Source organism: Lepidochelys kempii, chromosome 9 (assembly GCF_965140265.1).
Source record: "Lepidochelys kempii isolate rLepKem1 chromosome 9, rLepKem1.hap2, whole genome shotgun sequence".
Classification (NCBI taxonomy): domain Eukaryota; kingdom Metazoa; phylum Chordata; order Testudines; family Cheloniidae; genus Lepidochelys; species Lepidochelys kempii.
This window is the reverse complement of record NC_133264.1, coordinates 100,575,334-100,636,281: the sequence shown is the minus strand read 5'-3', so window position 1 is coordinate 100,636,281 and position 60,948 is coordinate 100,575,334. Positions and strand designations below refer to the sequence as shown.

Genomic DNA, 60,948 nt, shown 5'->3' with positions numbered 1-60,948 from the left:
CGAGGAGCAGCGGCTGGCAGCGCGGCCAGGCAGGGAGGAACAGTGGCTGGCAAGATGGCCGGGTGGTGAGGAGCAGCGGCTGGCGGGGCACCCAGCCAAAACAAGCGCTCAGATGGCAAAGCAAGCAAGTGGTCTTCTTCCCCGGGTGGGAGGGGAACTCACACAGATGCGCCTCTGAACCCTGGATCCTCTCTGACCCAGGACAACCCCTGTGAGTTGGGTGTGGAGAGGGAGCAGAGGAGCACAGAAAAGGAATTTTTGGTTGTAGAACTCAAGAACAGGGGGCAGAAGGCTCTGCCCCACGCCCTGGGGGGTGGGTGTCCTGATCACAGTTCTATGATTATGAATCCCGCTTGTGGCATTTTCCCTAATTAATGTTGGGCGACTTCCCTCCTTTCATTAAAAGTTTCTGTTCTACACTCAGACTCTGCGCTTGTGAGTAGGGAAGTACTGCCTCTCAGAGGTTCCCAGGGATGGGGTGTAATTTTTCCAGGTGACTGGACGGGGGCTTGAGCCGGTTCTGTGTTGTGTTGTTGAAAAGGAACCCCTAGATATTGAACCCGCCCTGGTTGCTGCCGGCTCCACCTGGCAGAAGGGTTACATCTGCAAACAGTCTACGTTCTCAACTCACTGTAACGTTTTCACTTGAAAAGCCTATTTTTAGTGAATTGGATGTACCTTTATTTCTCCTTTTTTCGTCCTAGATGTCAAACATTTGCCTTCACTCCCCCTGGTGTTGGAATTCTACCAGGACAGAATCCTGGTCCCTGTCAAGAATGGAGCTAGGAAACAGGGTTGAACTCTGCCCAACTTTAATCATGCAAACAGAGCCCCTGATGACAACAGAACTACTCACATGAAGAAGGTGGCTTGAACTGAACTTCTTGGTTCCCAGCTCTTGTGCTTGGAAGTCAGTCTATGTCCAGGCTGTCTCCACAGTTCCAGCTGCTGAGTTCCACTCTTGCTATCCTGGAGGTTAGGATTTTTTGTCTCCCTTATATTGTCTTTATTTTCTAAATTAATTTACGAGTATAGTTTAGTAGAATAAACCATCATTTCCATCTGGGCTAAACCACCATCTGCTCATTCAGTTTCCCTTTTTTTATTCAACCAAGACCTTTCTAATGTTAAATTCCACTTTGAGAATTCAGACATTTTGGGCTCTGTTTTTCAGCCCTTCCATTGAGAACAATGGGATTTCGCCAGTGGGTCAGTGCAAAGAAGACTGCCATGCCAGAGCCGGTGTGCAAAATGCCACGGAAGCCAGTGAAACTGCCTCCATTTGCACGAGCAGAGAATTTCATGCAGACTATGCATTTGGCAGTGCTACCTCCTGCTAATGCTACTGAAACCTTTGCTGGGCTGTGGAATCCACTAAGTTTTTCCTCTACTCTATTCTTAGGACGGAAGAATCCCATGCACCGCTACAGACTAGGGACCGAATGGCTAGACAGCAGTTCTGCAGAAAAGGACCTAGGGGTTACAGTGAACGAGAAGCTGGATATGAGTCAACAGTGTGCCCTTGTTGCCAAGAAGGCTAAGAGCACTTAGGGCTGTGTAAGTCGGAGCATTGCCAGCAGATCGAGGGACGTGATCGTTCCCCTCTATTCGACATTGGTGAGGCCTCATCTGGAGTACTGTGTCCAGTTTTGGGCCCCACACTACAAGAAGGATGTGGAAAAATTGGAAAGAGTCCAGCAGAGAGCAACAAAAATGATCAGGGGGCTGGAACACATGACTTATGAGGAGAGGCTGAGGGAACTGGGATTGTTTAGTCTGCGGAAGAGAAGAATGAGGGGGGATTTGATAGCTGCTTTCAACTACCTGAAAGGGGGTTCCAAAGAGGATGGATCTAGATGGTTCTCAGTGGTAGCAGATGACAGAACGAGGAGCAATGGTCTCAAGTTGTCGAGGGAGAGGTTTAGGTTGGATATTAGGAAAAACTTTTTCACTAGGAGGGTGGTGAAACACTGGAATGCGTTACCTAGGGAGGTGGGGGAATCTCCTTCCTTAGAGGTTTTAAAGGCCTGGCTTGACAAAACCCTGGCTGGGATGATTTAGTTGGGGATTGGTCCTGCTTTGAGCAGGGGGTTGGACTAGATGACCTTCTGGGGTCCCTTCCAACCCTGACATTCTATGATTCTAGGGTTTCTCATTTCATTCTAATCCAGTGGGGAAATACGGTGTGAACTTTCTGAGGGATTCCTGGGAATCTGTCACCGGAGAATATCCTGCATGAGCAAATGCTTTGGAGAAGGAAAAAGATAAGGGTGAGTGGATCAGTAGAGTAAAGCCTTAAGCACTCTTTGTATTTTTTCAGTGCACACCAGTGCAGCTGAAAGGGGCCTGACATTCTGCAACTTCTGCAAACATTCTGGGGGCTAATTAAGTGATGTTGGGGATTGTACACTGCTGTCTTCAGTGAAAATGAGAATGGGAACAGTATAGGGGTAAGCCCTGGAGCCAGAAGCTCTAGAGGGACGGGAGCAGAGAGGTCCTGTCCATCTGTTGCTGAACAGGGGTAAGGATGGCCACAGAGCTGGTTCATCTGCATAAGCTATTTACCCAGAACTCCAGAGGAACAGAAGCTCTCGAGGGAAAGGTGTGCTCTGCCTCCATCTATTGGTGAAAAGGGAGAAGTACAGCTACAGAGAGAGCTTCATTTGCATAAGCCTCCCACCCAGAATTCCTCCATTGATGCTTTGGGAGTCACCATAACTGTGCACAAAACTCAGAATTGGTTAGAAAAAAGAGCTCCTAGCTTGTGGCAAAGATTTTGTACAAGGGTCCTATATGGTACTGGTTTCCATTTAACAAGGGCCCTGCATCACGGGGAAGACTCTTTGATGGGAGACAACACCAGAGTCCTTTCTAGCCAGCATCCAAATAAAGCTTCAACCATATAGCTGCAAAAGGTGGTGAAGCCTCAGGCCAGGACCAAGCTGCACTATCTACGAAACTGGAGATAGGCCTGCCTGAGTGATCTCAGGGCCTATGCTATCATTGACACCTAACCGTGAGTGGAGTTAAGGGGAAGGGGCTGGGAACGGGGAAGGGGAAATGACACTGTAAAGGGCATTTTGTTTCTTGGATGGTTAAACTGGTGGATGGGGAACAGAGTTAACCAATAACTGTACAAGTTACCATGGAGGAGTGATTTACTTGTCATTCTCTTGGACTGTTGCTGTGTTTTCCCAAGCTGATATTGAGTAACCATTCCTCCAGTGAAGTTAGCTGTGTTTTGTACAATGATTGAGAGTGGGGAAGTATTGTCTCTACAGGGTGCGTAGGGAAGGTATTTAGTCATCCTAGAAATGCTGAGTGGGGCTCAGGCTAGAGGTGTTTGTGGTTTGAAGAGGGTCCCCCTCAATATTTGAAACTGCTTCTTATTGCTACTGCCGACACCTGGCAGAAGGGCTATATAGAAAATATGACAGGGAGTGTATCTATTATATTTTGGATATTTATACAGATGTAATCTTACCAGATGCTCTGGACTCCCCAAAAAAGTATGAAATCATCCCCCTCCTTGTGGTTTCGTCACTACACAACTTTAAAACAGGAAGGTGAAGTGCCCTGATAGCAACTTACCCCCATGTCTACTACCTGTTGGTGAATGGGGATTCTGTAAGGGTAACTACTGTATCTGTAAGATACTTCTATAATTTCACTGTATTTCTCTAGTAACAGAAGATAATATTGGTTCGGCTTTTTTCACTGCTGTTTCACTTTGTACGGGAAGCTACACCACCCACAAAATCTGCTCCCTGCTTGGTATGCTACAGTATTGAAATAGATAGTCCCTCTTTGTTTCTTTGGGCTAAGACTCATTAGTTTGAGTTTATCAGCTCTTCCCAGAGAAATGGTGAATAATGAGCCTTGGTTCAGGTAATGAAACGATCTCCCTCTTACATCTGATTACATTGTTCTTTATTATTTTTCTCAGCTCCTAATTTAGCTTCCCTTGGAAACTTGTTTTATGAACAGTGATGACAATGCAGATGCAAAGAAAAGTTAAAGCCCTCCTCAGCAATACTTCAGGAGGCTGGCAAAGCATGGGGACTGCCCAGGGGGGTTGTAATGTGTGCTCTCTTAGCAGACATAGCTGGGGAAATCCCCTCACCTACTCCAAGGCACACTGCATTGCTTTGGGGTGGATGAACAGAGGCAGATGGGTCCGGTCCAGCAAGTTGAGTCTTTTACTTTCCGGCAGACAGGCCAAGCTTTTCCTTAGATAAACCAGCCTTTGCGGTGGCTTCATATGTGTGTTTATGTGACTTGGGCAGCCCAGGGACACGTTTTGCTAGACTGGACTTATTGTTATTGTCAGAGGAGTAAATGTTGGTTTACGTAGGTACTCGGGAGGTAATGCCCTGGGCTAACCACTGCCCTGTGCCTGATCACCTTTAACCAGGTGTGGCCAAGACTTGATGCTTCAGTCAAACACAACCTCCCTGCCTCACACGTTATTACGATCATTATTTATTTATATCACTGCAGCATCTAGGGGCCCCAGTCACGGACCAGGACCCCCCTGTGTTACGTGCTGTATAAACACAGTACAAAGGCTCTTCCCCTAAAAGCTTACCATCCAAGCAGACAAGAGACAGCTGATAGGTACAGACAGATGGGAAATTACAAACAAACGTGACATAATGGGCAGTGCAGCAAACCCAGCCTATACACCGTAATACACCCTGTCACCTATGTGTAAGCGGGGGAATAGTCCCGCTCTTGTGGGGAACTTTCCTGGCTTCTGCACTACCCCGCTGAAGTGGCCTAGCAAAAGGATCTGAGTCCTCGCTCCCACTTCCTTTACCCAGTGGCCTCCCTGCCCTTGAGGACTCCCCTTCCTCTCTCCTGTCTGGCAGAGTCCTCGTAACCCCAACAAGGCTGGGCCCAGGATTCCTGGGGGTCTCGACCCCCAACCCTGCTGCAGTCACCTAGGACAGGGGCTAGGGTGTCCCCACTCTGGGGTACTCTCTCTGCACTGGGCACTTCTCTGACCCACTGACCATTACAAACAAGTTAAAGCAAATGCAAGTTATTTAATCAACAATTAATTTTAAAAAGAATAAGGGAAAATGGGAAAGATTAAAGGAAACACATCAGCCCGCTCTGTGGCAGGGAACATCACAAACAGCATCTCTGGAACGTCAGGGCAGTTCACAGCCTGCTCCTTGTAAGTCCCAGGCCCCTGCTCCGGCCCTGGCCGTGCTGCAGGGATGCTGGGGGTTGGACACTCGCTCTGGTGGTGGCCACACGCTCTCAGGCTCTAAGTGGCAGGACCCTTCTGCCCAGTGTCGCCCCCGCCCTGTCGGGGTTACGATCCAAGCCTGGCCTGCAGAGCCTCTTGGCTGAGGCGTCTCCCTGTGCTGGGCACGCTGCCCAGGGTCCCCCTCGGTCTCCCCAGCTGTTCACCGCACCCAGCTCCGGACTGCTCCAGCCCCAGCCTCACCACTCGGTCTCTGCTCGGCTGCTGCTGCTCTGGCCCCTCTGGCTCTGGATGCTGCAGCTCGGCTCCCAGGACAGGTCTGCTCTGCAGGCTGCTTCTGTGACTCTGCTCCCAGCACTGACCTGCTTCCTGGGCTGCTTCTCTGGCCCCTCTGGCTCAGGTCGCTGCAGCTCTGCTACCAGGACAGGGTCTGCTCTCTCTGGGCTGCTTTTCTGGCCCCTCTGGCTCTGGCCCAGCTCTGCTCCGCAGCTCAGCTCGGGCCCCTGCTTCCTCCTTTGCTCAGCCCCACTCTGTCTGACCCAGGCCAATCCAGCTCACAGGGAGGACAGGACCTCCCTGGCCTCCTGACTCCCTGGTTAGCCTGCCCGCCCTGTCATTCAGGCTGACCTGGAGCATTGGCCTCTCCCCATTGTTCCTGGGGACTGTCAGTCTCAGGGTCCTGATTCCCCATCACCCTTCCCCCTTTTAGTACTGGGAGTTAGCAACTAAAACGCCCCCCCTGAATGTTAGTAAGGGGGCAACAGTCCCCTTACACATGCAATGATATACACAGTAGAAAACCATCCCTCCTCTGTTCCTCTCCGCACTCTTGTTTGATGCAGTGAGTGTAGCTTGGCAGCTGTATTTGTCTGATAGTCCTTTTGATCACATAAAGGCTTAATTGGGAAAGTAAACATGTTGTTCTCCAAATGCATCTTACCCACCTAACTGATTGCAACTGCTTGGAAGACATCTTTATGGTCTGTTTGATAGGGCTGCCCAAATATTTATCAAATTTGAAAATGTGTGGGACTCTGTTGGAGTTTTTGGGACAACTTCATCCCTGGTGTAATAATTAATTTCGCCAAGGAATTAATTTAGACCCTTATGTTGTACTGATTACATATATATTTGGGCATTCATTAAAAATGAGATGTTGAAACAATTGTACAGGGTCTGTTATAACAATCCCTCTAGGATATGCAATTTATTGAACTGATTGATAGTACGTAATTGTGCACGGGCTTAAAACCCTTAGACATTTTTATATTAGTAGAAGCTTAGCGCATATGAGTAGAAAACTGTATTTCTCCACAAAATAGTTCAAACTTTTTAAATTAGGTTCCCCCCCCTCCCCATCATACTATGAATCTATGAATAAAGGTGTCCCTATAAAATCAGGACATCTGATCACCCTAAATGCAAAGACTAGAACAGCCTGGTTGTCTGCTAGGATTTTTTGGAGGAGGACTTAGAAAAATGGCATTGTTTTCACAAACAGGTGTGTTTTGAAATTTTTCAGCCCATTAGTCAATAGTTTTCATAGATTCATAGATATTAAGGTCAGAAGGGTGTGAAGGAGTGAAGTTTTGAAACAGCCTTCCAAGGGAAGCAGTGGGGGCAAAAGACCTATGTGGCTTTAAGATTAAACTCGATAAGTTTATGGAGGAGATGGTATGATGGGATAATATGATTCTGGCAATTAATTGATCTTTAACTATTCATGGTAAATAGGCCCAATGGCCTGTGATGGGATGTTAGATGGGGTGGGATCTGAGTTACTACAGAGAATTCTTTCCTGGGTGTCTGGCTGGTGAGTCTTGCCCACAAGCTCAGGGTTCAGCTGATCACCATATTTGGGGTCAGGAAGGAATTTTCCTCCAGGGCAGATTGGAAGAGGCCCTGGAGGTTTTTTCGCCTTCCTCTGTAGCATGGGGCACGGGTCACTTGCTGGAGGATTCTCTGCTCCTTGAAGTCTTTATACCACGATTTGAGGACTTCAATAGCTCAGACATAGGTGAGAGGTTTAACGCAGGAGTGGGTGGGTGGGATTCTGTGGACTGCGTTGTGCAGGGGGTCGAACTAGATGATCATAATGGTCCCTTCTGACCTTAATATCTATGAATCTATGAAAACTATTGACTAATGGGCTGAAAAATTTCAAAACACACCTGTTTGTGAAAGCAATGCCATTTTTCTAAGTCCTCCTCCAAAAAATCCTAGCAGACAACCAGGCTATTCTGGTCTTTGCATTTAGGGTGACCAGATGTCCTGATTTTATAAGGACAGTCCTGATATTCGGGGCTTTTTCTTATATAGTCACCTATTACCCCTCACCCTCTGTCCTGATTTTTCACACTTGCTGTCTGATCACCCTAATTGCATTCCTCAAACTGTGCTGGGGAAACAGGCATACAATAGGTTTAAATTACACTGTTCTATGATCTGAGAGTTGAAAAACATCTAAATTATTCAACTCAGAATCTATTTGATGGCTGTAGTGGTAGAAATGCCTTTGTTTTACCTACCAATTCTTGCACACTTATGCTACATAAGCTATATAGACCACTTTGCATTAGCTGAGAAATCAGTTACTGCTTGCAAAGCTAGTCAATGTGTAAATTTCATTAGCTGTAAGAACTGCAGCGGTAAGCGCAACACCCCAGATTCTTTGCTGGGAGTCCATACTTCCCAGGAGCCTTACTGCTTCCATATGGCTGCTCGTTGGCGTCTATGTAATGAGACAAGCTTTAGGCAATCGCAGTGCATTTCAGTCCAGATGGCATGCACTGCCAAATGCATGCTGGTTGCTTGCCACAGTTGCATGCTCTGGAGAGAGCATCATGTTTCATTCTTACTGCATAGTACTCATGAACTCTGGGAAAAGGTCATATCCTGGTGGCTGGCAGAGAAAGGAGAAGTGATGACTAACAGAGCTCTGTGTAATTTGAAAGCTTGTCCCTCTCACCAACAGAAGTTGGTCCCATAAAAGATATTCCCCCATCCCCCATCTTGTTTTGTGGTTGTGATTTTTGTTCCCAGCGATACCAGTGATTAAAACCCCAAACATTCTGTATCCAGGGCGTGTGAAATGGTGAGCTAGGGAACAGTCCTCCCCCTCCCACGTCAAGATTTCAGGTTTGTTCACAGATGTTCGTAACCCTGGACCAAGTTCAACGGGAGTTTTGCTCAACTGACTCTGTGGCCCCATTAGAAAAAGTCATATCTGGATTTCTGTGACCCTCTATACTCCAGTATATCACAGCTGACTGATGCCTACCTATTCCTAATACTTACTGAGTAAATTGGAGCCATGATATAAATCCTTGGTTTAACTCTGAGCAGGGGTCCTGGGGGTGCAGAAGCGCCCCCTGCTTGAGGTGGTTTCCATCATACCCAGGGTTTACAGATTTGTTTAATGGCTCTCAGCACCCCCACTGTACACATTGCTCCAATGCTGTGGACTCTGAGTAGAACTCTTGTGTGTTTTATATTGAAAATTATAGCTAAAGTAAAGTTCAATGCCCAGGGAGTCTTTCCTTTGACCTCAATGGGTGTTGGATCCAGTCCTATGTACAGAACTGATGGGACATAATACACCAGTTATGATCCGCGGTCCTGAAATCCTTATTCCTATGATCGAGCTGTTCTCCACAAGTAGCCCCATTAAAGTCAGGGGAATGACTCATGTGAGTAAAAGTTACAGGACGAGCCCCTGGAGTTATTAAAACATTGTGTTGTTAATCATGAATGGCAAAACATGACTAGTAATTTTGGTGTAACTCCAGGCAGAAATAAAGGTGTCCAATGATAATGAACAGGCAATCTTGTTAGGTAAAGATAATTTGCAGATTGCAGTGTCAGGCACCTCTGCTCAGGCAAGATGTAATCTGTTGTAATTGAACAAAATGCTTAAATACAATAAAGCGGATGCCAGGCCAAATCGTGGTCCTGGTAAAGTCAATGGCAACACTCCCATTGAATTCAGTGAGGCCTGGCCTAGGCCTATGAATCACATTCAGCTGGTATATTTGTTTTATAAGAATAGCAGGAGAAAATAAACTGTTTAGATTGATTTTATTGATAAGAAGCTTTCATTGTCATTGTGGGCAGTTGGAGACCACATTAGACTGAGCAGACATCTCCAGTGAGTGCCTAACCACTCAGCTATTGGCTATTCCAGTGTGGGTGTCTCCCCCTGACCAGGAATTACATCCTAGCCCCAAGAGAGCTTCCTACCTGAAGTTTTGTCAAGACTGGTATGTTCCTGCACAAAGTTTCAGTTTTTGACAAATCAGCATTTTCCAACATTAAGCTGTTGTGTCAGTAAATTCCTGACCAGCCCTGCTCAGCACTTCTTCAGCAGCAAGTAGATTCTGCTACTTCTAAACAAGACTAGACAAGTTTGTCTTCAGTTAAATGTTCTCCATACTGAGGTTGATGGGTCCCGCTAGATGCTCACCTGGTGTAAATTTTTCAAATTGCAATTAACTATAGAGCTGGGAGAAATTTGTTAATTTTTAAAAGTTGACAAAACTTTAAAGTTTGAAATGCCAAAAGCGGGATGCCTTCCCTTCCCCCCACAAAAGAACTTTCCTCGTGTAGTTTTGAGCAGCTGTATTATGCTTAGCGGCTGCCTCTGAAAATAGCGGAATTGCACTTGACTATCCTTAAGAAAATATACATCTAATGGCTTCATGTTGGTGGCAGTTTTCCAAGCTTCTGCATAAACCATCCAAGTTTAGTTTTGCTCCAAGGTGCTGCAGTTGCAACGTGATGACAGTCAATGATCTCTGACCTTGCCCTGTAGATGGTGGCAAATAGCCAGTGAGCTTTTGATTTCTCATGGATTTGCAGTTGTAGATCCTTAGGCTAAATACCTTCCAAGTCACCAGGAGAACACAAGACCCCATGAAATATGAAGCTGCATCCTCTCTGAAGCCAAGATGGCAGGGAGCGGGCACCTAGACTGAGATGGAGTGAGGTTTTGAGTGAACACCCAGGGTGTGACAGAGTGGGATACGTCTGATCAAATTATTAACACAATCTTGTGATGGGGCTTATGGATTGTTTTTCTTACTCCCACAGTATATAAAGCAGTTTGGGTTCAGGATTCTGTTACTGGGGACTTGGTTTTACTTGTGCGACTCTCAGAATTTTCTAATATTTAATTACATTTAAATTTAAACCAAGAGAAACACAGAAAAGAGGGAGGAGGGGAAGGGAAAGAAAACAGAGCTCTGTTTGATGCTTGCAGGCCAGTGGCAGAACAGTGGCTGAGCCTGGAGCCCAGCTGTATGCTCCTGCTTCTGACGCTGCACCCACCTCTGTGTGCCATCTGAGCACTGGGGGCTATGCTGTTTGAGCTCTGCCCCTGACTTCAGTGAGGTGAGACTGGGCCCAAAGTGGTGTGCAAGCCTAGGTGTCGGCCATGCAATGCTTTCCAGGAGCATCTGTAGGTTTGTTGTGTTGTTGTGTGATAGTAAACACCCCATCCTCTGTAGCTTTATGATTAATTTGGGGTGCAAAATGCATTTGTCACTAATAACAAATTCATTCTTTGGTGGTGAGTTAGAGCCGAATTATAAAGATGATTGGTGAGACTCACAGAGACTTCGAATTTTATTAGTAGCACGATCAATATAAGTGAAATCACAGAACTAGAAAAACCAGATAAGGTGACAGCATCACATGTACTCCCAAACCTGTGGGCCTGGGGGTTCCCCTTAAGGTGAGATTAAGTGTTAAGGTTGTCACCATCCTGCTATCTCAAGGTCCCACAGATGGTCGGGTTTGATTCCCTTTTTATGCACCAATTCCTTACACCTACCTATTGCTGGGACCCTATGTGGTTAAGTTTTGGCATCTTGTCCATATTTGTCATTCCTGCTACCCATGTGGGTGGGTCTAACAATTGTCATAAGCAGCGGTGCAGTTCAAAGGTTCTCTATGCAATAAGTCTGGCTAAATAAAGCCTTTACAGCCTAGACAGTTTATCACAAGGTCTATATTGCTAAATCCTCTCACCCAAGGTTACTCACCAATGCCAGCTTTTAGTAGGCTTCTTGGGGCCTTGTGCTAACTGTTGCTACCACTAGGCCTCCAGCTAAATACTAGACGTCAGACAGCAAAGCCCACTTTAAAATGTTCTGTAAGGCTCTTTGCATTCGAAAGTATGATACCTGTAGGTTCATTCATAGACACTGACTCCGTGGGTGCTCCGGGGCTGGGGCATCCATGGGGGAAAATTGCTCCCCGCCCTGCCCCCCCCAGCTCACCTCCATCTCCTCCCCTGAGCACGCTGCTGCGTCCTGCTTCTCCCCCTAGCTCCCAGCACTTGCGCCGCAAAACAGCTGTTTCATACGGCAAGCCTGGGAGGGTGGGGGAGGAGGGGGAGCGCGGCGCGCTCAGGGGAGGAGGTGGGGCCAGGGCGGGGATTTGGGGAAGGGGTCCAATAGGAGCAGGGAGGGGCGGAGCTGGGGCAGGGACTTTAGGGAAAGGGTTGGAATGGGGGCAGGACAGGAGCGGGGCAGGGGTGGAGTTTGGGCGGGGCCAGGGGCAGGGGGGCGCGAGCACCCACCGGGCACAGAGAAAAGATGGCACCTGTGGGTTCATTTGCACTATTTAACAAGCGCCTTAACTGCAGCTAAAGACCTAAATAATTATTGACCTGATCACCACTCCTGGGTCCATGTTGTTCAGACCGATAGGTCAAATGTTCAGCAGGGAGGAAGCGCCTGGCACTGTGAGTAGAGTGCCCCTTTCCCAGAAGTTCTTAATTACTGAGCTGGGAAGCGAAGGCCCTGCTATGTCAGTGGTGGTCTGACCCGCATCACTGTCGTGAGTGAGCACCTGGCAAACATTAATGACAGTGTCCTCACACTACTCTGCCTGTTTTAAAGATGGGGAACTGAGGCTCCCAGAAACAGCTGGCCTAAGGTCCCACAGGGAGGCAGGGCCAGAGCTGGGACTTGAACCTACGCTTCTCATGTCCTACACCGCTGCCTTAGCCAGAAGATTGTCATTTCTGTGGAATGCTGCGGCTAGGGTGACCAGGCAGTCCCGATTTTTGGGTCTTTTTCTTATATAGGCTCCTGTTATCCCCCACCCCCTGTACTAATTTTTCACGCTTGCTGTCTGGTCACCCTAGCTACGGCAGCCCTCAGGGGCAAGCTGTAGGTCAGTTTCCAGTCGGCTTTAATATTTATTTAAAAGAATACTCTTTGGTCTAAAAGAAACTGTGTATTGGGGGGAGGGGGGAAGAGATATGTATTTGTAAAAAGTTCTATTGTTAAACCAATACTAACTCAGGGAAAAAGACGTGTTGTTCAGGTTATTCCCTTGGAAAAGTGCTTCTTCCCCAGTGGCCTTTCACACAGGTGCTTGGTACAAGAGGTGTGGTTCACTGTGCAAGCTGTAAAAAGCGTCTGACTGAAAACAAGGCACTTGCCAGAACAATCTACAGCCTTCTGTAATGACTCAGCCACATAACACTGCAACTCCAGGTAATTACCTGCTCTGTTCATTCCCTCCGGGGCACCTGGCACGGGCCGCTGTCGGAAGACAGGATACTGGGCTAGATGGACCCTTGGTCTGACTCACTATGGCTGTTCTTATGTAATGCACTGGGTTAGTGGATGTCCAAGGTATTTCTCCAAGCTCTGCCACGTACAGGGCCAATTCCTGCAGAATTTACGGAATCCCCACCTAGCAAACTCCCATTGTGCTCATTGGGATCTTTGAGCAAGGAGAACGGGATTAGCCCCATAGCCTTAGTGGGAGGAGAGTGATGTGATGGTGGGGGAGACAGTGTGAGGAGAGGTTTCAGAGTAGCAGCCGTGTTAGTCTGTATTCGCAAAAAGAAAAGGAGTACTTGTGGCACCTTAGAGACTAACCAATTTATTTGAGCATAAGCTTTCGCTGTAGCTCACGAAAGCTTTTGCTCAAATAAATTGATTAGTCTCTAAGATGCCACAAGTATTCCTTTTCTTAGTGTGAGGAGAGGGGACCAACAAGGTGTTGCAGGGTGTGGGGAAGTTGTGTGCAGAGAAGTGTGCTGAGAGGAATGAAAAGGGCATGCTGGGAAAGGAGAGAGACGCCCATGGGGAATGAATGACATGGAGGTGGGACGAGGGTGAGGAAGTGGGAGAAAAGGGGTCTCTGTTTTGGCTGTCCTCCGTTGACAACCCTTTGGGACTATTGCAAGTTCCACGGGAGCAGAACATTGCAGCAAAAGTTCCGGGCCAGATTCTCTCTTCAGTGGCATTCCCCCAGAGCGGCACCAGCATAACAAAGAATGGACCCTGCTCCTCAGTGTGCCGGGTGACTGCGGTCAAATTGGTAGTTGCTCACTTCTTGGTGTGAAGGGAAACTGGAGCTGTGCTTTCTAGTCAGCTGACTGAAGAGACAATCTATCCCAGTGAGCATGGTGACATGAGGTGGAGGGGAAAGCCCAGGCCTGGCAAGGTATCACTGCCCTGGGACTCAGCTTTTGGCTGGGCTTGGGCAAGAGGGTCAGGGCAGCTGACACAGAATCATAGAAATATAGGCCTGGAGGGGACCTTGAGAAGTTATCAAGTCCAGAACCAAGTTAACCTGTGAAAATTGCTATGAGAAGTCTCTGCCAAAGTAAAAATGCCTACTCTAGCTGTTAAATGAGGTTTCTCCATGCCTTCCCTATCTGCACAGAGTTGGCTGTTGGCTTCCAGCTTCTCGTTGCCAATTTGACCCTTAAGGAAGGTAGCTGTGCTGAGGAGTGAGTTCATGCCAAGTAAATGCTCAGCAGCATTTGCAGTAGAGAAGGACATTAAAGTGCCTCACCAGATTTTGCAGCAAATAAATACTGATAATCAGTGGCCAAAATCTTGCTGTAAAATGGTCCATTGCAAGTTTCTGGTTTCTGCAGAAGCCAAAGGGGGAATTAGCCGCAAGGTAGAAGGCTGCACCCAGCTTTAGACACCATTTTGAACCCAGGTTGTGTGTGTGAGGGGAAGACAACTATGCAAGGTGAATGTCACACTAGCCTGGCCCCTTCCTCACACACAGCCCCCAGCCCAGTGGGATACAGAAGAAGGAGCTACAGAGGGCTGGGAATGTGGGTGGGGAGGGGAAGGGCAGAAGTCAGTCTCGCTCTCAGTCTTACTGACAGGTTTCAGAGTAGCAGCCATGTTAGTCTGTATTTGCAAAAAGAAAAGGAGTACTTGTGGCACCTTAGAGACTAACAAATTTATTTGAGCATAAGCTTTCGTGCATTCGGATGCATTCAGTGGAAAATACAGTGGGGAGATTTATATACACAGAGAACATGAAACAATGGGTGTTACCATACACACTGTAAGGAGAGTGATCACTTACGATGAGCTATTACAAGCAGGAGAAGGGGGGGGGCGGGAATAAACATGGGGAAATAGTTTTACTTTGTGTAATGACCCATCCACTCCCAGTCTCTATTCAAGCCTAAGTTAATTGTAGACAGTTTGCAAATTAATTCCAATCAGCAGTCTCTCGTTGGAGTCTGTTTTTGAAGTTTTTTTGTTGAAGAATTGCCACTTTCAGGTCTGTAATCGAGTGACCAGAGAGATTGAAGTGTTCTCCGACTGGTTTTTGAATGTTACAATTCTTGACGTCTGATTTGTGTCCATTTATTCTTTTACGTAGAGACTGTCCAGTTTGACAGTCTTAGTTATTACTTAAGCAAACTCTCACTGAAGTCGATGGGAGTACTGCCTGACTGTTGCTTAAAAACTGAATACAGGCCTCATTGTTTGGCCTTTAAAACACAGGGCTTAAGGAGTACGTAGAGCTTTGTATGTTCCCACCTAGACTGAAGTAAAATTCACCCCTGCACAATCGGTACAAGAGACACCACTAAATTTCAGGGACAAGTAAATGCCTTTGTGGTTTCCAGGGAATATGTCTGTTTTTTGCGCATCCTGAAGTGCTGTTTCTGACCCCACAGACACGATTCTTATCACCGTGAGTGGCTGTTCCTTAACAATTGACAACCCTTTGGCGGAGAAACACAGGGGGCCTGCAAAAGCTGCTGGTTTCTCTGTGTTTGAGAGAGACGACATGAAGAAAAAAAAAGATAATTTCTCCTTTTTAAATTCAGACCACAACACGGGGTAAAAGCAGACATTTGAGCAATGAGCTGTTCTGGGAACTCCATTTAAAGTGAAACTTGCCCCGGGACCCAGATTATTCATTGAGGTGGGGCTCTGCTTTTGTGCAGGGCCTGGGATGTGTTAAACACAAGAAGCACTGATCTGAGTGCCAACAAGCATTTTAAGCCTGGATTCAGCAAGGTGCATACTTCAAGTGACACACATTCTTAGGTCCCTTGCTGAACCGGGGCCCCGAATGGCACCTAGAAGGCTGAGGACCCCAGGTTTCCCCCACAGGAGGGGCTGAGGGGAGAAGGAATTAGAATGCAAGATGCTCTAAGCGTGGCAAATGGAGACCTGTTCCTGCTCCCCACATCCCAAGCCCCCGACTCTGCAGAGTGAGTTCTGAAGGGCAATCCCACGCTGGGACCTCAGTTTTCTGTACAGGAGTTAGTGTCCATAAGTGCTGGGAAGGCCCAGAGACTCTCCTGGACATTTCTGCTGTGCAGCCACAAGGTAAGGGAAGGGGGATGATGGCACAGCAGCATGGCTCCTAAAGGAAATGAGGAACTCGGAGCAGCAAGCAGAGTTATGCGCACCAAAGCCTGCATGTAAAACTTGTCTCTCTTAAACCAACCCCCTCCCCCACTTCTCCTCTGCCCATCTTCCCTCAGTTGTCTCGCTCCATTGATATTCCCAGCCGGCCCGTCAGGTTTCTGCTGTGCCTATTCGATCATAATCACGTTCACTGAGTAACGTTGGCTTGCAGGTCTAACTTGCAGCAGAGTTTGCAGCTGGAAGCTCAAACTCCCATTTAGTTGCTGTATGGCTTTGTAATCTGGAAATGGATTTAATTTGCTTTACTGAATTACAAGCAAATTAAGCTAAATACATTGTGTTTTGTCTGGGTGCATTGTCTGTTTTTCATCAAGGAGAAAAGCAGTAAATTGTCATCAGCACAAGTTTTTTCCTTCAATGTCAATAAATTCATGTTTTCTAAAACATAAAACATCTCTATAAACAGAGGAGTATTTTCCCTTGGGGCCAAGGGCTGAATAGCTTGAGTAATTCATTTTGTTCCCTCTGTCTCCCATCTTTCATCACCCAACTCCTTAAAGAACATCCTAACCAACAACACAATCTGTGTTCTATCACACCTCCCCCCACCCCCACGCTTTGATTGTCTTAGGCAATATTCAATTTGATAGCGTTAAATGGTTCTTAAAACTTTCCCTCTGGCAAAAGCCTCTTCCCTTCAAATTAGAATTTTTTTTCTTGGCTATAAATCAACATTAGAGCCTCATACGTATAAACAGAGTAAATAACACAGCACTCTAAATAGGAAATTTATTTTGCATTTTCATTTCATGAACCATTAGAGAGAATATTGTGCAAAAACCAGAAGGGGAAACATCAAGCTGATAAAATGACAGTGTTCATGCTTCATTCTGTGTGTATAACATTTTAATAGGGATGATATTATTAAACACATTCAGGACCACCCAGGCTTTGTTTAGGTTACAGCTATGGTCCAGTGATCACTTCCATTCAAGGACCAATATTACAAAATGCTATACTGTAGCCAGACTAATTTTAACTGTCACATACTCTTCTTACTTTGGTGACTACAAAATATTGCAAGTTTGGTTCTGCTCTGAAATGTTACTGTGCAAAACGGGCACTTTCTCCTTCGATTGCCTCCTTCTCTGTGGTTAACCTCTTAGCTGTTTGGGAACACAAATAAGTTTTTGATGATGTCCTCCTCTTTGCTCTGCAGCTCCAGCACAGCTAAGAGAGAGTGCATAATATGAATAGGATCATTTTCCAAGTTCTCATTTACAGGGAGGTTAGTCAGTGACATCAGAGCCAGGACTGGGTGGAAATTTTCTGATGGAATGTTGTTCTGCTGAAAATGCTGATTTGTCAAAACAGAAAAGTTCTGCGGGAATGTCCCATTTTGACAAAATTCCAGCAGCAAGCAGGCAGGTTTCCAGTCGGAACTTGCTTGCCAGGCAGGTTTTGAAATCTGCCTGGTTTCCTGTTCACTTGCCCACTTGATTCTTTGACAGCCTGGCAGCCCTGGCTCCTAGGAAGCTCCAGGAGCCTTGGAAATGTTGCTCAAAGATCACAACAGTGACTTTTTCAAAACAAAATTTTGTAAACTGTTTGTAACAAAACCCAGAACCAAGTGAAAATTGCTTACTTTTAGTTGTTGTGGCAGATACCAACTTGGTTTCAGGAGCCCTGAGACTCATGACCCTGGGCCAAGTTTCAGACACAACTTTCTGAAGTTGTGGCTTCTGGTGGAAAGCATCTTAAATTGAGTGGCTCTGAGTGGCTTCTACTTGAAACCAGGCATAACACAAAGGTGTCAGATGAATTTTGCTTTGTATTTGGGGATTTATCACAAGATGCACAGCAACTAATTCAGGAGGCAAGAACTCCTAAGAACTGAAACTGCCAGCTGCCTAGTCCTCTTCTCTTCTCTTCTCTTCTCTTCTCTTCTCTTCTCTTCAGACTGCTCTCATAACCAAAAGGTTGGCATGCAATCAATCCGCTTGCAAATTTGAGGTTTTTAATCATTTCTTTTTGATGTACATGAGATAAATTAGTTAATGGATGGCCAATAACAACAAAGAGCTGAGTACTGTGACATCCACTGAAATCCAGGTCCAGTAATATATCTTGATTAAGGCTAAGATATTGTCACAGAGGTTATGGAAGTTGGTGCAGGCAGTGGGGGGACCCCACAGCTCCAAGCTGCTGCCGTGGGGAGCCCTGCAGCTTCCAGTCCCCGCAGGAGGGGGCAGACCCCACAGCTCCAAACTGCTGCCCGTGACAGGGAGGGGCCCTGCGTTTTCAGCCACCCTGGGTGGGGGGCAAACCCTGGAGCCCCAGCAGCGGTGGGCACTGGATCTTCCTCCTACTCCATTTTGTCATAGTTATTTTTAATAAAAGTCAGGGACAGGTCACGGGCTTCTGTGCATTTTTGGTTATTTCCGATGACCTGGCCGTGACTTTTACTAAAAATAATCATGACAAAATCTTAGCTTTAATCATGATAAGTTCTCTCTCCACCAGCCTATACTTACTGTTATTCAGTAACAAAGGAAGTGTCTCCTTCTTAAAGACTCATGTTTAAATCAATTGGTTTTCAAGATAAAATGTGTGTGATTGTTAAGGTCTCTCGTAGGCTTAACCTGAAATGACAATTAACAGCTACATAACTTCCCTTTGGGAAAAGCATCTTTTACAGCACTCCTTCTATTAACACAAACTGAGATTTCAGTTCTTGATCGATACAGTCATTACAGAATTTGTTGTTGCTGGTCATGGGGGTATAAGAGAAATGCAAAATCTTTACAATCATTGGCAGCTCCTTGGAGCTACAGAGCGGGAGACGTACAGTTCTCAGTGACTTAACCAGAAATTGGGTTAGGCCCATTGTACATAGGCAGGAGCAGTTAGGGTTATTGCCCTTGTGATTTTAAAGGTGTGTCTTTGAGCAAACACGAGCAGTAGATCTATTGCTCAAGTCATTGTGACTCAGCGAAGCTGGTAAGTGGTGTAAATATATGATACCGTCAGCGGACATACAGCAATTTAACCTTCGAACACCTGGCAAGTTTATTTTGATTTGCTGTGTGCTGGCCAGAACATCAGGTCTATAGGAGTAAATGGCTACTACTGAGTTGTCTATTCACTGAAGCACGAGAGATAGAAGTGGACATTTCAGCACTGGACACACAATGTTGGGGCGGCTATTGAAAAGTAAGCCTCTTGTCACAGGTATTTTGAGAGCAACCAATTTCTGGAGGTGTCCATGTACCAAGGATGCTCAGATATTGTTACAGACAAGAAGAACGCTTTGTAACAAAGTGGAGGCCACAAAGAAGGTTATTTCTCAAACAGCTATTCCAGGTGGGTAGAAATGTTTTGTTCTGTGTTTCACATAATTTACAGTAAAATGGCTAGTGACTGACCCGTTTCTCTATCCTCTAGCTAAGCTGAGGAGATTCTGTATGTTCTTTGTGGGTACCACAAAGTCTCTGAGACAGAGTCTCTGGCAGCCCCACCTTTTACAGTGTACATGGACAATTTCTTAATTTCCATTTAAAAATAGTCCTGCTTCCATCAAAGCAAATGTTCCCAGTTCATGGAAGTAAACTAGTTAAATTAAAAAACAAACCAGCCAGGAAATAGATGTATCTATTCATGCCCTAGTAATGAAGTCCTAGAAGAGAAGCTATTCATATTATTGTAGGCAGTCGGCCGAGGCTGGTGGAGCTGCTATTAGACTCAGGCCTTGCAAAGTAAATTGTCACCTTAAGTTTACAAATATACCCTGATAGCAGCTCTCAGGTACCCAGGGTTCGTCCTGTAGCATCCAGGTAGGTCTCAACCCAGCCTCTGGCAGCGGGGTCTCTCCCCCAGCTCTTCCAGCAGTGGGAGCGTTAGAAAGTGGGAGAACTATGGCCTCGGTGCAGGAAGGGTTCGGGTCAGGCAGCGCCGAGGTTCTGTGTCCCTGAGGGCTCCTGCAGGCACCAAGTGAAGGTAATGTTTTCAGGCACAGAACGATGGCTAGGCAGGAAGCGGACTGAATTGCACTCCCTGGGCTAGAGAGACCCGGAGTGGGGATTTATCTTGAGAGAGGGCAGTTCGTGCTGGCACAGCCTTCCCATGGGGAGAGGTGGCTTGGAGGGTGGGGTAGCTGCTTGGCGCTCCATATGAGCCCTGCTGAGCAGCTTCTCCAGCAGCCATGATACCCGGGACCTTGCAGCAGCTGCTCAGCCACCTCCAACCCTACCAGTGTCACCCCTGGCTGCCGAGGTCTCCTTTCCTAACCTGCACTGCCAGCTTTCAGCAACCTGGCCTGGGGGAGGGGGCGGGAGAGTGGTCTGGCTGCCTGTCTGAACGGGGGCTGGCCCTGACAAAATTCCCCTGGAGCTTCAGCAGCCAAGAGTCGGGGTGCAGGGTGGAGGCTAGTAGCCATTGGGGATCTCCAGCTGACTCCCTGGGGATGGCTGATTGCCTGGGCTTCCAGCCCTCCCTGCCTTGCAATGGGCTGTCATCCTGCCCCAGCCTGCTGGTTTACAAGCCTGCTCTGCTGTCACTGACTCACCCTGCTAAGAAAGCCAGCAGTGTGTCCCGCACCTCTGAACCACATCTCTCCCCAGGGCTGGGACAGTAAAAGCCCCCCCCCCCCCCCGCCCTTCACTGTGTGAGAAAGGGGGGCAGGGTTTATACTCTGAATTTTTCAGCCTCTCTCAAAACTGGGGTGAAAGAAAGGCCTTGGTCAGAACAATGTGGTGTTATTTATCCAGGTAAACTCAGCAGGGAATGATGGTCTTTGTCTTCTGTCTCCTAAGTCTGTATGTAGCTTCAGAGTGCGTTTCATCCAGGGAGAGCAGCAGTAATTGTGACCATTAGCAACGTGGGGAGCTCAAGGGGAGCTGGGCACATCAGCTGCACCCCGTCCTCCCCTACCCCCACACAGAGCATTATGTGCTTCTAATGCCACTCTTTATTTTCAAACTCAAGCAGCATAGTCTCGGCTCAGGGGGGTTGATTTTCTCCTGCCTTGTGTCTCAAGTTGTCATCTACAGCTCCACGCGGCCAGAGCAGATTCCTCGGCTCACTTCTAACTGTGCGGGAGAGAAGGCCGTGGAAAACCAGGTGCTCTGGCATCCGGCTGGCCATTTCTTGTTATTCTTTCACAGTGGGCTTACTTCAACTGGCCTCATTTCAGACCCAATGTTGGGAATGCATTTCCAGGCTGGGGCACAGAACTTACTTTGTAGTGACACATGTTGAGAGAGAATACCAATGGGCTCCCCCGGATAATCTCGTGTGGTGCAATGCATCCTAATGGTTGTGCCTGTCATTGGCTCTCATGAAAGCATGTTGTCAGCCTCCCAATAGACTGTATCTTAACACAACCTCCCTCCTCATTCTCTTTGTGGAATGGCGACATTGTCAAGGAATTAACACAGCAGACAGTTTGCTAAACCTCACTATTTTGAGCATTTAAAAACAAGACGAAACAGGAGACAGGGTTCCTGGTCAACAAGACTCTCTTCAGCAAAACATCCCACTCCGCTCTCAGAGTCAGAGCATCTGCCTGGGGGAGAGGAATGGGAAAGGAAGATAGATAAGACCTTTGAGGAAGGCAGGCATGGGTCCAGGACATTCTCAAGTTCTGGCCCAGAGCAGAAAGATTCAGCGGGAACCAGAGCACGTGGGGAAAGGGGGCAGAGATATCAGAAAGCCCTTGTGCTCAGTGTAAAGAGATACTGGGGAGAGTATGGGAGGCTCTGCAGTGACTGGGTGTGCCCCGTGGTGGTCCCAGTCTCGGGGAGGGGTAGAAGGAGCATGGAGGTGCTGGACTGGAGAATCCTGGGAAGGGTTGGGGAGGAGGCCAATGTTGGCAGTGGCCCTGGGGCAAACAGAAAACAGGGAGGGTTGAGTTTGAGGCAGCTGGTTCAGGGGCATGGCAGTGGAAAAGCACAGACTCTTCCATGGCAGCAGGGCGGTGTTCTGAAGTGGTGCGATTATACCCCTGGCACAGAGGAAGAATGGGCAGACGGGCACCTTTTGTGGACTTTTTGTTTGATGTTTGTTAACCTTGGAAAGGGAGAATTTTTGCTGGTTTGGCCCAAGCGCAAAACTGATCTAGTCACACCAGCAAAGAGGGGAAACTACTGCAGTGGCCACGCCTGGCGATGGAGGAGTGCGACTCTGTCAGCGCGGGGCGGGCCTGAAGTTTGTTCGGTTCCGGCTCGGTACCAGAGCAGCCTCTCCTGCAGCTGCACATTGTGTACTAGATGCGGCAGCTAACACAGATACAATCAAATACAAAGAGATGATGAGGAGGAACTGAGCTGTGTTTCTGACTTCCGAACACTGAACTGGAAGGGGGTGGGGGGGAGCATCTCCTTGTAAATCTCTTGCTTGACCTGTGTGCGGTAATGCTGAAAAGTGGCTATAGTTTCAGACCAGCAATTTATTTTGGGGCTTTCTTTCTACAAACATAAATAATGTACAGTCTGTTTTTGCTGCAAAGCTTTTCCTGGGAGCCGTGTGTGTTGTTGATTTCAGTGAAGGGAATTACTGGGGTGGGCGAGACACTTGCCATTTACATCTGGGATCAGAGTATAGATCAAGCCATTCACCGCGGTGGGGAGAATGTCACTCTGACCTTGTGGTACGTTTTCTGTGACGCTGCCCTCAAAGAGAGAAAGAACCTTCGTTCCCTCGCCATTCATCCGAGGGCTCCAAGCAAAATCAGCCCACAGCGGCCAGGCTGCAGTTAACAACAAGGCACTTGGAGCCAGTCCTTGGCTGTGTCCACACTAGACTCTTATCCTCCACCCCCCACCCCCCCGCAGCACCATTTTTAATAGAACATCTCAAAATTATTTCTTTGAAACATTTTTTTTTATGGAAAAGGCTCATAAATGGAATGGAAATTCCCTCCCACCAAAGAAAAAGTTAATTTTCTTCCAACATTTTTTAAATTAAAGATTTTTCATTTCATTTATGGGCTTGATGCTGGACTGATCTAACGTCCCTTCTGGCCTTAAAAATCTGTGGGTGAAATCCTGGTCTATTGCAATCAATAGGAATCTTGCCATTGACTTCAGTGAGGACAGGGTTTCATCCTATGTATCTACGTTTTGCCCCCGAATTGGAAAAATCCATACAATTCATGACATGAAATCTTCTAACTTCTTGTAGTGTTGTCGTGAACATTGCACCATTGCAGCTTGCTTGGCAGAGTGCCCATCCAGAAAGTAGACCGGCCACTGGTATTTTAACCATCGCTGGCAATGGTTAGACTACACAATGACTAAAAAACTCCTTTCATCATTGCGGCTGAATTGCAATGGGGGACAACTACAAAAGAAAATGTCTAGACAGGGCCCTTGAGTTGAGTCGCTAAATCTCATTGATCTTAATTGAGGGTGGGTTTGCCCTTAATGACAGGTGTCCTCGAGCACGTGAAGCCCTTCTCTAAACTTTCAGCCCAAGGCTCTTTTTCTTTAAATGCAGCTTTTTACTTCCACTCTTAACTTAGCTGATGACTTTCTTTGGTACTATCTTTTACAGGCCGTGACACATTCAGAAATGACAGGAGACCTACAGCATTTGATAAAAAGATATTATTATGGGCGGGACGGTTTAAAAAAGAGGAGGATATTCCAGTTCTAGTATCGTAAGTAAACCTGTTTTCTTATGTTGTCAAAATCTCCACCACTGGGTATGTGTGGAACGGCCAGTTCAAACCTTCCCTTGCGTGGCCAGTCGCCAGCGCTGCGCTTACACAATGAGCGTTCTTTTTTCTAATAGTACAACAGGACGACGTGACCGTGCATGAAATGTGTGGGCGCACTGCTGTCTCAGTACAAAAACGATACAAGCCCATCTTGAAGCAGTCGCTTTTTTTGCCAACTCTGTAAGGTGAACTGAGTTAAATTGCTCTGGAGATTAGGAATTTCAGAAGAGGACAGAAATCATTTTTGACACAAATTGCTGGGTAGCTCACAAATCACTGAGCTGCCTAATGTCCATTTCAGGGTACGTGCTTTAACCACTGTTCTGAATCGGGAACATCCATAGCTTTAGCAAACAACGTCTGAAGTGAGTTTCCATCAGGCCAGTTTATATTTTCATTTCCCTATTTAGATCTTTTTTTGAAAAAGAACATCAGTTCAGTGTGTAGAGACATTAATGCCACCTGGTTTTTAACATTGGTGTGTTTATGTGGTGGTGGTGGGCTTCTTTACCGGGTCCTCAACACATGCTTTCCCCATACAGATGTAATTAAAGTCACTCTTTTGCTACAGTTTCATGAGTGATTGGCTTAAGCTGTCATGCTAAAATGTCTATTGCAAGAAATAACAGTCAAAGAAGTGCCCTCAGTCATCTGCAGAGCCCAGTAGAAACATCTCAGCAATGACTATGAACAGTTAACAAGTCTCTGGGAAGACTGCATCTACCATCTACAGCCTCAAGGACCATTTCAAGCAGTCCCCTGGTGTTAGTAGGAAGGTGTTTGGGAAAACTGCCAAGGTGCAGGGCTGTGATGTCTGAGCTACAAGGACACCTCACTTAGTTGAGGACCCTAAGTAACAGAACTGCTGGGATCAAGCTTATTCCTTGAATAGTCCCAATAACTTTAACATGGGCATGGGTTTGCATAAAAATGCCAATGCCTGCAGCAAGAAAACCCAGCATTTACAGACTGCTTGTTTGCCACCTGCCCACAAGCACACATCTTTCTTTGTACCCATAAGTGCAGCACCGGTGGTGTGTTTTCCCCCTCATGATGTGTGGAAGGATTTGCAATACAGTTAGTTGTTGCCTAAGATCATGTTTGACCTGCTGTGAGATTTTGAAGCTCCGGGAAGTGACTAGTTCACTCCTCATGATAGTGACCGTTGTGGACACTTAACACAATTGAACACCAGGAAAAGAAACATCAAACAAAGATGTCTTCAAAGTGGGTGTTCTAACATAAAATATTCCCCTGGGCTCTCTGCTGAAGGAGGGGAACAGAGTCAGTGGGGAAACATGGGGGTTTCAACAAGTGGATTGATTCTAATGTGTATTTGATTTGGGGGTAGGGTTAGTGCAGAATCTGCCTCTTCCTGTGTCTCAGATCTGTTCCATTTTCATATTTGTTTTCCATTCAAGGCCCTAATCCTGCAAGCAAGCACAAATGGGCTTAACCGCGCTGTGGTAGGGAGTCTCATTGAGACCCATGGGACCGTTAAAGGTCTCCAGGTGTTTACAGGATGGCCCCTGAGGTGCTGGCGATCAGTCACCACTGATGCCCAGTATAAAACATGGATTATAAGGACACGGTCCAGATCAAGTCAAGGGCAGAGCATAGCTCACTGTCCCAGGAGCAGGGTAGGAATCAGACAGTGCCTCTGAGAATCACAATTTGCTTCCTGACTTTTCCTCTGCCCACCTGCCTGTGCAAGAAGTGGCTTCTCTCCCCACACTGGCTCCCACGATGCAGGTGACCTGCACTGGGGAACGATGCTCACTTAGCCCTGCTGAGAATCTAGCCCTGGAGTCTGCTATTAACAACGTTTGTTACTTGATGGTCACAGTTGCAGATGCGCTGGGCTTCATAAAATCCTCCCAGCTGGTGTGCTACTGTCCCGTGCTTTAAGCCTTCAGCTGCTGCCCACTCGCTTCCATCCTCCTCGCAGCTGCTGGACGGCTTGCTTTGCTTTGGCTGACTTTTCTACGTTGAAAAGCGCCTCGTGCATGAGCTTGTCTTGGAATGTGATAGGATGATAATGACAGACCCAAGGGGGAGTCGCCGTGAGAAGCAGCTGCAATGTGAAAGCTTCCATTAATCCTAGCCAAGACTTGCGTTCCTGGCCCAGGCCAGAGCGCCATGTCGCCCCACCAAAGGTAGCATTAGCCGGCAGGACCATCATTCGTACGTATCAATGGAGGTCAGACCCCCATCTAGTTTAAATCAGCACAGTCAGCTGAGGACGTGGCCCCCTGGATTTCAGTCATGAAAAGGATTAAATTGCACTCCGAGCTCTGCCACTTGTCTGCTCTTCACTCCTGAATGGGTCAGGAAAAGGCAGAGGAGCAGCATTCATTCCCTGGTGGGCCCCCTTCAGATGTTTGCTTTATGCAGCGTTTGGCTAAACCCCTCAGGCAGCAGCTAGTTGACTGTTAACTTCTTGTTTAACAATCCATTAATATAAAGAAACCAGAAGACCTCTGACCAAAATAAACTGCCACTGGCAAGAATTGTGCAATTCTTTAAACAACTTTCCCCTCTTGCCCCCCCCCAACCCTCTTGTTTTATTTCATGCTGTTGTCATTTGACCAGATATCTGCTCTGCCCTTCTGCAGATCTGAAGTCATCAAAGCTGCTACGAACAGAGCGAGGATCAAAATTTGCTACATCACAATGGCGCTGACTCTGCTAGGCTGCTTGGTCATGATCATCTCAGGCAAGCAAGTAAGTATGTTTGTACTGACTGGTCAGCAACCGCACTGTTTGACTGGTGCAGATACGACTTTTTTCTTAATAAATACAAAGGTTTTTTGAGCAAATACACATTAACCAATATATTAGGGATGATGAGTTACTTACCACATGTTTCTGGCTGTAGTATGGTATTGGTGATGTGACTTATTGGACCATTATTCTTTCTGATTGACTTTGCAATAACCCATTGCAATGCAACTTTAAAAACCAGTTATTTCTCTGTGGCTCAGTATAGGTCCTCTCCAAAGAGAATGGACAATTCCTACTGACTTCAGTGGGCTTTGGCTCAGGCCTAAGTGAGACACTGTATCCATTTCTTTCAGGCCACTCAGCCCATTCTTTCCCCAGTGCTGTGGGCTCACACTCCCCACTGAGCAGACCACGCAAGCTCGGCTTGCCCTGGAGGAATTGTCATTTGCGGCGGCATCGCTCAGCAGCTGCTTGATGTTCATGCTGCCCTGCTGGTTGTGAGGTAGACCATCCAGCGCCGTGGTCTAATTACACACGCATCAGCTGTGTGCAGTGACCATTCCTTGCTGGGCTGGTGTGACCCTTCTGATGAGTGACAGCACAGAAAAAACACAGCCTCCAGAAACGTCAGCTCAGCGTAGGTGGGAACAGGTGGCCTCCTGGCAGGGATGGGAAACCTTGATGTGGAAACTGGTGGCCTGAAGCCTATGAGTGAAATAAATTAAACAAACAGGGATGGGTGGATGGGCTTTGGAAGCAAACAAAAACAACTCCAGAGGGTCTCTGCTTCTGGGTCTTTCAGTGATGAAAGCCCCCCCACCGCCCCGGTTTGTCCTAGATGTTTGCATGCCTTTGGAGCAAAGGCAATATGCTTTCTCTGCTAATCAGAGGCTCCAAATGCTGACAATTAGGTGAAGCAAGGAAATCTATCTTCAATAATTTCTTTCATTGTAAAAAATCAAAAGAACACGGAAAGCAAGAGAAGCAAACAAGTGGGATATTTATTGTTGGGGAAATTTTATTGTGCAAATGAGATTCACCGTTTATGTTCAAAGGCTGCGAGAAGAGAGGACACGCTGCTGAGGATGAATGCTGAAAAGAAGGCCATGTGGCGGGCTGAAGCAGAGACAGAACTGGAGGCAGCTGCAATGAAAACTCAGTGATCAAGGCGGGATTGATTTTAGCAGCCAGCGACAAGTGATTTATATATGTGGCACACGCACCTCCGTTCCGCTAACTCTTTGGAGCTTCTTGTCACGGCAAAGATTTCCAACAGAAAACTGGTTACTCATGAAATTTGAAACCCTAGTGGAAATGCCAGCAGACTTGGTTAGAAGCCTTCTGCTGATCTCTGAGCTTTTGTATAGGCCTCAGTTGGCGAGTCAGAATCAGTATATCGGCTTTTTTCCAAACCGACATTGGCCAGCTTGGAATCAGCTGAAAAAAAGGACAAGGGTGGTTCAGAGGGTTGGGTGCTAGCCTGGGACTCTTGAGATCCAGCTTCAGTTCCTTGCTTTACCACTGCCTCCTTGCGTGACTTTGATCAGTCACTTACTCTTTATGCCTTAGTTCCCAATCTATAAAATAGAGGTAATAGCATTTGACTACCTCACAGGGATGTTGTGAGGGCAAACACAATAAAGATTGTGAGGTGCTCAAATACTGTGGCTAGCGCGAGGCCAGAAGCAGTTTTCTCACCCTGTGAGAATTGTTGAGGTTTCAAAAAAAATTTTCCCATCCAAGATCAGGATGAAAAGTTGAAATCTCAAAAGTTTTTGCAAACAAAAACAAACAAAACCCACAATATTTGGGGGGCAATCTAGGTATTTTTTATTTCAATTTTGCCTTTCCCCCCCCTTTTTTATAAACCTTTTTTTAGTCTAAATTTACTAAAATTTTGAAATGAAAAGTCACTGTGACTCAAAACCCCCAATACTTTCCGGATAGAAGATGCTGAAATGGGACATTCTGACAATTTCAACTCTTCCTTCCAAAAAGTTTTTGAGTTGGGAGATTTGTCAAAATCAACTGTGTTTTAGCACAAAAATGGTTCAGTGAAAAATTCCTCACCAGGTCTAACTGCACTAGTGGGAGCCATATACATTTCTTAGATAGAAAACTTCCTGGTATTTCTGCTGAAGGATACCACCATTCTAAATACAGAGCCAGGCACTCAGTCTTTGGAGGGACAAAAGCAGTATCACTAAATCAGAGCAATCCAAACGAACCATATTCTAGCAGCTTGCTTTAAGGGGGTGGTGGAAAGCTTGGTAAAAGTGACCTTCCAGAGCCTATCTGCTGGGGGGAATAATGGCTGAGCTGAATTTTAAAAATCACTTATGCACAAATCTTGTCTTCACCCCTACCCCTAAAAAACCCCTAAGTCTCCTCTCTGTGGGCATGCTTAGCTTTGATTGGCAGTAGAATGTGTGTACTTCCTTAGCAGCGGGGTGGGGAGCAGGCAAATCGTGGATCAGCCAAGCAGGGAGGTGTTCACGCTCCCTGTGGACCTATTTTCACAAGGGAGAATGTGGTGTAGCATCAAGCTGGTTTGGGTTGGTCCACGGGAGCAGCTGGGCCACAGCCAGTGGGTGTAATATCAGGGAAATATCAGCTCAAAGGTGCTGGGGCCAGAGAAGATGCATCTGCAGTCAAGCAGTTCTGCTGCTGACCTTGGTGGCTGGGTCCCTGGGCAATGATCTTTATCTCAGGATACCTGCCCTTATGTAGAGACGCACTGTCATGGCAAAGCGTTTTGCCTTGTTGCGTTGCCCTGTGGTTTTCTTTTTAATTCAGGTCATTGCCTCACATGAAAGCTCCCAATCACTTGTCTAGTTCTGATTGTAGTCAGAATTAATTGTTAATAAATTATTTGCTAAATTTGGATTTTCTGGTCACTGTGGTTCATTAATTTGTGATAAAGCAGCTGTCCAATTCCACCTAAAATGAAGGCATCTTCTCACAGCTGCACTGAAAGTGTCACCAAAGCCTCTTGGCTGATGTCTGACAGCTGGGAGACTATGCTAATGAAATATTGAAAGTTACATTTCCACAGAAGTGATTAAACTTTCAGACATGAAAATGCACTGGTTCGGATGTGTGGGGTAACGACCTCAAACACCTTGCATTATTCATGATCTTTTGGGCTTCAAGAGACTTGTACGTTGCGTGAGGTGAACAAGGCCATTGACGGGGAAAAAAGTACATTTTATCTTATTCATAAAAAAATGCAACCGGTGTATAACATGGTGAATGCACTGTACTAAACTCATGCCTCATGTAACACCATCAATGTCAATGGGGTTACACCAGGGATGAGTTGGACCCCCCACTATGGTTAAGCTTATTACTCACATTGAATTCTTCATATTAGAGTTATATCTAGGGCAGCGGTTCCCAAGCTTGTTCCGCCGCTTGTCCAGGGAAAGCCCCTGGCGGGCCGGGCCGGTTTGTTTACCTGCCGCGTCCGCAGGTTCGGCCGATCGCGGCGCCCAGTGGCCGCGGTTCGCTGCTCCAGGCCGATGGGAGCTGCTGGAAGCGGCGCGGGCCGAGGGACGTGCTGGCCGCCACTTCCCGCAGCCCCCATCGGCCTGGAGCAGCGAACCGCGGCCACTGGGAACCGCGATCGGCCGAACCTGCGGACACGGCAGGTAAACAAACCGGCCCGGCCCGCCAGGGGCTTTCCCTGGACAAGCGGCGGAACGAGTCTGGGAACCACTGATCTAGAGGCTCCCAGTCAAGCCTCGGGGCCTTGTTGTGCCAGCCACGGTAGACACATAACAGGGGCTCACAATCCAGGCAGCACCTGTAAAGAGATCCAGGCCCTAGAATGGGGTCCGCCCAAACTCGCATGGTCCCCATGGTCCAAAGTGCTGTGCTGTAGAGTGGAGTGGTGGGAGGCAGGACCACCCAGAGCCACTGGGGTCTGGTAATTCCCAGCCCTGTAGGGAATCGGCCTGAAGCTGCATCAGCTTCTCTGTGTGTCTCCTCCATGCTGTGGCACCGAGGCCAGGGGCAGCAAGTGACGGACACGCCCTGGCAGTGCGGCTCCAGGGATAGGGCTGGGCAGGAGCACCAGAGTCAGTGCTGAGGCACAGAGTTTTGGAGTAGGTGGTCCTGGCCCCCTGGGGATCTCGGTGCTTGAGGGGGGCGGGTCCCAGAGCTCAGGCTCCATTGTTAGCTCTGCAGTCTGAGCACCTCGAACCCGAGTCAGCTGACACGGGCCAGCCGCAGCTGTGTTGTGGGGCTTTTATCCCATGGAGACATACCCCTCCTCGTTACAGGAGACGTGTTCAGAGCTTCGGTGAAGGGAACTAGGCTGAGTTTTCATCACCCTGCAGAACCCCTTCAGCCTTTTTCTTGGGAATGGTGACTGGGGCTGGCCTAAGCGGATTTGGCCTGGTGTACATTTGGCTATAGACAGGGACATTTGTGTGTCTCCATCTAACCTCACAGATGGGCTGGTTTGCTATGTGAAGCTGATTCTTTGTGTGTAAGCTGAAGGCTTGAATTCTGCTTAACACATTCACAGGAGGAGGAACATGCTGCCTTCCTACTGATGGCCAGATAATTGGCAAAGCCTCTGTTGAAACAAGGTGTGCATCATGCTCAGACTTCTATCGCACGGGGCAACAGCATTAGTTGGCTGTTCAAACACCGTAACATTGATCAGAACTATAACTTTCCTGGTGCCTATTTTTCAACTGTTATGACTCCTAGCAGAAAAACAGAGGCAGTCTTAAATATACCTCTAAGAGCCAGCAAATGAATCCATTACTCCACCCGCCAACAGCTCCTCATCTCTCTACCTGAGAAACAAAATAGCTGGGGGGTTCTTGGGTAAGAGAGAGTATGAAATCCTCCTAAATAGATGAGAGCTCTGTTGGCTAATACATATATAATACATATAATCTCCTGTATTACAAGCATCAGTAAACAAGAGACGAAGCAGTTAGGGTTCCAATACCTCGCACCCACTTTTAATAGTATCATTCTGGATGTTCAGCCCTGGTTGCTTTTGGGTACTCATTGCTTATAAATAGAGCTGGGTGAAATTTTTCAGACCAATTTGTGTGTGTGTGTGTGTGTGTGTGTGTGACCCATGAAGATTCAGCAACACACACATATTGTGACTTCATACCGGGTTGGCCAAATCTGTTCATGTCGAAAAAAGCAAAACAAAAACAAAAATTCAGAAAAAGTCAAAAGCTTTTGTTTTGACATTTTCAAACAGAAATCGTCACTCGTTTGGGTTCAAAATGACTTTTCAATTAGAAATTTCCTTCAATTTAATTTTAAAATAATCAAACATGTTAAATGCTCAAAAGTCAAAAATGAAACATTTTGTTTTAGGTTGAACAAAATGCTTTGTTCTATCTGAAATTATTTTTTTCTTCAACTTCCAATTCACTGAACATTTTTTTAAAAATCATTTTTGGTTTGACCCAAAACAATTGTGTTTTCATTTTTTTGGAATTGCTAGTAAAAGCCAAAAAGTCAATTATTTGTATAGCTCTAATTATAATGAAATATACCTCTGCATAGTCATCTACAAGGTCTGTTTACAGGGTGGTTAGTTTTTAATGTGAAACATTCTGCAAACAATCATGCTAACCAATGTCTGACTTGACCGCTACCCTTCACGAGAAATTGCTGGCACAATATAATGCAGTGTCCTTTGTAGAGTCATGGGAGTGTAGTAATTACAGATGCCACTAGAGGATGATATAGTGCTGACTGCTCAGATAATCTAGGATGGAAACTCTGCATATTTAAATTGGTTTCTTTCTGCGTTTGTCAAGTTCTTTGAAATCCCCTGATGAAAAGTCTCTAATTAATGCAGTATCCTGCACGTATAACAAGCAAACCCCTTCACATTTCAGGCTTTTCTGTCTATATTGTTTAAACGTTATCCTCTAACCCCCAGTCATTTTTAAAGGTGGTGTAGGAGTTGTTATTAGATAGGAGTTATTATTAGGTTTTTAAGCATTTGCCATCTGTATCACCAGTCTCTCCCAGTGGAGAAGAGGAGGAGAAGGCTGGTCTTGTAGCTAAAGCAGAAGACTCTAGAGATCTTGGTTTTGTTACAGTCATTCTGTGGCAAGTCCCTTAACTTCGCTGTACCTAACCTGCTTAGGTCCTTTTAGGCAACTATGTACCTCTTTAAGCACCTAAATCCCTTCGTAAACCTGGCCCAAAGACATTCCATCCTCCTACAGATCCAAGATAAGTGAATTAATTAAGGAGCACTCTCTCATGCTATCTGGAGTAGCTCACGTCTGCGAGTGCCAACCCCAGACCAGACTGTCCAGAAGCAGGGCAGAGACCCCATACTGGCTGTGTGTTCTGTCATTTCACCAACCCAGTAACAAATGTGAACTCCTACAGCACTATACCAGCCTTACCATGGAGTCACAGACAGTCACTTTGGGTATTCCAGTCTATCTCACCACCCAGGCAAGCTGGACTTACTGATAGACGGTCACTTAGACCAAAGATCACAACAACATTCAGGTTACTCCCAGTCCCAAAGGACCAGTCACTTACCCCCGATCAATTTGTACCTTAGATTTCACACCAAAGACAACAGTTGTAGCCAATCCTATAGTAAACTACCTACGGATTTATTAACTAAGAAAGAAATGAGAGAGTTATGACAACGTTAAAGCAGGCAGGCATATATACACAAATGAGTTAGTCTGTGGTTCCAAAAGGTGACAGAGCTGTAGCAATCTGTCAGCTGTGAAGGTCTTTTTAGGACTAACCCACACTGACCCTGGGATCTCTGCTTCTGTTTCATAGCTCCGGCTCTGTGAGTGTCTAAACAGCAAAAGATGAAAAATTTTCTGTCCGGCTATTTTTTTTCCTTCTTCCAGAATTCAAGCTGATGGGATGAGCCCTTTTGCACGTAGCCTCTTCGGGATGTAAGGGGAAATTAACAAAGCCTTTGTATTGTGATGTCCCGCAATGGCCTATTTAGTTTTGATCGGCCTTCTTGATGGGCAGGAGAGGATCCCTCCTGACTGGGTTCACAGTTCCAGAGCAAATATTTGTTATAGTTACAAAGCAAAAACATAACTATTACCTTATGGCATATGGTAAAGATATTATAAGTGAGATTAATGCATGCAGCAATTGAAAAGCATTTCACAAAGTCTGAACGCTAAACACATTGCCATATGTCTAACCCCCATTTTAACCATACGATCACACAAGTGAAACAGACTTGCTTCCAGCGATGAATTTGTCAGTGCTCAGCTGAAGCCTAAAGTCTTGGCACCTGGTCTGCCAGCATCACACACTCATTCAATGAACTGAAGTAACATTACTGCAATTGCATTTGATAAACCAGTCTAATGCCCATTGACTCCCGGTGTGGGTCTGATTCCATGGGTGTCAGATCAGGGTTAGGCCATGTCCAGCATGTGAGCGTGGATGTACACTGTGAAAGAGGCTCAAGGCCAGGCTAAAATGTTTTGTTTACTTGTGGGACTTGAACACCCGACACCTGAAGTTTAGTTGGCTTGGCCAACTCCACCTCTGGTCTGGGCCCTCTCACGGCTTGTCTATATGAACAATTAGCATGCAGTCAGCTGGGCTGTAAATCTACCTCACACTAGCCTGCCACACACTGTCTGTGTGGACCCTGCTACTGCCCACTGGCAGTTCCCTAGCATGCTCTGATCTACTCCTGTTTCACAGCAGGCTGAGCAAAGCACACTGTGAACGTTATACGTGCAGCACCAGGGCCCACGCAGACCATCAGCACATGGCCGGCTAGTGCACGGCAGCTTAACACCCCCGTTGACCGTGAACTAAGTGTTTGTCTAGAAAGAAGCCCATCTCCTCACATAAAGACAAAGGTCTAAGGGGACATCATGGGGCCAGATGCCGACTCACCGCTCATGTTGAGTAGCACCTCACGCAGTGAATGGTCACTTTGACTTGGATTCTAAAGCCCAGATCCTCACAGATTGGTAGGTGAGTAACTCCCACTGATTTCATCTCCCTGGTCATGGTTTGTACAGTATCTAGTACAATGGGCTCCTGGACAATGATTGGGTCTGCGAGGCAATAAAAAAAAAAAAGAATGGTCTCACCCATGGACTGAAGTTCTAGTCAGTGTAAGTAGGGGGTATCAGAATCTGGCCCAGGATGATAGGTATAGAAGTACAGGGTTTATAGGCCACAGCTGTGGTACATGGCTCACTCACATAGCTTAGGAGTAATTTTGAGACATTTTATATATAGCCAGATGAAGCCAGAAATGGCCCTATGAATTAGTCACATACTAAATACAATCATTTCCAGAGGGTCATATTCCTGCTTCTACTATACATGTTACACAAACATGCCTCACCTGGTGTACTGTGAATTGCACTAATCATTATCCATAACTCATAACTGCTGGCTATTTTATCATTGTCTAAAAATTATCCTGCAGCAAATCTTATGCAGTGATTCCAAGGACATTCATTAAGACTGTCAAGTTGTCATTAACTCAGTGCCGTCTCAAAGGAAGTGAAACCATAGAATACTATTTAAAATTACATTGAGGGACTAGTACAAACTTTCAAAGCAAGGAAATTCAGGGTGTCTGTAAAGTACTGCAGCCCACACTGTGTATGCAGGAGTCCCCAGTCAGCAGGTAATTTTACGTCAAATGAACTTTAATAACAAAGCAAAACAGGCTGAGTTAAGGATGGCTTAAGTCAGATTCCTAAAGGTAATTGGAAGTTACTGGTTAGCAATTCTCTTTCTTATGGTTGCGGAGAGGTTGCTAACCTGAAATCAAGAAACTCTTAGAGATTTTAGAGTTGCCCAGTAAACCTACTACAGTGTATATTGTGCAAGAAGATGTAAGTCAATGTTAGTTATCGTTCTGACAGCTCCTTTCTAGATGGCCGTGCTTAGTAATAAGGCTCTTTATTAAAAACGAGACATTTACTTACCTCTTATGGCCTTTTTCTGATTGTATGAGCAAAATTCTGATCTTATCTAAAGTGATGTCAGTGGAGTTACTCTGGATTTACACGAGGGTGAGTTATGTCAGACTCAGGCCTCAGAGAGTGCTGCAGCCCTCTCATCATTAACCAGTGCTGGGCGAGGAATACAGTCGCCATAACTGTGCAGAGCTTTGCAATCACCGAAAGCAAAAATAAAAATAAACCTAAAAGAACACAAGTTACAAATTGAGCTCCCCAACTTGTAGAGAACTGGTATGTACAAATAGGCTTTCCATGCAGGTCCCAAAGAGATACACCCTCTACTCTTCTTAGTCAGGGCCAAATCCCCAGGCTTATCCCCAAGAGATAAAGGCACAGGGTGCAGATGGAATCATCCCCCCCAAAGTGGCAGCCAAGCTGTGGGCCATCAGGAGTGTCAGGGATGTAATAATAACTGTGCCTCACCCACCCCGGGCCTGGAGAAGCTTCCTTAATCATGGAGCGACAGGCCAGTCGCCCACCCACCCGATACTGGACCATCCTACTGGGAGTGGAGCACGGCCCTGGGGTAGGCAGGGTGGAGAGTTCCAAACCCTCTGTATGGGTTTCTCTCTGCACCTTGACACCCTGCACAGGGAAACTCCTGTGGCTGTGGCATGGGGATGGAGCAGGATTCCTCCCTGCAAAGCACAGCTATATGGGATATTGAGCTCTCGTTATTAACATCTTAATGCAGTTCGGCTACAAAAAGGCTACTCAAGCTGACATTGCAAAGAACAGAAACAAGCTGTTCCTATTCAGCAAGGCAGGTCTCCCCCTTTGGTGCACTCTGGCCATCCGGAGCAAAATAGAATAAAAGATATACCTGCAAAAATGACTGTGCCCAGAAACTTGATTGCCCAGTCCCCAGTCACATTCCTGCCACGAAGCAAACACACAAGGCTGGAAAGTGATTTGCAACATTCCTCATCTGTAGCTATAGATATATACACTCGAAAACAAAAATTGCCCCAGCCCCACTGCATCTCAGGGGCAGATTCCTCCTGAGGTGCCGTGTGGAATAGCGCCACTTTCTCATACGAAGTAGGAATGCCGGGAACCTAGCTGTCAGTCCTATGGAAAGAGGCAGAAAGCTTTGCGCTGGGAAGACGTGGCATGGCCCTATGCTTTCTCGCTGCCTCATTGTAAGTCAGGGGAGTGTGATCCACACTCACACAGAGCGGTATGTTCTACCCGTGGGCCGGATCATGAGTCATAACAATAACATAGGGTGACCAGGTGTCCAGTTTGTGACCGGAACACCCCGTCGAAAAGGGACCCTTACGTAGCACTTTTCAAAGCCCTTTCCAAGGCACGGAGAGGGGAAGTAACTTCCCCAAAATCACTCGACAACAGAGCTAGGCCTAGAACCTAAGTCTCCTAGTTCAGGGCTTTACCCACTAGACTAGCCTGCCTCAAGCCACCTGGGATAAAGGGCAATATCTTGTTGTGCTACCCTCACAAGAGCCTGGAAAGGAGACTGCAAATCAGGGAACCCCTAATTACCTCCCTGCATTGCCTGTTGTAAAGGGCAGGATGTGATAAATGCATCATCCGCTCTGATGGCACGTCACTCAGTGGCTTTTACCCAGGTTCTGGATGGGGCAGGAGCTGCAGGCTATGACCTGCGAGATGGAGCCATTCTCCTCATCGCTGGTGACAGCTGGTTGTGATGTTTTTTGCCCAGTATTGATAGAGATTGTTATTGCCTTTTGTCACAGGCAGGGGTAGCTCTCTGAACGCCCCCCCCCCCACCCCGTTCATTTTTGCTATGGTCCTGGTTTCCACCCAGAACAGAAGAATTCTGGGAGTGGTAGTTCCGAGGACTGATGGGAGTTGTAGGCTTGGCAGTAATGCATGCTGGGAAAATGGGAAGCACTATAAAGAGCTCCCTCTTTCTCTAGTACAAGAGAGACCAAGGAAGAGGTGAAGTGTATTGTGGAGTCCCTTTGTGGAGGTGCTAAGAGCTGGAAGGAGTCCTAAGAGGTAGATGGACAGAAAGTTAAGAAGCATTCTGACTTTTAGTAATAAGAGGGTGTTGGATTATCTGTGGAGGGGGGTGTTAAACTAGAGAGTCAGCCACAGCCTTTTCCTGGGAGAGGAAGTTAAATGGCTAAAAGAGGGAAGGCAGAAGCCTTAGGCAAAGAGAGAACAGAGGGTTTGGGACATGAACTGAGTGTTGAGTTCCTGGTTGAGGGCCTGTGGCTGGGACTTGTGAGAGAGGTTGGGTGAGGAAACCCCTTTCATCTCTCCTACATCAAAATGGAAGATGGTCCAGACCCTGGAGGGAAGGGGATGTAGAATGGCTTGCTGGATACATTGTTTGATTGGAGTTTTACACTGGCAGTAGAAGAGATCTGGGATTGACCAGAGGCTAAATTACTGAACCAAACAAAGGGAAACTGAGCTGGTGGCTGCAGTCCATGATGGAGAAACAAGCCATGCTGATTCAGCTGTCACCAGCCTTTGTGAGGAGGTAGCTCTCTTTGCTATGAGTCTGACATGTGAGCATATTGATATCAGAAAGCTTACTGACAGTTACTAATGACATCATCATTTTAACTTAAATACTGGTATGTGCCAGAGGCCAGAGTAGGGGAAAATCAGAGCAAAGACAAAGGGAGGTGTGGAACATGAGAGTGAAAGGCGGTAAGAAGGGGAAAAGAAAGAGATAAAGGCTCAGATCTCTTCTTTCATTCTTCAACTCTTCCTCACCAAGACAAACACCACTTGGGAATGTTTTGGCAAATCAAGCAAAGAATGTGATCTGAGGGTGAAATAAGTTTCCACACACTGTCCTTACAAAGCCCATCCACGTGTAAATAGGAGTACAGCTGATCATGAGGGTGAAACGCTTCACGTTCTGCATAGTCAAAGGTATATTCACATAGGTGCTGGAGCTAGGGGTGCAGGGGCTGCCATGCCCCCCGGCTTGAAGTGGTTTCCATTCTATCCAGGGTTTACAACTTGTTTCAATGGCTCTCAGCACCCCCACTGTACAGATTGTTCCAGCCCCCCGTATACTCATTATATAAACAGTAACTAATCTACATACATAACCAGAAAAAACAGGCATACAAAAGATGACTTACATGCACCCAGCTGAGCTGACGCTGCTTTTCCAAGTTCAACGTTTGCATACCCTCACTCTTGTTCTGGGTTTTTTTTTTTAATTTGACAACCATAATACTCCACTGGTGGTTTTTTTTTTCCCTTTTGCATTTAATATGCTTCAGTGCACACTGTGGAACGTAACAAATGCTTAACGTTAAGCACGAGTCGCCTCCTTGACTTCAACAGGAATGCTGGTGCTTGAAATTGCTTAGTTGAGTCAGGGTCTTAATCAGCCTTTGTGTGCGGTAGGAGACCCCCCCCCACTGAGGACTCCATGTACAAAAAGCTGGCCTAGTCCCACAAGCTGATGAGCCCCCTCGATAACATCAATAGACATTGAGGGTGTGCAACACTTTTCTGAACTGGACTCAACATTTGTAAGATTTTTGTTCTGTTTGCTGGATCCTTTTGTTTCTGCTCTGTGTGGTGGGTTTTGGTTTGGTGGTTTCTCTTTGCAATTTCATGGAGAGAAAGGGCACACCCAAAAGTGTGGTGCTGAAGTGATGGTATCTGATAACTAATCTGCAGATCGTTAATCACATAGAGTAGTCTCAGGTCTCTGCTAACCATCCTACTTGGATGTTTTACTGACCTATTTGTGTTCCACCTCATAGAGCACAATTGCTGAAGGGAAACCTGCCTGGCCAATATAAAACGGTATTTAAAAAAAAAAAAGCCATGCAGTGGTTTTAAAAAATCTGGCTTCATAGAACATAAAGCAGTTTTACTGCAGTTGCCCACTAGAAAAAATATGGGTTTCGTGCAGGAGGTGGAGCCAGTAGATAAAAGCCTCCTCTGGGAGACCAGCTGTTGAGAAAGGCAAGCTCACTTGTGAACCGTGTTGGCACTCGGCACTAATTGATGGGTTTTGTGTGTCCTGAGCTCACGCTAACCAGTGAGTAGTTGCGGGTAATAGAAACCAAGTATCTCAGGGCTTGTCTATACTCAAAGTGCTACAACAGCATAGCTTGCGGGAAGGTTCCTCTCATTGGGGTAGGTAACCCACCTCCCCGAGCGGTGGTAGCTAGGCTGATGGAAGAATTGTTCCGTTGACCTAGCTCTGTCTACATGGGGACTTGGGTCAGCTTAATGATGCTGCTCAGGGGTGCGGATTTGTCACACCCCTGGCCGACGTAGCTAAACCGATCTCGTTCTCTAGTGTAGATCAGGCCTTAGCCATGGGAAGAGGGCTGCAGGACTCCTGCTGATGTTAGATGTATTCTGCTGGTAGCTTCCTAAACATTGTGCATAGACAGTGCTGTAGCCTGACAGGCTATGGCATGACACATGTTTGAGCTGAAGTAAATAATTAGAGCCCTGAGTGTTCTTCCCCATTTTGTTCCATTGACCATCGCTCAAAGCACGTCGATAGATCCAATCGGGTAGAAATGTGCTGGGGCGGGAGGGGAAAGCCCAACTGCCTGCTCATCCCAACGCTACTCTGGTACCAGCTCACTATGGGGCACGTGTCCCCACTCCTTGTGGAAGCGTGCAGGGGGCGCTTGTGTGCACGCACGTGCATGCGAGGAGTCTTGCTGACTTGCACAAGGGCTGGGGAGATCTGCAATACCTCCATTTGGGGAGCACAGGAGCTGCTCACTCTGTGTACCTCGCAGATGTAAATCACCCCCATGGACAGAGGCCAGGCAGTATCAGCTGGTGTCAAGCCACATAGTTCCACCGACTTCCATGGAACAATAAAACTTCTTTATACCTGGAGAGGCTCTCCTGCTGGGCTGGGTAGCCTCCTTGCAGAAGAAGTGAGTAAACAGCCCTACATATCACCCTTATATTCCAAAGCATTCCAGAAGTGTGATCACTTAGATATATACTTAGTCTCAACTTAAGTCTGCAACACTCAGAGTATTTGGTGACAAATGCACACAAGTCTCTTAAAGAAGATGGGATTCTGCTTTCTCCTGCACCAGTTCATTCTCCTGACCTTTGATTCTCACAGCTGTGAAAGAAGAACTAGGCTCCTCCTCGCTCTCTCTTCCTTGCTTTCTATAATGCTAACTCACTGGCTGCATGACGCAATCTCTGGAAAGTTAACTTAGTCCAAACACTACCTCAGTGTCTATAATAACTTTAACAGACTGGAGGATGATTTTAACCAAGGGTGATGCTAAAGGCAGGTTTGCATAACGATTGATATAAAAGCTACAACACCTCCTACGTTGCAACCCAAATAGGAAAATTTATTCAGGCTCGATTTTATATTAAAATACTTGTAACAATGGAGAAATTCGGTGGCTTTTTCAGAGGGTAATTTGCAGGTCCTACAACCATTGCCTACTGCAGAAAAAGCCCCTCCAGACATTTCATCAGAGCTACAAAGCATATTTCTAAAGCTTTTGTGATGAGACCACGGCATATTTTAGTGAGAGCTCAAAATTAGGGTCTTGTCAACTCTCTTCCCTGCCTTTGCCTCACCACGATGCTTGTTTCTGAAGGTTTAAATCCTTCAGGAATACTGGCTTCTATTTTTCCTCTGCAGAAAAGCCTTTAAATGTAGATTTAACTTCATGAACACTAGTTTCCTAGCTTTTATTAAGGCCGTGGCTGTGATGAGTGAAAACTCAAACCTGTCAGCTCTAAATGCAGGAAAACTCCTGATGCTGCACTCTGGCTGCATAATACAAAAGAATAAGAAATTTCACGTCCACGTATCGGTGAAGAGCCCCTGAAAGGGAGAGCAGGCAGTATATTGTTTATATACTGGTTCCGTAAAACTGTGAAAGCTGTCAGCTGGGAAGGCAGGAAATGGGGAGACCGGGCAGCCTACTCTGTTTGTTCTGGTTTTCCAGCTAGCTAGTTCAGGATCCATCCATTTGGCTCTGTTTATACTTCTCCTAATATTGTGTAGGAAATAACAATCCCTCTTCTTGCTTAGATTTACCCCCACTCCTGACTAACCTTGTTTCCCCTGTGAGTCACTAGTGACACCGTGGTCCAGTAGCTCCCGAACTCTATTTTAGGAGGAGGAATAACCCAATAGCGTCCCAGAACCTGCAACTGACAGAGCTGTGGCTGGTGTGAGACTGGTGGCAATTCCTCTCACGTTTTGTAGCCACCAGTATGGTGCTGGAACTAGGAGTGCTGGGGGGGGGGTTGCCAGATCCTGGGTTTACAGTTTTGGGTTCAGTGGCTCTCCGCACCCCCACTGCACACATTGTTCCAGCACCCCGGCCACCAGATCCTGGTGCTGATCTTTTCTGGCTTGGACCCCTGGCACAAATTCCCCTGGCTGTCGTAACACCCTGGCAGCCCCCCAGCCCATGGGGCCATCCCAGCAGCCGGAGGGGATGCCCTAGACATGCCCTCTTCCCCAGAAAATGCAGTGGGGAGGGATGGAAGAGCTGCTTTCTACCACCTAAAGACGTCCATGTTCAGGAAAGGCCCCCGGGGCCGCGTAAGCAGTTTAACCGCAGCTGTGTGCCCCCTTGCAGCGCAAAGGCGCTCTCTGTCCTCGGGTTTGTGCTGCTGCTCGTTACCGTAGCATCGAAGTGCCTTTCAAGTAAGCAAGAAATCGTGAAGCTCCAGCAGGTTTCATGACGTTTCTAGCACTTTCCCTTTCTGGAGTCAGAAGTCCGCTTCCGGGGAGGGGCTGGGTATTTGGCCAAGTGGGAGGGGCCTGAGATTAGCAGGCGTGTTTCTATTGCAAGTCCCTTATAGTGGAAATGCTTTCTCAAAGAAGAGTGTTTTTTGGGGGGGTGTTCCCCCTCTCCCCCCCTCAATGTTTCCTAAAGGCCGTCAGGCACTGGGGTGGCCTGATTTCCTTTGGAAGAGTGTCCCACAGCTGGGTCCCCTGGCCAGGGAATGCTGTGTCCGTGCTCAGAGGCGTCACCCAGGGCGTTGTGATCTGCACTGTCGCAGAGAAGCACCACTATTGCCATGGGTCAGAGACCAGGAAGGACAGGCAGGGCAGAAAAGGTGGGGGAGTGGCCCTGTATGTCAGGGAGCAGTGTGACTGCTCACAGCTCCGGTATGAAACTGCAGGAAAACCTGAGAGTCTCTGGATTAAGTTTAGAAGTGTGAGCAATGAGGGTGATGTCGTGGTGGGAGTCTGCTATAGACCACCAGACCAGGGGGATGAGGTGGACGAGGCTTTCTTCTCGCAACTAACGGAAGCTACTAGATCGCAGGCCCTGGTTCTCATGGGAGACTTCAATCACCCTGATATCTGCTGGGAGAGCAATACAGCAGTGCACAGACAATCCAGGAAGTTTCTGGAAAGTGTAGGGGACAATTTCCTGGTGCAAATGCTGGAGGAACCAACTAGGGGCAGAGCTCTTGCTTCCCTTACTAATTCTTCCCGGTTTGTGAGCAGCAGGTCAAGAAAAGTGGATGGGAACCTCGGAGGCAGTGACCATGAGATGGTCGAGTTCAGGATCCTGACACAGGGAAAAAAGGAGAACAGCAGAATACGGACCCTGGACTTCAGAAAAGCAGACTTTGACTCCCTCAGGGAACGGATGGGCAGGATCCCCTGGGAGAATAACATGAGCGGGAAAGGAGTCCAGGAGAGTTGGCTGTATTTTAAAGAATCCTTATTGAGGTTACAGGAGCAAACCATCCTGATGTGTAGAAAGAATAGTAAATATGGCAGGCGACCAGCTTGGCTTAACAGTGAAATCCTTGCTGCTCTTAAACACAAAAAAGAAGCTTACAAGAAGTGGAAGATTGGACAAATGACCAGGGAGGAGTATAAAAATATTGCTCAGGCATGCAGGAGTGAAATCAGGAAGGCCAAATCACACCTGGAGTTGCAGCTAGCAAGAGATGTTCAGAGTAACAAGAAGGGTTTCTTCAGGTATGTTAGCAACAAGAAGAAAGTCAAGGAAAGTGTGGGCCCCTTAATGAATGAGGGAGGCTACCTAGTGACAGAGGATGTGGAAAAAGCTAATGTACTCAATGCTTTTTTTGCCTCCATCTTCACGAACAAGGTCAGCTCCTAGACAACTGCACTGGGCAGCACAACATGGGGAGGAGGTGACCAGCCCTCTGTGGAGAAAGAAGTGGTTCAGGACTATTTCAAAAAGCTGGACAAGCACAAGTCCATGGGGCTGGACATGCTGCATCCGAAGGTGCTGAAGGAATTGGCGGATGTGATTGCAGAGCCATTGGCCATTATCTTTGAGAACTCATAGCGATCGGGGGAAGTCCTGGACGACTGGAAAAAGGCTAATGTAGTGCCCATCTTTAAAAAAGGGAAGAAGGAGGATCCTGGGAACTACAGGCCAGTCAGCCTCACCTCAGTCCCTGGAAAAATCATGGAGCAGGTCCTCAAAGAATCAATCCTGAAGCATTTAGAGAAGAGGGAAGTGATCAGGAACAGTCAGCATGGATTCACCAAGGGCAAGTCATGCCTGACTAATCTAATTGCCTTCTATGACGACATAACTGGCTCTGTGGATGAGGGGAAAGCAGTGGACGTGTTGTTCTTTGACTTTAGCAAAGTTTTTGACATGGTCTCCCACAATGTTCTTGCCAGAAAGTTAAAGTAGTATGGGCTGGATAAATGGACTATAAGGTGGATAGAAAGCTGGCTAGATTGTCGGGCTCAACGGGTAGTGATCAATGGCTCCATGTCTAGTTGGCAGCCAGTATCAAGTGGAGTGCCCCAGGGGTCAGTCCTGGGGTTGGTTTTGTTCAATATCTTCATTAATGATCTGGAGGATGGTGTGGATTGCACCCTCAGCAAGTCTGCAGATGACACTAAACTGGGAGGAGAGGTAGATCCGCTGGAGGGTAGGGATAGGATACAGAGGTCCCTAGACAAATTAGAGCATTGGGCCAAAAGAAATCTGATGAGGTTCAACAAGGACAAGTGCAGAGTCCTGCACTTAGGACAGAAGAACCCCATGCACCGCTACAGACTAGGGACCTAATGGCTAGGCAGTAATTTTGCAGAAAAGGACCTAGGGGTTACAGTGGACGAGAAGCTGGATATGAGTCAACAGTGTGCTCTTGTTGGCAAGAAGGCCAATGGCATTTTGGGATGTATAAGTAGGGGCATTGCCAGCAGATTGAGGGTCGTGATCATTCTAAGTTTCTGGACCCCATCATCTTCCTGAGAAGTGATTGGAAAAAGGAGAACCTGGCCCAGTGAAGTACAAAGCAAAGTCAAAGTGCAATATATGGGCTCATAGGTTAGGTAGGGATCTTGCTCCACATAAACACATCTTCTTGTGCACAGAGTTAAACTTGTTTGCCACATGGGTCCTGTATTCTGACACTTGCCCTTGATATTATTCCTGTTATTCTCTTTGGCTAACAATAATTCATTCTATCGTTCCACTGCTCTTATCTCTTCACTGCAAGCTTTAAGTGATTCTGGACATCTTGATTTCTTTCCTTATCTTCATTCCAGGCTGGGACTGCTAGGAAGATGGAAGGAAAGATCTGAAGGATCACTTGATGATTACCTGTTCTGTTCATTCCCTCTGAAGCACCTGGCACCAGCCAATGTCAGAAGGCAGGAAACTGGGCTAGACAGACCATTGGTATGACCCGCTATGGCCGTTCTTATGTTATGTCCCAATACTCAAACTCTGCATTAAAAGGCCTGTACCTTTAAAAGGAATGAGTGGGTGTTTGTTAACAGTGACAAATGTCTAATGGAAGTAGGCTCTTAAGCACAAGGGAAGCAAACATCTACCCAAAGACGTGGAGAAAGGCTGGCCACCTCTGTGTGACTCCCATTTGTCTACTGCACCCTCTGTCCATATGGGGACCCAGGAACTGTCCAACTGGATCTCAGTTTTTATCCATCCAATCCAGTATCTTGTGTGTGGTGGTGGCCAGCACCAGATCCTTGAGAGGAAGGTGCAAGGACCCTGCAGTAGACGGAGGTGGGAGGAGTAGCATGAAACAAATATGGGGATACAGTCGACAAGAGAAATAAAACAAAATAGAATTTGCCTCTTCACTCTTTCCCCACAACAAATAAACATCCGAGCATCAAACCCAAATTCTTTAAACAGTTAAGCAAATATTCCAACCATATAAACAAACGTTTCTTCCCGTGTGTGGAAAAAGCTGAGTCAAATAATTCTTTCCTGCAATATTAGTTACTCCTTAACCCCAGGAACAGTCCGAAGAGAAGGAACAGAGCAGGGAGGGGGGCAATCCCCCAGCAGCAGGTCACTTAATTTGGTAAAGAAGAAAGGTGAGCATTTCACAACTTTCAAATAGCTGACTGAAGGTCCAATTTATTTCCTGTCAGTCTCGCATGCTTTGGTAGTGAGGTGATATCTGCTCTGTGATCGCCAATCAATGTCTTATTAACGGCTGGCATTCCTTGTATGCCGTTCATGCAGTATGTACTTCGCTGGTCTCAGAGCTGATCTTCCTTACACTGTCTCTTGGCGCATTGTTTCATGTGCCCTAGCTCCGCCGGGTTGCGGTGTTAAATGTACCAGGGTTTGTACTTGGCTAAGCAACAGGGACAGCTCTCTTCTAAACTCCTCCATGGTGCTTCCCACCACTCCTGGCAGGCAATGTGGTGGGAATCAGCATTTTTCAAAGGTCTCTCCCTTTCAATGCTTCCAGCTTGGTTGGCAGACTGTGTGGCACCTTCATGGCATCTCCGTTGCTAGAATGGTGTTGCAGAGACACCCAAACTTGCTCCTATGATCTTCTGCTAGTTCAGGGCATTTCCTCAGGTAAGAGGGCCAGCAAAATGACCCCATGCTGCCCACCCTCTCCATCCATGCCGTAGGGATGTGCCAGAGTGGGAGGGACACAGTGGGGAGGGTTCTTGCCACTCTTGGGTGGCAGACTGCCATGTAGGAGGCCAATCAAAGGCACTGTCAAACAACCTCTAGGGTTGCCCTCAGTTGCATTAGGGGCCAGGCATGCTCTTGGCTGGAACCCAAATTCCAGTGTGAAGCCACCTTCGTCTCTGTCCACCCCGCAGACACCATCTCCTGTGCTGCACAGCCTGAGATGTGCCACGTAGAGCTGGGACACTGCCAGCTCCTAGAGACGTGAATCCTGCTCCGAGAGCTCTGGTCCCTGCAGTCACACTGCAGACTCGCATGGATGCTGTCTGGAATCCACTGGCCCCCCTTGCAGGACTGTGCTGCAAATGAGGTCCAGCAAAGGAGCGCAGCGTGAGGCTTTGTGCACTTGAAACGTGTCCCAGCTAGAGCAAGCTCACTGCTATTCCGTGTTCATCACAGACCCATCAGCAGAATGGCAATCTCTGGAAGGGCCTGGTCCCCTGAAGTGCTGGCATTCCTGGGGTCACCTCCGCCTCACGTTCCTCCTATTGCCTCCAGGACGAATCTCTTGCAAAGTGACTAGAGTTCCTATTGTCTCGAATGGGAACCGAAGGTGCTCGCACCTGGCAGGAAGGAATAACCCGTGACACAAAGGAAAAACAATGAACAAATCCCACGTATTGTGGAGGCACCCCACCATGGCCAGCCCACCCTGCGGCAGGCATCTCCGCCGTTGACTCTTGCATATTCTCCAGGCTGGGCACAGAGGCGCTCAGACACCTGGCTGGGTGTGTTGCTGTGTTAAACTGGGTGGGGCGCGTGTGGGGGGACTGATGGAACAGCTGAGTGATTTTCATGCATGCCACTGATGCTAAGGAGAATAGAATCCTGCTTGTTCGTACAAAAACCAAACTAACGAATAATTGCCATTGCTCCAGCAAAGCTCTCTTGGTGTTATGAGACTTTTAAACGCTCCCTACCTCATTAGCAGTCGAGCCTGAAGAGAGAAATCCATTATGCATGGAGACTGAAAAAGCGAGCAATGAAGTATCAAATTTATTAGCCTCAGCCTGAGAAATAGCGAGCTGAGCTTATCAGGCTCGCCTCGGCTGGCCCAAAGAGCCCTGGCAGGGGCAGTGTGCTGGAAGGTGCTCACCACAGTTCCCCGTCCCTTGTTAGAACGCTCCCACCGACCTGCAGGGCTGGGTTCCTGGCACAGAACTCATGCCCTTCCTGTGGCTACTGTTAAGCGGCTAGAGACCACTCATCCCTAGAGCTCCTGGGTAGCTAGGAGCCCACACTTGCTTGCCTACTGGAAGGCACAAAGTTGCCTCAGGGGTTTTTGCGCTGCAGTTTTGGAGAGATTATGCCCCCAGGTAGGGCTCTTCCCAGCCCCCCATGATGTGCTAGGAACTCAACACAGTATATTCAGCACCTTCTTCAGGAACATGGTGTCCTTGTGGCTAGTGGGTGCAGCAGGATCGCCCATCTGCCAAGTAGGCTGGGGGTTATGGGGAACACAAATGTCTCTCTTCTCGGCAGGTCATGCACCCCGGGACAGTGTCTCTCCTAGGCTTGGGGGGCACTTTGTTACAGTAGAGAAATCACATCACTGGCTTGCAGGTAGGTAAAGTACAGATCTGCCTAGGGCCTGTTTGTGGCTCTCCCCTGCACAGGGACACGAGCAGGGGAAGGTGCAAGGATCTTCCACTTCCTTTCCTCCCCCATGTCTGGGCTAGCCACAGCTGTACTCCTTGCGCTCTGCTTTGTTAGCAGATCCAGTCAGCCGCGAGGGGAGTGGGTGCCGGCTCCCTGAAAGGGATGGAGCACCAGTGCACTCCCCTGGGCATGTCAGCAGAGCCTGGAGGCCTTGTGCTTGCAGACGGCTCCCAGGGCGGGGGTGGATAAAAGCCAATGCCTAGGAGAATGCAACCTTCTTGACACTGTGTATCTAGCAACCTGAGGGATCAATGTTATAAATGCCTTCTTGGAAAGCTGGTAACTGCCTGTGCGCCACATGTCAGAGAAGGAGAAGTTAATAGAGACCGCCAAAATGAACAGCGGTCACCCCTGAGTGCGGGGCAGGTTTGCCCTTGTTGGATTAACGAGCACTGCTTCACCAGCACAGCGCTGCTGGGACACTCCTCCAAAGCATGCAGGCAAAGGAAGCTGTACCAGAAACTGTTCTGACCCCTGCGTGCATGCTGGAGCGCATCCCAGCTCCAGGAGCAGCTTGCAGAGCCAGTCATGTGCAGCCGGAGTTTCATAGGGGTCACTGAGACCATCGTAAACTGCAGTGGGGCTGTTTAAGCTATGAAACTTGGCCTTCTTCAAAACCATGGACAGGGAAAGTGAACCAGGGGAGAGGTGACTGGAGACCAGACTTGCTTGCCACAGATCAAAGCTTATGGAAAGTGTTTTCAGGACTTCATTTATGTAACTTCTGGGGTTGCATTTGCTTTTGTCCCTGTTCATTACAACTGATAGTTTTTGGGGGGTGGAGGGCTGGTTATCCGGGCTGATGGCGTTAGCAAGTGCCCATTGATCTGGTGTTTGGAAATAAAGTCTTGCTTAGACCTGGTCAACATTAGTATCAAACGTTAGACCCTTAAACTATGTAGGTCCCTCTCCTGCTCTCAGATCTCTTTTATGCACCTCCGCAAAAGCAGCTACAGCACATGCCTTGGTGCAAAGTCCTGCCATTAGAGATGGGCCTCAACTGGAGCCTGCAGCCACAAACCTGGGGGCGATGAGATCTGGACCTCAGTCTGTGTCTGTACAGTGCCTAGCACAATGGGGTCCTGGCTGCCGCAGGGGCTCCTCGGTGCTGCAGTGAGACAAAGAAATGAAAGTTCTATCTTTCGAGTCAGCTCTGCAAATCAAGGTCTCTGAACACCCAGCCCTGATACAAAGGCACCTAAGTCCTCATCCACTGCTACTTAAGGGACTTCAGGGGGATCAGGCTCCTAAAGCAGCTGTGAGCAAAACTGAGTACACAATCCAAACATTCAGAAAAGAATGGTGGATCCCAGGCCCATCTGGACATAAAACATCAGTCAATTTAGTGTATAAAACATTTGTATCTCTGCTTTTTTTTTTAATGTTGCTCTTAACACCCCCCCAAAACAAAAAAAACCAAACAAACAAAAACAGCTGATCTCCTAGATCTGAGAGTTTGGCAGTGGAACACTCAAAATAGCTGTGCAGAAATGTTTGTGAAGTTTCTCTTCCATCTACTGGTGGTTTAAAAAAAAAAAAAACAACCCACCACTTTGTGCCGCGCAGTGCATGGCCATAATATTGTGCGCAGAAGAGAGCATGATGATATTGGGGGGGGGGTTGTCTTCTCCTTTGATTCGGAAAGCTTGCTACCAATGATGTGGCTAAACAGATATTGTGCAGCATAGTGATAACCAGTTTGAAGTCATTATACAAACGGTTTAATTTGATGTTGCTCTATAAATAAACGTAGATTATTTGCGTGCATATTTTGTTGAGAGAGAGAAAAGCTATAATTCCTAGCAACAAAATTTTTGTTACTGTTATAACATCATGATGTCTGCCATTCAGTGCTTAACTTCTCAGTCAATTTAAAAAAAAAACTTTTATCACATACCCAGTAAAAACAAAATGAAAACAGGTTAGCCATCTATCTACCAGCTACTTTCTAGAGGAGCAGCTGAAAGACAAAATCAACTATAAAACATAGGGGATGTATATCTTACTATAAGACTGCGATGGACTTCAATGGGCTTTGGAGCAGATCCCTTTATCTTTGTAGATAATGGTAAGGCTTGTTACATTTGATTTGCATGTCTGTTTCTCTAACTGGCTTTCTCTGGAAGTATCACTTGCTGAAAACGTAGTTTCGTGTTTCAGTGAAGATGAAGTTTCCCTTTTAAAAACAGATGTTTGTTCTAAGGCAATGCTCAAGCCTAATAACCCATTACTGTAACTTGCAAAGCTCAAGGAATCTCTTGGCTCCAGTTAAGGCGCAGGGAATGGGCTAAGAAATGCTGCCAGAGCAGGCATGGAAAAGAGAGGATGCCCAGCTGTGGAGGTGTCAGGCAAGGTTTTGTAGAGTAATGGAAATAACTCAATGGGGTTTTTACAGGTGGCAGATGGGAATGTTTTGTTTGGTTAAAAACATTTAACTTTTTTTTATAAGCTAGTGTCAATACTCCAGACAGCTCAAAACACAGTAGTTGTGGTGCCTATAACGCAGACCTCGGTGTCCAGGCTGGCTGCTTGGTTCTCTGGATCATGGCTAGCACACAGAAGTAAAACCCTAGTCAGGTGTTCAGAATGGGAGCTGCAGTACGTGTGCATCCTTGTGGCTGGTGGGGAGAGATGGGTGAACAACCTCTGTGCATTAACAGGAACTTCTGACCCTTTCTCTTGGTCAAGACAGGATGTTTCTTGCTCAGGCGTGTGCTGTCTATGGATATATGCACAGCTGGTCTCTGGATCTGGCCCTTCAGGCCCAGTCTGAATCTACAAGCATAGAGTGGCTGTCAGCTAGTAGCAACATGCTCTTGTTGAGCTCCTCCATTTACGTCTCCTGTTCACTGGATGAACCCCACCACAGCCACCACTTTAGCAATTGACCCATGTCCTAGCCGCAGAAGGCATTTCTGCTAAGTGAGTGGAAGGAACGCAACAGTGAAGCTCTTCTCATCTGGAAGTCCTCTCATGTTCACAGACATTGGATTGCCGATGTCCTGGTGCGTGAAGAGAAAGGAACACTCCGCTTTCTCTCACGGCGTTTGCTTACTGTGAGCTCGTTTTTGAACGAAACGTTTAAAGCTCACAGCGGGAGCTGCAGTCTGGAACTGGGCCTGCTGCTTGGAGTGCTGGTATCTATTCCAGAAGAGCTGTGATTCTTTCATTATTTATTACTCCATAAAACTAAACTTAGATTCAATCTCTTGCTAAATTCATCTGCACAAATAAATATCACATTTTGCAAAGAAGGCAAAGACACATATGCCAATTTTGTGCTGCCGCTTTCTGGAGTGATGGCCTCAGCAAAGCAAGCTGTTGTATCTCTCTAGAGGAAACACTTCCACCGTGGGCAAGCCTTGATTAACCAAGCTCTTTCTTAAAAGATGCCTATGGTTGAAATAATAAGCGGAGGAATATTCGTTATGTTGTAATTTTGCATGCAGCACACTTGTTACTTCAGTTTTCCCTTTTGTTTTAGCCACAACTATTAAAGGACAAATCAGTCTTTTTACCTGGCCAGAACCTCCATTGACTGACTTGTGTTGCAACAACTGATAACTGTCTCCATTTACATTTTCTTAAATCGGCACGATCACAAGTCCCAGTGCAGAATAAATCCATAGAGAGCACAAGGACTTGATTATTTGAGATCCGTGTTCTCCACTCCATCAGTGGGAGTTTTACCTGACTAAAGGCTGCAGGCCAGGGCCTGAAATAACCCGTAAACAAACTAGGAACTTGCTGAGTGTTTACAAACAATACGAAATTACTAAGAATTCATCCAAATGCAAATGTGTGTTCTAGCCAATTCAGCACCAGTGCTGGGAAAAAACATTACTTCTCCTTACAAGGCTTGTGTGACTTCCACAGGGGAAGAGAGATCATGCCCAATTTACTGGTAGGCCGAGTTCTAGACTTGCAGAATGATCACTATAAGGCAGCAGGTAGTGTTCTGACAAGGGCCTGGCACATCCCATTACAGTCCATCAGGGAGAATGTGTTTTGACATTCATTAAACTAGAACTTCTGAAGAATAACATGCCAGAATGTTGTCAGCCATTTTCCCCCCTGAATCAAAAGGGCAGCCTCCCAAACTGAAACAATTACATTGTCCCTGTGCTTCTATGAACACATCTGGATACAGAATCATTAAGCAAGTGCCCCTTGATAGACTTGTAAAGAGCTCCTTAGGATTAAGAATGGCACATGAGAGGAGAAACAGGAAGCATTTATTGTATGTCAGGGCTAAAACTAAATTGGATCAGAGTCTGGAATAAAGTAACAAGCACAATATGAAAACACAATCTTAGCCCGGTGCTTATGATCTCCCAACCTCAGGGACATGAAGAATTGTGGGAAACTGTCAGCCATCCACATCAACCCAGGAATAGATCAGTGACCCATAATGCCCAAGAGGTGTCCAGATTGACTCTGCGTTTGAGAAAATGGACAATTGATGAATGAGTTGTAAATCACATTCTCTTGGTTGATTGGATACCCGGTGAAATGCTTCTTAAGTGAACACCACACAGACTGACAAACCATGGTTGGTTGCTTAATAGAGGTGGACTTTAAGGACTGGTGGAGCAAAATTATACTGCATGTCCTCAGAGATACTTTGAGAAGGAGTCCCAATACGTGTGGCCTCTTGTACAGATTTCATTGAACTGGTGAGATCCAGCACTTTTTTGCAGCAGAAACACAGAGGGGTAAACAATCATCAATCCTTAACAGGTGCTGAACCACAGTCCAGTTGTTGCCCCTGTCTTTACCGTCACTGCTGCAGCTCTTCATCTGTCAGGTGCTCTGTCTGTTGCTTGTTGGAGCCTACTTAGTTGGTACTTCCCTTCCATTCCTTCTGAGCTGCTTCTCAGAGGTCCTTTTTTCCATTTGATGGTGATGTTAGAATTTGCTCTCCTTTTGGCTCACACAACAATTCCCCCTCTAGTCATCTGCCATTCATTTTTCCTACCCACAGCAGTAAGTGTGCCTTGGGGGGTGGGGGTTCTTGGTAGTGCAATGAAGCAACGATAAAGCAAATAGAAACAGACCTTTAAGGGGAAGGGTTCCTTCTCTTGTTCCACCCTGTTAGCTAGTGGGGAACCCTGCAAGGAGATACCATCTGCCTCTTGGTGACTTACTGGCTATTGTCTCATGAACTCCATGCATGATGTCAGGGTGGTGGACTGGCTCTTCAGGCAATCTTGGAGGGCGATGGCTCTTCAGGGAAACCCATGGGGGTGAAGTGTAGGCCGAGGCTCTTAATGCCAGCCTCGGAAGGGGGTGTGCTAGGAATCCATAGAGTAGCATGTCAAAGTGGTGGAAGATTGCCTTGGATGGGGGCTGAGGTCTGGGGCTGGGAGGGAGCCCGGGCAGCCCCCAAGGGTCTGGCAGTGGCCGGCATGCCCCGTGGTCCTAGAGATGCCTGGCATGTTGGACTGTCCATCTGAGTTCAGACTCACTAGTACTAACCCCCGGTATCATGAGTTTCAATAGTCTTTTACCTCTTGTCATGGGGGGGTTCTGTTCCACCTTCCTCTGTGGCCTGGTAGGGGAACCCAGCCCCCTGACCCCCACCCTATTGGTTCTGGTCCAGGAACCTTTTAATAAGAGGTCAAGGCCCGGCTATGCTGACCTCTTCCTGGGCCACTTCCCACCTTGCTCTGTCTAGGACCTTACACAGGGTGCCTGGGGAGAGACTGCGGGAATCAGCTCGGCTCTCTGAGCCTCTCCTGGTAGCACTTTTTGCCCCTGGCTGGTGCTGTACAAGCATCTTCTCCACTCCCCTGGCAGGGCAGTCTCTGACCCAGCAGGAGCCTTCTGGCTCCCTGCCAGCCTCTCCACCCGCACACCCTTTGCATTCTGGGCCCTGGGCAGCCTCAGCGGAGACTGGAAGATTTTTCCACTCGCTATCCAGGGGACAATGCGAGAGTATTGGTGGGAATTACTCTGAGAAGTTGTGACACTGCACGCTTCCCACCCACAAAATATGACCTTAACCACATGTTAGAATGTGTTTAAAGATTGAAGCCCATCCCTGTGAAGCTAGGCTGGCTAGAGTTCTCAATGTGAAATGCTAATTCTTCTGACGCTTGTATCTACGGCCCTACCAAATTCATGGTCCATTTTGGACAATTTCACAGTCATAGGATTTTAAAAATCGTAAATTTCATGATTTCAGCTATTTAAATCTGAAATGTCACAGTATCACTGTTGGGCTCCTGACCCAAAAAGGGGGAGGGGGTCGCGAGGCTATTGTCGGGGGGGGGGTTGCGGTGTTGCTACCCTGACTTGCGCACAGCACCGGCGTGGCTCTGCCTTCAGAGCTGGGCGGCTGGAGAGCGGCAGCTGCTGGCTGGGAGCCCAGCTCTGAAGGCAGCATCCTGCCAGCAGCAGCGCCGAAGTAAGGGTGGCCCGGTGTGGGATTGCCACCCTCACTTCTGCGCTGCTGACTGCAGAGCTGGGCCCTCGGCCAGCAGCCGCCGCTCTCCGGCCACCCAGCTCTGAAGGCAGCTCAGAAGTGTGGGTGGCAAAACCGCCCCCCAATAACCTTGCGACCTGCCTGCAACTCCCTTTTGGGTCAGGACCCCCAGTTTGAGAAACACTGGTCTCACCTGTGAAATCTGTATAGTATAGGGTAAAACCACACAAGACCAGATTTCACAGGTTGGGATGGGGGGGTGGGTGACTGGATTTCACACATTTTTTTTCATGGCCAAGAATTTGGTAGGGCCCTATCTATATCAGAGGAAAAGCTGCAGCTCCAAATCTGGCATGTGCCAGCAAATTAATTCCTTGTGAAAGGGCCAAGTTCTGTGAAATAGTTGTGCCGTGAGGTTAAAAGGGCTGCCTCCTTGTATTGCCATTAGCCATCCTCACAAGGAGGTACAGGTCTACTTATTGACAAAGGTGCCCCAGCGTTATGAACTCATCGCAGTGAACCCCAGTGGTGCCAAACGAGTTTTCTAGCGTGTCTGCACAAATCTCTTTGAGCAAGAGGAGATGAATGAGAACTTGGGGCACTATGCAGGACTGTGACACTTAGCATAGATCATGGCTTTTCAGAGAGTGATTCAACACCTGGTATCCAGCGTTCATGGAGCGAGTCCGTGACTTGAAGTACATGGTCAGGGATACTGTTCCCAATAAAAAGGGGAAATGCTCGGGGCTTTGGAAATTCTGTCAGTATAGATGAAAGCTGCAGATTCAGTTGGTTTTTAGGATGAATTTTTATTTTGTATGGAAGATATTTGACTGAAGACAATTGTTTGTAATCCAGACAATTGTTTTTGTGAAATACCCAAAGACTGGGGGGAATTCCTGCTTTCAGTGACCCTTTTTCCAATCCAGAACGGGTGGTGAGACAGTCCTCACACCAGTATAAACCCCTATCAGTGCAATTGACACTGGGCCTTCGATGTCAAGATGCCACTCCAGTGTCCTCAGCAAGATGGCATTACAGTGGAGAGACTTGTCTGCAAAAGCTAAAAATCCCAGCGTAGGCCAAGAGCCTGGGTTCTTTGCATAAGCTTCTTGGTGACTGGGCCACAATTCTCCAGTCTCCTAAATTTATGCAGCAGAAAACTTAAAGGATCAGAGGCCAGAAGGCAAAGACCCACAACTTGTTTTAAAAACGTCATTTTGAAACCGTTTTCATGACTTTTTGGAGGAAGCCTGACTCCGGAATTCTGAACAGTTGGGGTTGGCCATGGGCTCTGCATGGGTTCCATCAACATGGAGTACACCCCAGGATCTGGGGCCTTGGAACCAGATTTCTTGTGGATTGTGACTTCACTAGTACAGCACACTATAAAGAGTAACTAAGATCAAAGGGGACTTGCAAGGTTTCTTTGGGTCCTGTTACTCAGCTGAGGGAAATCTTAATAAGGACTTCAGAATTTTAATGACAACAAGATGGAAAAGGTCCAGCAGTGGTGCTGTGACCTTACTGAAAACTTCTGGTACTCCAGAGTACTGATATTTGGTAGAACTTTGTATTTGGGTTCTACATCCTTTTTATCTCCTAGGGACAGAGCATTATCCTCTTCATGGCTACTAGAAATGTCATGACTGCTCCAATTTATGTTCTAATTCCATTTATGGTCTTTGGAGTATTTTGTTAGCCATTTCATACATATATTTAAATACAGATCAGTCTTCTGTAAGGCAACTTGGACAGAATCCTTTTAAGCATGAACTTCTCCTACTAGAAGCTTACTGACCTGTCAGTCAGTGACAGGTTACCATTGTGCACCTTTCTTCCTGCTTAGAATGCATTTGTCAGCTTCACTGATACTCTTTACTCTAGTCAGATTCTGACATCTGGGTATGATGACTTATAATATTTAAATGCATCTTTCAGTCCTTTAAAATGTGTCACTTTGCAAAGACTGTAATATAAGAAGTTTTCTCTCTTGCACTTTAAGGAAACTCTGTCTTAGGATCGCAAATGCAGCTGACAGCATGGGACTGTTTTTTCTCTTCAGAGAGTCACATCTGTTTGGAGCTACCATAGCTGGACTTTTTTCCTGTCAAGCCAAAGTAAGGCCCCTAAATTCTAGTCAGGGTCAGATCATACTCTGCTGGCTGAAGCCAGTCCAATTCCGAGCATCTTTTTCCCCTGCTCTTATAACAACACAGAACCATTCCAGGCTGAATTCTGCCTGCTCTGACTCCCCTCCGCTTCGTGACGTGAATGGAGCCCCATGGGGTGCAAAGCAGAGTGGTGCTGCCTCCATAGGACTGAGATGTACTTCCTTTTCAGCGGTGTTTCCTTCATACAAGGGTAACATTTTCCTCTGCAAACCAGCTATTGTGGCTGAACTGGCTAGACTATGAGGATGGCTATCCAGCTGGTACTTCAGGGAAGGTTCCTACTAAAGGGAAATTAGTTTTTATAGATGCTAAGCTTTTACTTCCTAATTTTAGCTACATTAGGATAGGGATAATCCTAATAGGATGGGATGGGGGGCAGGCATAGCTCAGTGGTTTGAGCTTTGGCCTGCTAAACCCAGGGTTGTGAGTTCAATCCTTGAGGGGGCTATTTAGGGATCTGGGGCAAAAATTGGGGATTGGCCCTGCTTTGAGCAGGGGGTTAGACTAGATGACCTCCTGAGGTCCCTTCCAACCCTGATATTCTATGAGTTTCAATTAGCTCTTCACATCCAGGGCTATCTGTCTTGTTTTGCTTAAGTGGACATTGGCTCTGATTTTTGTTCTTTTCTAAGAGCTGAACATAATTAAAAGGTCTCTCCTGTCTTCTGTTTTGCTTAGTATTTATACTCTGTGTCTCATTGTTTATCTGATTGCTCCAGATATTGACCTGACTTCTTGGGGAAGTGGTTTCTCCTTGATTAGCTTCAGCTACCATGGGGGGGTGGGGGAAGGTTCACTTCACTGTCTCTCCTATCACATCAGAATCACAACGCTTGGGTAAATGCATCCTCTCTCAGAATGACTACAAACGTTCCTATAAAGTTTTTCCTGCAGTGGTTACTTAGCAACAGTATCACCCTCTCCTGTCGCCAAGGTGATCTAGCAACTTGCTGCTGCTGGAAGGAGACCATTTTAGCAGCATCGAGACGGTTAAAAGAAGGAAACAAACACTAGGAAGCCAAGCAAATTACCCACGTCAGCAGCATTAGCCCATTGCACAAATTCTACAAGCAAATCGGAGTGAGGATTTACAATCCTTATCAACTACCTCCCATGTGGGAACGGCTGGTGCCAGGAGAAGCAGCCGGGCTCTTGGAAAAATGAGAAACCCAGAACTATGGAAAGGTGAGGAGAGTGGTAAACAGAGCAAAGATGGGGAAAACTGAATTGTGCTGGTCTCCTGGACTCCCTTGGGGTTTGTCTTGACCAGGATCCAAAGGTGTATTAATGTGTTCTAATGAATACCTTCTAAATATCTTCTGTAGACAAGGCAATGTATGCTTTAAGATATGGTAAACTAGTCAAGCTCAGACCTAGGTGTGAGCCTAAACTTCATCTTGACCAGCTTACTTTGTGTCAAAGTCCACACTGCTTCCCAAGCTGCACTACTGAGAGCCAGTGTCTCTCGCGGTTAGGGCAAAGGATTATGTGTTAGGAGAACCTACTTCTATCCTGACTCTCTCCCACTGATCTGCCAGTGACCTTGAGCAAATCTCTCCATGCCTGCTTCCCCAGGGATGAACTGTTGCTCACGAAGCACTCTGTACTTTAACTATTCCTTCCCCATGAGGATCTTGGACAGCAGCAAGGTTGGGTTTTTTACTATGTAAATAAAGCTGGTGGCCTTAGTCCAGTGTTCAGCGTATTGCACAAACTTTCCCCCATAGTAACTGACACCAATGGACCCTCTTGCTGGCAATTTCAACACAGAGGTCAGGGACTGAATGAACTTTTCACCTTTAGAGATGGCCTCTGGGTCAGCGTTGCCTGTTCTGTGGGTAAATAAAGGACTTCATTCTCCAGGGCTCTACCCTGGCACCTGCCAGGAGCACCATAGACTCTCTAGAAACTAACTCACAACCTCTCTGATAAGGTTCTTGATGATCTTGAATCATTCTCCTTTTATTTCTGCCCCAGTGGGGACTATAATTGGTGAGAATTTCCCAGCATTCCCACTAATAGATTTACCATTGCACCATTTATCTGGGCCTCAGATCTCCCAGTCCAGGTTCCTCGCTGTGGCATTGCTGATCAGGATTCCTTGATGGTGCTTTGTCTGTTTCTCACGTCTGTCTCTGTTTCTCTGTGACTGGCTCGTGTTCAATAACCGGGCTGCTGACTCATCCTCCTCTGTCTTGTAGTGGGGCATGGACCAGTGTTAAAAGGCTGCACATCTGTGTCCCTTTGTTCTTCCCCCAGCATCTTCCCTGGTGGCCATATTTCTGCGTTTTCCACCTGTCCTGTTTCACTTTGCATTGTTTGGCATGCTACAGCCCTTGTGTGGGTACTGTCCCGTTTGGCTCCCTTTCTCATCCTTGGAGGCTCGGCTGCCATGCCGGTTACCTCAGGCTCTTTATTGCCGAGCAGAGACTGGCTTGTGCTAAGTGTGCAGGAACACTGCGGACTCCATTCACAGAGGGGAGCAGCGCTCTTGCTCTGTATTAGACATCTTCTGACCATGTGGCGGCCATTCTTCACAGCAGCTGTTTCTCAGCTCAGCTTGTCTTCCCGTTGGTTGGAAAGCGCAGAGACCAGCATTCTGCTATCTCAGGAATTGCTCTGTTTGATCTCTCCTGTGCAGTGTTAAAGCAAGCTTTGTGGCTGTCCTGTAATAACCTGTTCTGCTAATCAGTAGGTCTCAAACTCCCATTCATGTTCAGACTCTCTGCAACGACATTCATTTTGTGGCTGTTTTATTCCATTGCTTGTATCCGTTGTACCCAAAAAAAATTGCTATAGATCCCACAGGAAGTGTATATTCACTAGGTCTAGTCAGGATAGCCTCAACAAAATATAAGGAGGACTTGTGGCACCTTAGAGACTAACAAATTTATTTGAGCTATAGCTCACTTCATCGGATCAGAAAATGATGATCCGTCAGGAAGGTTTCTTAGGTCCAGGATGGAACTGAGAGACACATCATGGACTAGCCAATAGCTCAGTGGTTAGGTCTCTGTGTTACACCCACACCTTGAATACTGCATGCAGATCTTGTTCCCCCATCTCAAAATAGACCTCTTGGAAATGGAAACAGTACAGAGAAGGGCAACAGACGTGATGAGGGGACTGGAACAGCCTCCATATGAAGAGAGATTAAAAGACTGAGACTGTCAGCTTGGAAAAGGGATGATGGGGGGTGGGGGTGGGGGGCGGGGGAAGAGGATAGTCCCATAAAATCAGGACTGGGGGAGAGAAAGTGACCAGGGATGTGTTATTTACCCCTTCACATAACACAAGAACCAAGGGTCACTCAATGAAATTACTAGGCAGCAGGTTTAAACCTAACATAAGAAAGTACTTCATACAATGCACAGTCAGCCTGTGGAGCTCATTGCCAGGGGATGTTTGAAGGTCAAAAGTATAAATGGAGTAAAAAAAGAATTTGGTAAGTTCCTGGAGGACAGGTCCATCCATGGCTATTAGTCAAGATGGTCCGAGATGTAATGCCATGTCCGGTGTGTTCCTAAACCTCTGACTGCCAGAAGCTGGGAGTGGATGAAAGGGGATGGATCACTCAATAGTTGTTCTGTTCATTCCCTCTGAAGCATCTGGCACTAGCCGCTGCTAGAAGACAGGATACTGGGCTAGAGGGACCATTGGTCTGACCCAGTCTGGTCATTTGTATGTTCTGTCTGACTTGGAGCAGGTCCTTGAATCTGGGTCTTCCAGATCCCTAACCACACTGGGCTACCAGCTATGCTAGCCTGGTCGTGGTCTCATTTTTTCACAAGTCTTTGATGAAAGGTCTCGGTTTTTTGGTTTTCATGGAAATGAAAACAAATTTGCAAAATATCAGATTACAAGGAACAGAATTCTTGTTTTCTGGCCAGTCCTATCTTCCCTGTCCAATTGATGCACTGTCTGATGTCAGTGTTCGTCGATTTTTTTTGTTTGGTGTATATACCATTTTTAGTTTTATTCATACTTGGGTTTTTTTATTCTTTTATAATAAAGCTGATTGTGTGCCAGCCATGGAATGACAAATTATTTAAAATTCCATGTGGAATGGGACTGAACAAATGATCAATCTGCCCTGAAATGGCCCCTCTCTCCTGCTCCTAAGAATTGATAACACAAATTATTCCTGAGACATCCTTCTGTTGCTGATTGTATGCCTCATTGGAAAGTGGATCAATCAAAAATTCTCTTGGGAATGTTGCTATGGCTCTATTAAATTAACACTTCTACAGTAAGTGAGTGATATAGATGGCATTTCCTAGGGCTATGGATTTATTTTACAGTGGCCATTACTGCATGACATGCTAAGTTCTACGGGCACTGTGCTGAAATATCATTTTGTTCTCTAACTTTCCCTGCTAGATACACTGCAATCTCTCTCCATGCAGTCAGTAGGCCGAATGAAAATATGACCACTCTATGGTAGCCAACAGAAAGGGCCTAATCTTGCACTGAGAGATCCACTAAT

The 60,948-nt window shown here is 46.9% G+C and overlaps 1 protein-coding gene across 5 annotated transcripts; it reads left to right on the top strand.

Moving 5' to 3' along the window:
• The first annotated feature begins 575 nt into the window (after positions 1-575).
• Positions 576-29,174, top strand: LOC140916966 (protein FAM162B-like). 5 transcript variants are annotated; one of them, XM_073358862.1, is made up of 7 exons: positions 576-975; positions 1,403-1,557; positions 2,172-2,270; positions 2,819-3,016; positions 23,428-23,533; positions 26,209-26,317; positions 27,373-29,174. In XM_073358862.1, exons 4-7 carry the CDS (start codon positions 2,995-2,997, stop codon positions 27,478-27,480), a joined length of 345 nt encoding a protein of 114 aa, XP_073214963.1. In that variant the 5' UTR covers positions 576-975; positions 1,403-1,557; positions 2,172-2,270; positions 2,819-2,994; the 3' UTR covers positions 27,481-29,174. The 5 variants fall into 5 exon arrangements, with proteins under 5 accessions (XP_073214963.1, XP_073214962.1, XP_073214965.1 ...); XM_073358861.1 differs by having other exon boundaries at positions 1,175-1,557; XM_073358864.1 differs by lacking the exon at positions 576-975 and having other exon boundaries at positions 1,543-1,617.
• The last annotated feature ends 31,774 nt before the right edge of the window (positions 29,175-60,948 follow it).

Excerpts from the sequence above, each read along its gene's own strand:
- LOC140916966 (XM_073358860.1), top strand. The coding sequence starts at position 19,068 with ATGTTGGGGCGGCTATTGAAAAGTAAGCCTCTTGTCACAGGTATTTTG. Across the intron at positions 19,240-23,427 it reads TTCTCAAACAGCTATTCCAG|GCCGTGACACATTCAGAAAT; the intron begins GTGGGTAGAAAT and ends TATCTTTTACAG. Across the intron at positions 23,534-26,208 it reads GATATTCCAGTTCTAGTATC|ATCTGAAGTCATCAAAGCTG; the intron begins GTAAGTAAACCT and ends GCCCTTCTGCAG.